The following is a 60948-nucleotide window of genomic DNA, read 5'->3' on the forward strand; positions in this document are numbered from 1 at the left end:
TAAAATAAAATTTAATAGACACTTTTTATAATATAGCGGTTTCGTTGTATATTTAATTATAGTTAATCTTGTTCATTTTCAAAATGCATCAGAAATATCTTCTTGATAATATTTTTATCAAATATAATAATAATATCATCAAGACATATTATATTTTGTTATAATATTAAAATATTTTCTTTAATCATTTTCAACGCATTTTGAAAATAACTTCAAAATTATATTAAATACAATATATTTTTAAGGAAATGTTCCATATAATGATTAAAATATGTTTTTAAAATGCCGTAATCATACAGAATGCCATGTGGTAAGTTACTATTAAAGTCTATTAGGTACCTACCAAAGAAAGTTTTTTGGCAACACATGGATACATTTAAGACGAGCTAATACATTTTTAATACCCACCTAAAAGTAGTTGGTCATAGAGAAACAATGAATAATGGTTACCAGTAAAATGATTAAAACCTTATAATGAAAAGATAGCCTCAATTTGTCAATAAGTATATAAGGTAAATGTTCTGTTAAACATATTTTATGTCATACTGAAACTTCAAATGTGTATTGAGCAAAAAACATTAGTCATATAATTTAAATTAATTGTTATACACTTAGAATCAGTTTTAAATAATAATATATTATATTATTATCATGTACTTACCTATAGTACCTACCTACCTTATATTCAATTTGTGTTGAATGTCAACTTTTAACTATTATGGAATAGGTTAGGTATTTTATGTCATACTGAAACTTCAAATGTGTATTGAGCAAAAAACATTAGTTATATAATTTAAATTAATTGTTATACACTTAGAATCAGTTTTAAGTAATAATATATTATATTATTATCATGTACTTACCTATAGTACCTACCTACCTTATATTCAATTTGTGTTGAATGTCAACTTTTAACTATTATGGAATAGGTACCTACTAAAGACCTGCAAGGGCCGGGCCGGCCCAACCAGGTCCTTAAAAAGCCCGGCCCGTAGTTACGTTGGACCGGGCCGGGCCCTTGAAATAAAGTAAAGGGTTGGACCGGTCTTTTTATTCTTGGGTTTTTATTCCGGACCGGGCCTGGGCATTTTTTTTGTACAATTTTTCGGGCCGGGCCGGGCTGGACTTCAAACAATAAATCAGGGGTTGGACCGGGCTTTTTAAGTCTTGGAATGTTATTCCGGGACAGGCCGGGCTGGACTTCGAATAATAAATCAAGGGTTGGACCGGGCTTTTTAAGGATTTTTCTTTGACAATTAATAATCACAATTTAAAATAATAAATAATAATGACAAAACCGACGTTGGTACAGGTAGGTAGATACATGTAGAGTATACTCTATATGGATTATAGATATTAGATATTAGATACAACCACAATGAATATAATAATATATTGATTGGTGGGTATAATAAAGCTATTTATATACCATAATAATATTATATTTTTTTTCACAATATTTTTTGGACCAGGCCAGGCCCGGCTTGAGGATAAAATGTATTGACCGGACCGGGCTTTTTACGAGCTTAGCATTATTTTCGGACCGGGCCAGGGCTTTTTTTCAAAATATTTTTTGGACCGGGCCCGGCCGGGCCTGAGGATAAAATTGATGGACCGGATCGGGCCGAAAATGTACGGCCTTTGCAGGTCTTTAGTACCTACTGGCTACTATCGTATTTAAATATAAGAGTCGCTAATGAAAACTATGTACCTATTTATTTGTAAAATAGTACTTGGAGATACAACAGTTAATAAATAGAATACCAAAGGGTAATTTAAATAAGAAACCATACTATAATATTTGTTTCTGATGATGCTTCACGGATTTTTTTCTAATAAAAATAACAATATTGAATATCAGACAATTATTATATTTAACATAAAAGTAAAAGTAAAATTATTAATTAGTAAAAGTATCATACCTGCAGAAACTAATAATTGTGGTGACTTGTTATTTACAGCCTACAGGTTGTTGAGGCGATTCAATCATATTCAACGAAATACTTTTTTCGGTTGCTAAAAATACATTTAAATTAATAGTTAATAAAATGATAATATTTTATCTGCATACAAACCTAAAACTAAATCTTCATTATTAACTGATGGTTTTAATGGAGACCAACCATAGTGCAAAATAGTTTGACAAAATTACTACTATCACCATCGAGTATAGGATTTTTATTTTTTTGCTGAGTTTTTTTTTTGATGAGGTTCTTTATCTAGTTATGAAGAAATGAAAAACACATACATTAATGATCATAAAATATAATAATATATAATATATATACAGGGTGTCCCACAAAGTTCTGACAACTGAAATAACTTGTATTCTAATCAATATTCATCATTGTTACATAATGTAGCCCTAGTTATTGATTCATGGTATACGGTCTTATAACTAATCACGTTATCCATGAGAATGTGGTGAAACGGGCCCTTATCAACATTTTTCTCCCATCTTTTCACAATACCGTTCCACAGCGTGATTACTTGTATTTTATTCGTAACAATTATTTTATTTTATACTAGCTCTAAATGAAACTCGGGGACCCGTTGGATTGGATTGGATTGGAGATAAGGCTTGACGTTTCGGCGGGAATATTTAAAAGTTAGAGCGTCTAGTAAGCCACCAAAAACGTTGGAAATGGATAGGCTGGATACGATCTCCAGGATCTCCTGGCGTTTGACCGCTGCTTTTGGTTGTTAAAATTGTTCAAAAGTGTAGAGTCGATAGGTATACTCGATGTTCTAGCTATCAGTCATCAAATCAAATAGATAGGCGATCCGACTGCAAACCTAACCTGTGGTGGATTGGTAGCGTAGGTGACTGAAGAATGGAAAATATAGTTAGACCCCCGGACCCCCACGTGTTAGTTGTAAGTGAGTACCGATTTTGAAGAAACAGTCGAATTACAAATGTTGCACTTATATAGAAAATGATATTGGTAATCAGAGATGATTTTGTGATCAGAATTTCTGATTTGAAAGTCGAGCTTCAGTGTCTAGAAATCTCCCATGGCCCATGGAAATCGGCAATTCAATGATACTATCCCCCAGCGTATGTCTGGTGCTTTTTTGTATGTGTTAAAAAATGTAAATTCGAAAACCTGCATGTTAGAGTGTCTAGCAAGTCAAAATATTAAGTCAAGTCAAAATCGATTAACTTTCGAGTTAGCCACCTAGGAAGGCAATCCACCTGCAGTGGATTGCAGACCCAACGTCGAGCAGCTATAAGTGAAAACACTGTCACACAACATACGAAATAATTTACGAAAAATACAAGCTATATACAATATACATACAAACAAATATAATATGTATTTATATATAACAATAAACATTTTGAGAAATGTGTAATTGTAATTCCTAATAAAATAAATAACATATTATAAATACATAATATGAAGGCCCAAAACTACAAAAAATAATTAGTACCTATTATAATACGTACTAGGTAATACAGTCTACAGAACATTGCAAATAATAACAATTGAGTGGTAATAAATTGTTGTTGCCCGCAGACGGCGATCGTGGCGATGGCTCGGCAAATTGCGAGGGCTGCGGTATGAGGATCGTCGACAGGTTCTTACTGCGAGTGGGTACAAGCAACTGGCACGAGCAGTGCGTCAAATGTTCTGAGTGCGGCGTCCCACTGGCCAAGTCGTGCTACAACCGGCACAAAAGATTGTACTGCAAAAACGATTATGACAGGTAACTTAGAACCATCGGTCGTGATAAGTTATCATATTATGCACTATATTATGCTATACACTATTACACATTGATAATATATATCGTCTGCCGCGGCGTGTTGGTAGTAACTAGTATGTACTATTTTGATATATTTGGTAGGTATAATATTACATATTATTATGTTTTAACCTAACAGCGAATAGATTCCGACTTGTAATATACACACAACCACACAAGTGCGTGTGAGAGGGGCGTACCCATGAATTTTTCAAGGGTGGGGGGATCCAAATTTTTAAACATGTAAAAAGTATACAATCAGTGGTTGGCACCTTATGAATTTTAAATTCCGTCAATAAATGGTGGTGGAGGGGTCCAGACCAATCTTGCGTATAATTGTTAGCTTTAATATTAAAGCAAATTGCGAATATTATATCAAACATAATTGTTGGACAGATAATGATCTGTGCATTGGCGTGCCCAGGAAATTCCGATGGTGAGGGGAATTTATAAGTAATAAATAATAATACATTTGAATTAATTGTGGGGGTAGTACAAAGACATAAATAAGGGGATTCATGGATTAATGGGGGGGATTTAACCCCTAATCACTCCCTCCCCTGGGAACACCACATAATCTGTGTACCTACACTTATTTACGATCCGTTATTATTAGAGTACAGGTGTCAGACACTTTGTAAAGACTTAATGTGTGTGAGTAACGTGTTTATCGTCTGTTTCAGGCTATTCCGCGTCAAATGCGGTCGGTGTGGCGACAGGCGAGCCTTTGGGAGCCAGAGACCTCGTAATGCACGCTGGGCCCAATCACGTCTATCACGTGGGATGTTTCGTGTGCGTGGCTTGCATGAAACCGTTACAGAAAGGCCAGCAGTACGTGGTCAAAGCCGGTGGCGGACAACCATTCTGCCTATTCTGCTCCAAAAAGGAAATATTTCTCAAGCAACAGACTGTTGTAAATCCACAACCAGGTACCTATAATACCTACCTACCTATAATCATATAACTGGGGCTTAGTATGGCTCATTGGTTGGTCTCAATCACTAACGTGTTCTGAGGTGAAGCATTAGCGAGGTGGTATACTTAATAGTTAAATGAACAATTTATAATTTTTTAACTACAAAATAATTATTAAATTTTGTCAAAATTCGAACTTTAAATCCTTATAAAAAAAAATTGTGCAATGTCCTTTTAATGTTTTTCAACTGCTATTGTAAAAAAAAAATCAGGAGCCTGGCATTAATTTTTCAAGCTTTTTTACCCAACAGATAAAATGTTATTGATATTTATAGAAAAAAAAAACAAAAAAAATTTAAATTTGACAATGTCCAAAAGCAGCTCAAAAAAAGTCAAAATATTTTTAAAATTTTGTTGTGTATAGCAAATTAAAATATAAACATTTACAGTTATTCGTTTTTGAATAAAAATAAAATAACAAAACCACGACATGAGAAATCGAGTAAATATCCAATATTGTAAAAATATGAATTTCAAACGCTCGTAAAAATTTAATTTGACTTTTATTGTAGACTTTTTTTTTTTTTTGATAAAGGTAGATAAATTTATGGATAATCTTGTATTACATTTTCAAATCTTAGATTGAAAAAGAAAATTTTTTATGAATTCTCAACTCAAAATAATTTGCTAATTTTCGTGATTTTTCAATATTTAGTCAATTTTTGAACTTTAAATGCTTATAAAAAAAAAACTGTGACTAAGGATTTTTAATATTTTTGTTTGATGTCATTGTAACAATATAGTAAGAGCCTTGTATTTTTTACCCAACAAATAAAGTTTTATTGACATCCTTAGAAAAAAAGACTAATACAATTAGAAACTGAAAATGTTCCTAATTAGTTCAAAACAAATCAAAATATTTTGAAAATTTTATCGTGTATAGAAAATTCTAATATAAAGGACCAGTGAAAATGTCATGTGTATACGTTCATTTGTTTTAGAGTTACACCAAAAACCAAAATCGATTTTGTGGAAAACCGATTTTCCGTTGTTTTTCCGGCGCTTTTGAAAACTATTGGACATTTTAAATTTTGACCTACCCAATGCACCAACGATATTGACTTTCTCATCGAACAAGATACTGAAGTTTAAAATCATCCAATCATTATTTCGACCACCCATCGTGTACACAGACACAAAAATAAAAAATAAAATAAAAAAAAACACACATCATTGTAAAATCAATACATTCATCGTTCCACTCAGATTCTAAAAGTCATTGATAGGGACAAACCAAAGGGGGTTTGGGGGTTTTATCCTCAGTCACCCACGCATTAGTGCATTACATATTTAATTATACATTTATACAAAGTATAGATAATAATATATAAAATATTTGAAAGTTCATCGTTGCTTTTGTAAGATAGTCTTACTTTAGACGAGAACTGTAGACCTCCTGACGGCCGCCGTAGACTGAAAAGACACAGAACCATATTCACTTCAGTACAAGAACAGCAGTTAAAAGCTTCATTTGAATTCTGTTCAAAACCTGGTAAAAAGGTAAGTTTGTTTATAATGTTGAGTATAATATTGAGATAATTAGAAAGACGCATATTATGATAATATACGATATATTATATTATGGCATTATGCATGTTATACAAGTCACAACCTATAATTTTTGATTATTTCATTACTAGATGGTAACAGCTGTCTTAAATACAGTTTAAGTCAAAATGTTATAATATATGTTTACTTATTCTGCTTAACACTGTATATATATTAGAATATAACAATGAGTTGAAAAAAAATTATTCATTTATAATATACAGTGATATTATATTTTATGTAATGTATGTTTAGGTGCACAGAGCGTTGGCTAAAGAAACGGGATTAAGTGTGCATGTATTGCAAGTTTGGTTTAAAAATCAGAGACAAAAAATGAAGAAAATCTAAAGAAAGAGTAAACAGGACGATAAAAATACGAAAAATACGAACAATATCATTTATTTTAATTGTGTTGGTGATAATTCTTTAAAATATCTACTATCGTATAAAATGGTTTATCATTGTATTCAAATATAACACATCCATTACAACTACAGCAGATCAGTACTAACTTGTCCACCTTTTGAAGTCAAACTTAACTCTTGTTTTTTTAATGAAAGATTATATCTCGACATCTTCATAATGTTCAATCACAAAATTATATTTCCTACTTCAGTTACCATAAACCAATAATAACTGTTCTATAATTATATGTGTTTTTTTTTTATTGCATTGTCTTTTCTCAATCTCTCCCTAATTCACTTAAAATTATCACTGACAAAATTACTAATTAAAGAAGTTTTACATTTACTTCCCGTTCCCCAGAATTTAATGGTGGGCTCACAAGCTCTCGTCATTTTTTTTTTAATTTCTACTAACGACACCTTTTGAAGACCATTATATTCCATTTTAAAGTTTTTTGACATACCAAACAATTTTGTATCAACAATAGCTAAAAAAATTAATAAAAGTCAACATTTTCTTATGCCTATATATATATATAACTCAAAAAGAATCGCAATATTTCGAAAATTTAATGGTTGCATAAAAATTTCTAGTATAAACAATTCTGTGAAAATGTGGTGCATTAAATTTTTCTTAAATTGGTTTTGGGTAAAATATAGCATAACAATTACTACAAAATATACTTATTAAAAAAAAAAAAATCGTTGGTCTTGACAACGTTGGTTGGAACAGCTAGTCTCTATCTCTAATCTCTATCTCAATCTCTATCTCTATCTCTTCTCTATCTCCAATATATAAAGCATCCTTTGGTGCTTTTTTGTACTAGACTTAAGAGACGGCCAATGAAAAATTATGAGGGCGCGTGATTTTCGACTAGGTATAATTTTTGAACTAGCGTAAGAGAAGTACCAATAAAAAAATTCCGTCCATTTTTCTCAAAATTTCTTTAAAATTCGAGTCTCACCACCCTCGCGGGCCTCAGGCGGCCCCGTTCGGACCCCACTAAATGTATAGGCCACGCACAGAGGGCACAGAGAGCACAGAGAGCACAGAGAGCGCGACGTCGCCGTCGTCACGATTTTAACGAAAATTTTCACCTCAAGTCGCCTCTAACCCCTTTTTAACACGTCTCAGTGCCCCGTTTGCCCCTCATTCGCATTCCCGGTAAATTTATAGGGCACGTGCGGCTGTACTTCCTTCGGAACGAGTCCCGGGACGGAGCGGCGTCGCGGAAAGCAGACGGCGAAAAAATCCACCGTCGCGTCGTTATTACTATATTCAAGCATGAATACATGCGTCGGAGGGTTCGATTTTTTTCGCGAATCTCGCGTATTCGACGTCCGAGGTTGGCCGAGCGCATCTCGTCCGCTTACCGAAGCGGTCGGATCGCCCGCTCAAACGCCCTTGGCGGACGTCGAAATACCGTTCGGAATTTGCCGGGACGCCGAAACGGTTTAAGAGTCATAGATTTGTCTTTTATAGGTAGGTAGGTAGGTTTAGGTGGCGGCCGCCAGAAAAACACAGCCGCCAGAATTTTTTTTGCGTTTTTTTTTTTTTAATTGTTGTTTATCTTTTGCTACCTATCACTTTTACCCTATCATATTTAATGAAAATTTAACGATTTTTTCAAAATTCATGTTTTACCGCCTCTATGGACTTTGTTCGGCTCCGCTGGGACCTTATTCGCGTTCCCTGCTAAATTTATAGGCCACCCGCGGCCGTACTTCGTTCGCGTCGAGTGCCGCGGCGGAGATTGGAGAGCGGATAGCGTCGTTATTACTACTTATATAATGCAGGTTAGGTTAGGTTAGGTCAGGTTAGGCTATATAATGCATTGTATATTATACAGGCATAAATATATGCGTCGAAAATTTTGATTTTTTATTGATATATTTACATGTTTTTTTTTATTTAATAATCTGCGTTATTATATTATATTTTACTGCCTTTTGTCCTTTTTCCCACTCGGTCACGCCGCACCGCGCCGTTGTTTATATTGGTATTTATATATTTGATTTGGCATAAAAATTGTGTAAATAAACACGATATAGCCACAGAAGGTACTGTATACTATAATAAACATGGCTTATATTTAAACCATGATAATAAATCTATATATATAAAAATAAGTGTACATTTTGAATAAATCTTATAGCTCAAGATCCACCGAACCGATTTCGATAAAAATTTCAGGGCATATTAAGATTGATATGTAGATGGTTTCTGTGAAGTTTGTACGCTGTGCGATATGTGGTTCCGGAGTTATGGCCTCTTAAGTTAGTACGATGTTTCGCGCGCGCGGTTTCAGCGTACGACGTGCGTGCGTGTGTTTCCATGCGATAACGCGAATAGGTTAGGTTATTATTATTATCTATTAATAATCTGTTATTTATCGACGTCATACGCGGAATGCGTACAATACTAATAATATGTGATAATCGAGATAATAATATAATTTGTATCGCTATTTTTGTTCGCTTCAATTTCCGAACCGATTTCGATGAAAATTTCAGGATATATTAAGATTGATATGTAGATGGTTTCTGTGAAGTTTTTACGCTGTGGGATAAGTGGTTCCGGAGTTATGGCTATCATTTTATATATTAGTATAGATAAAAATGAATGTTTGTATGTAGATTAGACCTCTGGGGAAAAGATAGGCTAATTATAAAAAGTGTTAAATTTGTTTTTTTTTTTATTCATCGGATTTCAGTACGGTTGCGTTAGGCTTTTGCATTAATTGATTATATAAATCCTCCGTAGGTGGAATTAAGTAAAAACGACAAACTTAGTACTACAATTTTGATACTTTAGAGTTAAATCGTACACTTACGTACAAACAGCACGCCGGGGTCCGCGATCTACCGCAGGTAGATTGCCTACCTGATAATGTACTGCCGCGAATCAGAACTTTTATCCCGGGCAACAGAAAAGTTAAGATAAATTTTGAACACCATACACCATACGCCGAATATTAAATAACGAATTGAAGAATGTTTGAGTAATATAGAATTGGTACATTTAACGGGCAACGAAGTGCCAGCGGGATCAGCTAGTAAATATATAAATATTAAGAGTTGATACTTGATACGGTTATTAGGTTGGGATTAGTTTAATTATATTATAATAATATCCTAGCTCGAGTCAACGATGGATGTTACAGAAACGTTTATCGACAACATTCGAATACTTCAACGCAGAGTGCATTACAATATGTATATTATTAATTATTATTAATCGATTGATATGACTATACTATAGGTAGGTTTAATCATGAGCATAAATAAAATTAATAAATAGATAAATTATAAATAACAATAATTAATTGATATACACAGTTATTGCTTTTATTATCTACATTTATTGAGCAACGCACCTAAATCGTTTGACATGGGCTCGATTATGTGGTTAAATATTAAATATATAATATACTATGTAGTAAGTACTTGATAAATTACAGTTTTTAGGTGAGTCAGATTTGGTAAATTTCATAAATTTAGTGTGGCAATACTGCTACAGATTCTAAATAATACATCGAATATAATAATTTTATGTTTAATTTATTTTAGCTACATAAATGATTATAGGTACGCTCATAGCTACTAATAGCATAATAAATAATAACTTCTTAAAACTATTCTTAAATCATACTATTATATTATTATCTTCGTTTTTTTCCCTAGTCTCAATTCTTGTAATAATAATTCAAATAATTAGTATTCTACATTTCTATTTCCTACCTTCTTATATATAACATAAAATATCGTTGGTTGGTTATGAGTTTATGACTTATGACTTATGAGTAATGACGGTACTCTCTAGTCGATAGTCCCGGTTTCCCTCATCGTATAATGTACTAGGAAATCTAAAAATAGCTTGATTGCTATAACAACACGAATATTATATTAAGTATACGGGTACAAAGGTGTAGTACAATTTTTTTTTTAGAAAACCGGTATTCAATCGGTTACCGGTAACCGACATTTTTTGGAAGCGGTTATCACTTAACGGTAACCTGTAATTTTGAATCTAGTACCGGTAATTGGTTACAGCGAACAACAAAACCGGTATAAAACCGGTAACCGGTATCCAAAAAATTTAACCGATTAAATTAATAATGGTTTTGATCGGTCATCGAGGAAATCAAATTTGGTAATTATACATTTTATGGAGGATACAAATACTGCTGCAGATACTATATAATACAATATTAATAGACTTATAGATCTTTATATATTTCAGTAAAGTCTGGTAGTTAAATTGTATAATGATATGCCTATACTGTTTGATGTTACTTATGTAGGTAGGTTTAGTTATGAGTATTTAATAAATATAGTATTAAAATAAATAATTGATGAATAATAATAATTAATTAATAATTAAATATTAAAATTAATTTTTTATTTACGGTTTAAGTGTTATAGATTTGACTCCAATAGGTAGGTAGGTAGAATTAGGCGGCGGTGCAGATGTCCGCCGGTGGTGGTTTCGACGCCGGCCGGAGTCGTCAAATTTGCGGCGGCCGTGTTAAACTTAATAATTTTTTTTCGTTATTTACCTTTTGCTATTACTTCCGCCTTATCACCTCTGACGAAAATTTTCGAATTTCTTTCAAAAATTTGAGTCTTACCGCCCTCGCGGGCCTCGGGCAGCCCCGTTCGGACCTTATTCGCGTTTCCCACTAAATGTATAGGCAGCACTCCGTTCGCACCGGGTATCACCGCGGAGAAGTCGAGCGCGGAGAGCGCGGCGTTGTCACGATTTTAACGATTTTTCGAAAATTTTTGACTCAAGTCACCTCTAACCCCTTTTTAACACGTCTCAGTGCACCGTTTGCACCTTATTCGCGTTCCCCGCTAAATAATTTATAGGCCACGCGTGGCCGTACTTCCTTCGGGACGAGTCCCGGGGCTGAGCGGCGTCGCGGAAAGCAGACTGAAAATGTTTTGAGAAAAATGTTTCTTAATGAATTGGAGAACAGGTTTCAGCCACATGCTATATCTATACTATTTCTGGGTATGTAAGAACTAATAAATTCAACAGCAATAATTTTTTAATTTTTTAATCACCATTTATTTTTTAATGATCCGGAGAAATATATTTTTAAAATTTGTTTTGATTACTAACTTTGTACATTTCGGTTCACTTAGTAAGTTTATATGATTATTTTTATAGAGATTCATTTATAATAATTATTAATAATAATATTCTTAATTTTTGTCTTGCTGGATGAATTTCATAAAAATCATTATTTACCTAATATGTGGATCTTATTCTAAATTACTGTTTAAATAGTTCTAGGTGATATATTGATGATAATGTATCAAGGGAGACGAAAAACCGCTGAAAAAACAAAATGTAACTGAACCTCAAGTTATTATTACCTACAACAATCACTTTTAAACTCTTATAATGCAAAACACGGAAGTTGTGTAGTGTTGCAATATTATTATAATGCATTATTGGTAGGTTATGTTAAACAACAGTATCTCAACTTTTAACTATGTTTTTATAAAAGTTATTTTATATTTTAGTCTACTTTCTGGGCAAGAACAACACAGGGAATCAATGAACACATTTTCAAAAGAAATATATACAACAATTGCTATTTGTAACTGACAACTTGAAGTAATTCTTATTAAAATTCTGATTGGTATTAATCAATTTTGAACCAGTCATTAAATAAACCTATTGTGTCTGAATCATATACAGTTTAAATTAGTAAGTATAGACATTATAATAATTAATAGTGTATTAATTTTATTTATTTTCAGTTATAAGCATTTATATAATTGTTTCCACACAACAATATGGCTTTTGAAAATGTATTTCAAAATAAACTCAGCTAATTGTGCGTCATGAATTTGAGCAGTAGGTTTCATTTACAGAAATTGTATGTGCTAGTTTAAAATCATTTGATTTATTTTATTTAATTAGTATTGTATTGGCATTGGCTAAAATGAACATTTAAAAGGCTACTGGTTTACCATTCAAAATACTCCACATTCAGGAAAATTCAAAGGAGTAATTAGAATTTTTTTTTCAAATACAACTGTGGCTCGAGGTAAGTAATAAATTATTAAATGGATATCAATAGGTCTTATTCATTAATGAGTTCTGTACCCATAAAATATAATATTCAAAATTCTTATTGCTATTTGCATTCTTTGGTGGTACTACTCTTTTAACTATTTTTGCCCATTAACCATTAGTTTATTAACAATTTTGTACATTGCATTTTGACACAACAGTGATATCTTTTAACATAATATCATGATGCTATGCTATCTAGCCTACAGGAGGTGGTTCAAAAAGTTCTGAAATAGTATTTAAAATCTCAAATCTTACAGTAAGCTTATCACATACATTATTGTTTAAAATAAATAATTACATGTTAATAACAATATGTTTTCATAGTTCTTTTTTAAAAATATTTTCATGAATATTCTAAATTAAACATGTGGACCTCATAGTCTTTCTTAATTACCAGACATTTGTCATTATCGATTATTTATCTTATGTATTTTTATAACCTAGGTACTTATGTTCTGAACTTCTTAATAATTAAGGTCTAGTAATACTTATGGGAAAAAAAATAACTTTCGTTATTTCATTTTCATTTAATTTAATTGGAATACGACTCAATTAAATCATTGATTACTTCATTATGGAATACCTAATAACTTATAACCGCAGGGGGAAAACTTTAACTTTAGCTGTTAATGGACCTATGGTAACAAAATGGATCATTTTAAGTACTGATTCGGATTATCTATGTAACAAATTTTCACGAATTATTATTCTAATCACATTTTAATTTCAGAAATTTAACTTCATCAACATTTTGTTTAGGAGAGGTCAACAACCATGAAGACCATATTGATTGTACCTTTTGTATTGGATTGATCGTTGTCTAGTGAGTATATTTGTTAACATTAAATATAAATTAAACAAATCAAAACACTAAATGCTGTCCCACTTTTAAATATCAGACTGCGGACTGTCAGTTATGCATAAATTTAATTAAAAGCATAACTGGTGTGGTTACAAATTGTGTTTTTAAATAATGTCTGGTATTTTACATACCTATGTAAATGAGTGTTGGGATTAACATACAAATTACTGTAACAAGACTAGCTTGAATCAGCTAAATGTGATGTCCGTTGCCTCGTGGCTGGTGGCTCGTTCTATGCTCAGCAGTAGCCAGTAGGGTTTCAGTACTCAGTATACTTTGGTGTTCTACGAAACAGCTCTAGTAAGTATCGTTCTCATAACTAACCATTACGTCCATTAATTAGTTTTTCTTCAGCAGGGTGGTCAAATTAGTAATTACCAGACGTTGTTGTGTTGTGATCAACTAGGTACGTTCTTTTGTTGCCTTTGTTTGTGACTGTAGCAGGAAAATAGTTCGTCATAAATGTAAGTATTTATCGACAAATTGTTTCATTAAAGTATGGCATAACTCGCTTCGAAATTAAAATAAAATAAAATCAGATGGTGTAACAATATTTTTTAAAGATTAATTCGACATAACTTATATTACCATAAATGTAATACCTAGGTAGTTGTAATTCTCTAAAAACACATTTTTATTATATATCAAATTTAAATAAAATATTAAGGGCCGTTATTACAGTGTCCAGTAAAATGTCGGTTAACGCTAACCGACTTATAACAGATTTTAATGCTGGCAGAATTTGGCCAGTTAAGTGTTGGCTCTAAGAGTGTATAGATCTCCTAGTTTAATAAGTCCAGTGTTGGGAATAGATAACTAAAATATTATCTAGATAATATAATAGAGTATTAAATTTGCATCTAGATAATTATCTTGATAAGTCCCAACACTGTTAATAACTAATGATTTAATACAGGAATCGGCAACCATTTTGATGTCAAGGGCCACAAAATTACAAAAAAAAATTCACGTGTCATACACCTTATTTTATTTACATTTTACAAATTAAATTTTAAACAAAGGATTTAATCTAATTTATTTAAGTTTCATCGCTGTTTCTTGTTTGGTATATTAATATTTAATTGAATTGGTTTATATTTATATTTACGCGGCGCGTATTATATATGATTACGTATACACTATGACATTACTTAAATAGGTAAATAGTCACAGCTCGCTACAATTTTATAAATTTTTAACTACCAAATAATTTGCAAATTTTTACGTATTTTGTCAATATTTGAACTTTAAATGCTTATAAAAAAATATTTTGCCTATGTATTTTTAATATTTTTCAACTGCTATTGTGACAATATATCAGGAGCTTTGCATTAAATTTTCACGCTTTTCTACCAAACAATTAAAATTTTATTGATATTTATAGAAAAAAAAATTTAAAAAATTGAGAACTGACAATGTCCGTAAACAGCTCAAAAAGAGTCAAATTATTTTCAAAATGTTATCGTGTATAGAAAATGCTAATATAAACATTCACAGAAATTTTCAAGAATCTACAGTCATACGTTTTTTAATTACAACAAAATAAGAAAATCGTTACACGAGAAATCGAGTGAATATCAAATGTTGTAAAAATATGAATTTCAAACGCTCATAAAAATTTAATTTGACTTTCTTGTTGACATTTTTTTTTTGATAAAAGTAGATAAACTTATGGATAATCTTGTATTACATTTTCAAATCTTAGATTGAAAAAGAAAATTTTTATGAATTCTCAACTCAAAATAATTTGCTAATTTTCATGATTTTTTCGTATTTTGTCAATATTTGAACTTTAAATGCTTATAAATTAAAACTGTGAGTAAGGATTTTTTATTATTTTTCAAATGTCTTTGTAACAATATAGTAGGAGCCTTGTATTACATTTTCAAGATTTTTTACCCAACAAATAAAATTTTATTGATATTTGTAGAAAAAAAATCTAAAAAAAATCGAAACTGAATATGTCCGTAAACAGCTCAAAATATTTGGAAAATGTTATGGTGTATAGAAAATGCTAATATAAACATTCAGTCAAAATGTCATGTACCTACGGTCATTTGTTTTAGAGTTACACCAAAAACCAAAATCGATTTTCTCAAAAACAGATTTTGCGTAAAAATTCCCGTTTTTCCTTATTTTTTTTTTTGTTTTTCATGTCGCTTTTGAAAATTACTGGGAAATTTTTACATTTGACCCCCCAATGTACCAACTAGATTCACTTTCCTATCATAAAAGTTACTGTTGAAGAAAATCCAAGCACTTTTACTGTCCTAAAAGGTGATGAACTAATGACAGACACATAAAAAAATATTTCTAAAAATGTCAATGTAATTTTATTTGTTGGGTGAAAAAATGCGAAAATGTTATACAAGGTTCCTGATATTCCTAAAAGGTGATGACAGACACAAAAAAAAATAAATAAAAAAAAAAAAAACACACATCATTGTAAAATCAATACATTTTGAGCAAGTTAGTTTAGTACTTAAACTTTTAAGTATAACATTTCCAAACAGTCTTGGGTAATATTGAAATAAACTATTAAACTAATAAGTAATAACCAATATTGTAGATCTTTCACAAGCAACATGAGTAACGGGGAGGGTGTATTGATATGCTATAGTAAATGTAAAGTAAGCATTTGCTAATAAATTATATTTAATAAAAATATTGCACAGTTTTTACAAGATTTGTTATAAGGTTTCACAAGTCAATGGTACTTGTTAAATACACAACATAATGTTACACAGTTACACATACCTAATGTTTAGAGTCCAGTAAACAATAAGACAGATCTACAAAAATTAAAACAAAACAGTGTAGAATAACTTAATGAGTAGGTACCAAGTCAATTGTGTTATGTAGTATAAATAAGTTATATTTCTGTCACAATTTTAGGTGAGAAATTTAGCTACAAAGCTGTCAACTTTCAGCTGATATTCTATCCAAAAAAAATGTTAAGTTGTACCCATTGCAAACATTTTGAGAGAAATATGTTTCTTAATGATTTAAAGAACAGGTTACAGCCACACGCTATCTACACTATCTACACACTACTTACACTATTCCTAGGTATGCAAGAACTAATATAACATTCAACAGCAATAACTTTTTTACCACCTTTTATTTCTTTTTATATTTAGATAGAAAAGATGAAAAAATAATTGCGATGTGAGTGAGTCTTCAGAGCTGTTGACTAGTGACAAGGTTGAAATCTTTACCAATTTAACTAAAACAGTGTCTTGTGGCTCAAATACTCCACTTATAAATTACTGATGATCCTGGTAAATATATTTTATGTTTATTTTTAAAATTTCTTTTTATTGCCAACTTTATACATTTTGGTTGTTCAAAATCATGCACTACTGAAACGTATAGTAATAAAGAAATATTTGCTTTTCAATTACCTGGTAAGTTAATATGAAATACATTTATAAACATTTTTTAATATAATATCGAGGAATACATGATACTGAGGTAGTAAATATCTAGATTTTTCACTATGATGATAGACTACATGAGACTACCTATATTTTTTCTCCTGAGACATCATCATCATAGTGAAAAATCTAGATACTTAGATTCTGTTATGGGTTTCCTAAGTCCTAGTAAGATTTAATCATACAATTTTAATAAACTGTAAATATATAATTGTGTGTATACTTACTAAAGTTATTTAAATACGATTTAGGTTCTTCAAAAGGTAATCAAACTATTAAAGTTTGGTCTGAAGTAACACCCAGAAAAGTTTTGTCACGGCATCAATTGAAAAATGAGAAAAAAGCTTGTCTTAAAGCTAGAAAAAACTTTCTGGGTCTGAACAACACGGGGAACCAATGAATACTTATTCAAAATAAATACATATAACTGCTATTTGTAACCCACAACTTGAAGTAATTCTTATCAAACTTCTGATTGGTATTCTGGGTGTTCATCAACAGGAACCAGTCGTTAAATAAACCTATTATGCCTGAAGTATGTATAGCTTAAATTAGTAAGTATAGATATTATAATAATTAATATTTTAATAATTTTATTTATTTCCAGTTACGAGCATTTATATATTTGTTTCCACACAACAATATGGCTTTGGAAAATTTATTTGAAAATAAACTCACAGCTTACTGTATGCCATTAATTTTAGCAGTAGGTATCCTTTACAGGAATTGTATATGCTAGTTTAAAATAATTTGATTTATTTTATTTAATTAGTGTTGTATTGACAATTACTGTATTAATATGGTATGGAGTAAAACGTAATGAACTAACAACTTGAGATCAAAAGGTGCAATGAGGATATCAGTTCTGACTTCTATATTGAATGGATTGTTAGATTAACATCAATTTTTTTTTATAGTAAGTAATTCTTCTTATACATTAAACATTAATTAAATAAGTAAAACACTAAATGCCGTGCCACTTGAAATATTAGACTGCGGACTGTCAGTTATGTAGATGTATGAAATACATGACTGGTGTGGTTACAAATTGTGTCTTAAAAGTTAAAACTATGTGTAGTTATTCAAATACCTTAAAAAAACCTTTTAACAAAAAGTAATTTAAACATAATTAAGTCACTTTTTGGTGGTAATTAACTACTTTAAAAGTGGCGGCTCGTGGGTGCTGGTGGTTGGGGTGCGACTTTAAATATAATAGCGGTAGCCATAGGTATAACAAATTATTTAAATATACGAAAATATACATCTTACCATGACAAAATAGATCTATTTTGTTATGCATCTTACTTTTTATATAGTCGCAGGTCGCAGAAGAAAATGGAAATTAAAATAATAATAATGGCGATTAGCAACCGACAACGCTGTTAATCTTAAAAATAAATTACCTAATATAATAATATATAAATATTTTATTGTATGGACGACGCTGGCGGTCGTCCAAACCCGTATATCATCGTAGCAACAATAAACGTCTCCTCACACACACGATTGCGCGCATCGCTTATAAGTTATTATCATATACCTATAAACTAATGAACAGCGCATTCCACTCCACCCTGCCATCAATGCACGGGAATCATATAAGAGAAAGAAAGAAGAAAGAACGAAGAGAGAAAAGAGAGAAAGAACATAAAGGGGGTAATCATAGAGGTATGAAACTAATACTGTATTTCCCCCACGTTCTCTCTTCTCTTTTACTCTATATTGTACCCCTGACCTCTCTCTCTAAGCGCTGTCCATTAGTTAATAGGTCTATGGTTGGACGCTGCCGGTCATCCATTATCCGTATATAAGAACGCAGCTTAGTGTACACATAGCGTACATAGCGTATTCAGAATATTGTTCGGACGACGCTACCGGTCGTCCAAACACTGCTCGTGTACATGCTGTGGTATCACCCGTATTAGGTACGGCCCCACTGAACGCGATTTGCGATGCAAGCGATTATGCGAGCGATATTTTCCAGCGATTTTTACGATTTTGGTGGGGCCAGTCCCGCGTTTTTATTGTTTTGTGGCGAATGGTTTTAATCGCCAAGATGACTTCGTTCAATTCAAACCGCGTGCGTAAAATACTTTTATCCGAAAGTTCTGCTTCAATAGAAGCAAAAGTTGAAATGTTTAAAGAACGTTTATGGGTACATGAATTAAATACAAATAGAGAAAAAGAAGGTGAATATCATACTCTTTTTTCTAAACTAAAAAAGCATCCAGACAAGTTTTTTGAGTACTGCCGTATGGATGAAGAAACTTTCAACATAGTACTTGATGCTATTAAAGATACTATACAAAAATCAGAAACAAATTTCCGAAAGCCTATATCATCAGAAGAGAGGCTTTTAGTTACTCTGAGGTAAGTAAATATCAAATTAAAACCTACATTTTTTTTACTTATAATTCTAAATAATTAAAACAAGTATCAAAACATGTTCAAAACCAACTTGGTCATATATTAAAATAATAAGTAAATTAATATTAAATGGAGGCCACATAAAAAAAAAATATAAACATAATTAAATTATGACAGTTGATTACAAATGTAATAACAATATACCTAATAGGTATCAAATATGTAATAGTAGGTATAATAAATGAAAAAAAAAAATTAATTAACTTCAATAAAATTGACTTTAAAAAGTTATAATCATATTAAATTAAATATTATGTGTAGCGTCTTGCAATAACAAAAACTTAAATAATTTTAAATAATCAAAATTAAAAAAAAATTTTCAAAAACAATTAATTAGCGTCTTGCTATAAAATTACTTAAATTATTTTAAATAATCAACATTAAAAAAAACTTTAAGAAAAATTAGTTTCGAAAGTTTGTGTTCCCTCGTTATTTATATGCCATTGGGCACTATATGGAAAACTGCTGACCACGGTTGTTTGATTTGTCGTTGGTGTTGATTGTAATAAATTTAAAGTTTCTTGAAGTAAAATCTCTTGAAATTTAATTTTTGTCCTCATTTTCTGTGTTTTAGACAATACGCGGTAAACCAACTATACGCAACTATACCCTCGTATTCTCTAGTTAATGACACTCTCTAAAGTTAATTAGAATGGCACTATTAACTCGTTGAGGTACGATGGTATGCGCTTGTCAATTCTTAGTTCGTTCCTATCTAGTTGGAATGACTCAAAGATTACATATACATTGGCACTATTCAGTTTAATAAAACTTCATTGACACACAGTACGTATATCGCGGCGCTGTTCCTATAAAAGGTAAGAACGTAAGAATGACTAAAATAATGTTTAACTCGGGTTTTCAGGTCGGAAACACTTTTATTGTATTAAAACAAACATAAATAAAACACTTAGCAAATTCAGATCGCCTACGATCACTCAGCGCGCACGGCGGTGTTATATAGAAAATATTATTGTTGCCTCAGCACATATTGCTTCGCTGGCCTGACCTATGTCAATAATTAACAATTTAAAATATTCCCACCTATATTACATATATATTAAATAATATTATTTTGACGACTGTCTGCAATATACGACAATGCGTACGGCGTACCCATATACTCCTGGTATCTGAGAGAAATAACCAGAGAAACAAATTAAATGTTCTCACACGATAAATGTAATAGACAAATGTAGAGTAGGTAGTAACTAGTGGGCAATTTATGGAGATGTGGACTTTACGTAAAAACATTTTTTGGTAATTTACCAAATTTACGGCAAAATTGGTAAATTTTTATTAAAATTCAATTTATATAGTGTACCTGTTGAATTTTTTCACAATATGTAAAGAAGGCAAGATAAATATAAAATAAAGTATTAGTATTTAAACCCTTTATTAAAAATAACGATTAGTAATTATTAATTACAGTAAAATATAAAATAAAAATAAATCGTAGTAGCCACATACACCATATCACAATAATTCGTATCACGTAACTGTCATTATCATTTTATAAAAATCCTGATTTGTATTATAATCCTAACATCTTAATAAAAAATACAATAACATACAAATAAAGTGGTCACTCAACTGTTTGAGCGGTAAAAAAATGTAAATTGTAAATTTTTTTTGTAAATTTACTTTACCGGTAAAATTTTACATGGTAAATTTAAGAGACTCATATCACTAGTAATTTATAACTATTTTACTATTTAAAAATTTGCAATATTTTTTAAAAATGTAAAATTAAAAATATTATACAATTAATTTTCTTCATTTAATTAATTTTAGTAGGGGGTGGGGTCGTCTCGTCATCCAAACCACGAGCCGCCACTGACTAACTATTTTTGCATATTTAATATGAATAAATTTATATAAATGTCAGTTTATTCACAATTTCGTACCTAATTGCATTTTGACACAACCGTGATATTTTGTAATAAAATATCATAATATCTGTTCTCTGGGAATATTTTCATAGCCTGCAGGAGATAATTTAAAAACTTCCGAAATAGTATCTAAACTCTTAAGTCTTACAGTAACCTTAAAATATACATTATTGTTTAAAATAAATTATAACATGTTAATAAAAGTATGTTTTCATAGTTGTTATTTAAATAATTCCTAATTTCTTAAGTGTTTTTATTTCACACATTTACACATACTAGACATTTGTTAACAATAGATTTTTTTCACCTACCTAAACATTATATTTAATATTTCTATATATTATTTTAATTTAATCATTTTTGAAAAAAAAAAACAGAAGAAATTATTGATATCATAATTAACAATTTGGTCTTTTTTTAGGAATACAAATTATTGCTATCTTGTGTCAACACAAATAACACGACACCCAGCATATACAACTTAAATTAGTAAGTACTCATATCATAATAATTGATGGTGTATTCATTTTATTTATTTACAGTTATAAGGATTTATATATTTGTTTCCACACAACAATATTGCTTTGGAAAATGTATTGGTGTATAAATATGGTATGGAGTGAAATGTCATGAACTAACAACTTGAGATCAAAAGCTATGATGAAGATCTTTTCTGACTTCTACAATGAATGGATTGTTTATCTGAATATCTTTTTTTTTATATATATAAAGTAAATTATTCTTCTCATACATTAAATATAAATTAAATACCTGAGTAAAACACAAAATGCTGTCCCACTTTGAATCAGACTGCGGACTGTCAGTTATACATGAATAAATTAAATTTAAAGTCAAATAATATATTAAATGCATTACTGGTGTGGTTACAAATTGTGTTTTGAAGCTGTGTTCAAAAATAAAGTAACTTAAGTAATTTAATTCTATTTTGATATGCAATTTGTAGCATGCTTTAACTCTATAGTCTAATAATTTCTATATATTTTAATTTCATAATTTCTTACACAATAAACAGAAGAAATCATCAATTGCGTAATTAACAATTCTGTCTTCTTTAGGGATGCAATTAATGGCTATCCAGCGACAACACCGAGAACACGACACCCATTCTACTTATTCATCATCCGGTTGACAACGGTGATTATCTGAGTTCCAGCTACAGTATAAACATATGTTTGTCATGTCTTCGGAATTCTCAAATAGATAGGTCTTTAAGGGGGTTGGAGCATAGCATATTTTAAGGAGTAATATTTAGGCAGAATATATTACATGTATATTTGAACGGTGTCATTGTGTGAGTAGTGAATGAATATTATTGTGTGTAATGCTTTATCTGGGCAATTATCGCGTTGTCTTACAACCGCGCACCGCCTACCTATCAGCTGCAATATGCGGGTATTCTCAGAACTTATTTATTACGATGATAATAACCAAAATAAACTATGTTTATTATTTATACATATTTTATCTCCGTGTATTCAAAAGGTTATAATGATGTTTCAATATAATACTAATTGCATATCAAAAAATTAAAACACAGCATCTATCTTTAGCGAAAAAAAATGTCTACAAAAAAAAAGGGGGGGGGGGGAAGCCGTATAATATTACTTAAAAAAAAAAATATTTATCAAGTTTCAACTGTCAACTATAGTAAGCAAGACGTAAATTTCATATAGACCAGAATGAATTCGTTTTTGAAAAAACATTGTATTTGCATACCAATTTTCCTAAAATTATCTGTAATTTTTCGGTAAAAGTATGAACTATTTGTATGAAATACCTTGTATTAAATTGTCTAGCCATACAAATTAACTGTTGTTTTGACGAAATTTGAACTTTAAATGCTTATAAAAAATAACCATGATGCCTATATGTGTCGTTAATATTTTTCCTATAATAAAAACTTATGTATTACATTTTTAAGCTTTTTGACCGGATAAATAATTGTTTATTGACATTTATAGAAAAAAAATTGAAACTAATCAAATACAATTCGAGTGAGGATGGTATAACCAAGCTAGTTACCAAACAATTTTAATAAATTTTCATTTTTTTTTTCTCCAATTACTTTAAAAATCACTGAGCATTTTCAAATTTGTCCCGCTAAAAGTACCAACTAGATCCAATTTGCTCCTAAAAACATACATTGGGCATCGAAACTTATGATCAGAGCATTTTTTCTACCAGAAAAGTTGAAAAGTTACAAAAATTTTAAAATACCTTGAATAAACGTCTGAAATTATTAAACTGGACAAAACATAAATGAAATTGTAACTAATTTCCAAGGCCCCCCCCCCCCCCCCATTGAAAAATCCTGCGTACGCCACTGCACTATATAATATAATATTATTTTTATTTAAATTAATATTGAAAGATTACTGGGCCTCACTGAGAAAAACTCGTGTGGAGATCCAGGGTTATCTTAGATTACAAATAATTCTTATTGTTTTAGGTACATATTACATCTTTAAAAGAAAAATAAGGAGTTTTTCATAAATAATTTCAGTAATATTACAAGCGTTAAATATAAAAGCATGTAGCCTGTCTTTCAGCCACATTCCGAACAATGGCCTATTTGTTAGTTAATATAGCCTATTCTTTCTTATCTTATCTATGTTCACACACACCCACCCAAACGACGACTAACCAGATGCTAGAAGCATTTATTCGTCTCTAATCTATTTGTAAGGCTCACGTCCGGTTTACAAATTCAGTTATTCCTGTGCCACGCCCGAATTTCAATGATCACGCAAAATATTATTTTTTCTCTGCGTTCGTTAATGTAAACCTTTATAATATATATAATACATATTATATTCGTAATAGGTACGTAGTTTATAATATTATATTATTATCTAATATCAATACACTGATAAGTATAAAAAATAAAATTGTATACCTACACTCAACAAAAAATAACGATAAATAAAATAAAAATAGATCAATTTAATAAAATATTTATTGATAATGACTAAAATAATATTGGTGGGTATGGAATTGATGAATTTTTTGATAAATATTGTATTATTATTATAAAGATTTTTATTTCAATAAAAAAAATATTTTATAAAAATAATAAATAATTTATAAAATCAACGTTTATTTTATCATTTTTTAACAAACCAGTAATCGATTAATAAAAACTTTTTGTCATCTTAATAAAATTATTATTATATTGAATAATGATATTTATCAAAATAAGAAATATCATTTTAAAATTAATAGTTATTTTATTCTCTACAATAAAATAATTTATTGATTTAAATATAACAATTTGTTACCTATATAAAATTATTATCAGGCTAATAACTAAAATGAATATTATCCATTATTTATTAAAAAAAATGTATATATATATATATATATATATTATAAATAACATCTATTCATAATATGTACATAATCATAAGAAAATATATAAACAAACAAAATATATAAAGAATTATAAATCATAATTATTTTTAACTTAACTTCAACTTTTTAACTCGTTAATGCCCAGCCCTTGATTATATTATAATAATATAAAATATATTATAATATACGTGGATGTACCAAGTACGAATTTATCGTAATATTGGTCATAGTTTTCGCGGAAGAAATGTGCGTTATATCTGCTTATTGCATATTAGCTTCAAGCTTATAGAACCCCCCTATGGGCTATGGTCCATCATAATACTATATATTAATTTATTATATTTAAATAGGTGCCCTTATTGGCGTACCTACCTATTTTTATAATATAGTTATATTATTTGCATCGTACTGTGTGATCAAAAGTAAAAATTCTCAGTAGTTTTCAAAAGCACCGGGAAAAACTAAAATAAATTAAGGAAAAACGGTAATTCTTACGCGAAATTGATAATGGCTGTAGTATGAAGTATATGATATTTTCACTGAATATTTATACCTTAGCATTGTATTAGCATTTTCCTTACACGATACAATTTTCAAAATGTTTAACTTGTTTTGAGCTGTTTACGGACATTTTTAGTTTTCAATTTTTTCTATAAATATTAATAAAATGTTGTTAGTAAAAAACATAATATAAGGCTCTTATTATATTGTTACAATAGCTGTTGAAAAATATTAAAAATACATAAGTCACAATTTTCTTTTTTATAAGCATTTAAAGTTCGTATTTTGACACAATACGTAAAAATGACGAAAATTTGAAAATTATTTTAAGTTATAAATTCGTAAAATTGTTCTTTTTAAATCTAGGATTTGAAAATTTAGTATAAGATTGCTCATAAGTTTGTCTTCCTTTATCAAAAAAAAAAAAAAAATGTCTACAAGAAAGTCAAATTAAATTTTTGTGAGTGTTTGAAGTATAGATACTTGATTTTAGCAAAGTTTTTGTGACTATTAAATTTCAGTGATGCTGATTAGGGTTAGGTTAGGTTAGGGGGGGTGTGGGAGGCTTTGCACCCTACGGTGTATTTTACACTTTGGTTTTCTAGGACTCTAGCCCCTGTAACTATTCAATCCTAGTTACGCCCATTTAAGTACAACCGAGTAGTTACCTACCTTTATCCCTTTTATCATATCTATAATACTTATAAATTGGTATTCTATTTATGTATTGTTATCAGCTATCACGTTTTCAATTTACGTTCGTATGATATTTAATGATAGCGAGCAAAAATATGATTGTCATAATATCCTACAATTGATTATTCAACAGTGTCTAACAAATAGAGATGAACCTGTGTAGCACAAAAATTATGTCCCAACAATTAGTTCCGCTGCTGGCGTGACTTGGCAGTGCAACTACAAACTTTCATACCTGTGAAAATTTTGAAAAGTTTGAAAGTTGTCCAACAATGTCCAACAAATCAAGCTGGACATTTTTTATAAGGGTGAAATTTTGGTAACGTTAAGTTGTGCTGTTGGCAGCACAAAAGTTTCAAAAGCTCTACTGGCTAAAATAATGCCCAACAAATTTTCAGAGTGGTCCAACAATGTCCAACAAATCAAGCTGGACATTTTTTATAGGGGTGAAATTTCGCTAACGTAAAGTTGTGCTGTTGGAGTATAGATGGCAGCACAAAAGTGTCTAAAGCTCTACCAACAGAAATAAAGTCCAACAAAGTCTGGGGGTAATTCAACAATGTCCAACAAGTTACCAACAAGTTTGTTGGGTGTATTGCATATGTGCCTGTCATAGTTGTGCTGCTAACTTTATAAGGGTTGTAAATTACGTTATATAAATTCAATATTTTATATGAAAAAAATATTTTACTGTTTTTGAGCAAACGAAGTGCACGAGATTATAAGAATAGAAAATAGTTTTTTTGTTCTATTTTAATAGGTATTTTAAATTTAATGGGCTAATTTTAACACAAGTATATTTTATAATTTTAAAGTACAAAATGTAATTGTCTTTTTTTTACAATGTTCATTCAAAATTTCTTGTGGCAAGAGAGCTTTTAAATTGTAGAAATATGACATAATGACAATAATCGTCCATATAACTCGCCAATCTCTGGAGTCTGGACAGAAATTAAATAGTACGTATTACCTAGCTATATGGTCCTAAATTAACTACAGTAAAACTCGCTTAAGACGCTCTTTAAGGGACCAGCTCTCTAAAACGTCTTATGCGGGAAAGCGTCTTATGCGGGAATGAAACAAAATGATGTGGTTGAAATATCGAGTTTATTTTTTTATTATTAAACATAATTTAATGAGAAATACACTTAAAAATTAATTATAATTACGATATACATACATACTTATATTTTTGTGCTACTGAATTTAATTTAAAAAAATATTATTATTACATACATATTTTATTATTGTTTATTAAAAAAATGATCTATTTTTGATTGTTTAAGGTTCTGACAATGTGTTTCAGCAAGAAAGTTTTCAATTTTATTAAGACAACCTAACATTTCTTCGGAATTTTCAACACAGAATAATACTTTCCGAATTTCCGATAAATGTTGCAAACCAGTAGTTATTGTAGGAGTAGATACTGGAAAGTCTTGATCTTCTTCTTCTTGATCGTCGTCTTCTTTCTCATTGTCCACTAAGTTCGTATCAGCGATTATTTCATCTAAAGTCCGAGTGCTACTGGTTACGAGTTCATCATCTACTGTTGCATAATCAGCAAAATTTTGCAGAAGCTGAAAGTCCTCTTCTTTTAAAGGTGAGCTATCAGCCTGTTCAGAGTTGTTCAACATACCAAATGCAGCTTTCCGAAAACAGTTTATTATTACATCTGGTTTAATTTCATCCCAAGCGGCACTAACGTAATGTATGGAGTCCAAAACGTTAACTTTAGTTGAAATTTGGTTGGTACTCTCCATGTCTCTCAAGTACCGCTGAACTAACTTTTTTCGGTACTTTTGTTTTATCACTTTAATGATACCCTGATCTAGGGGTTGTAACTTAGATGTAGTATTTGGTGGAAAGAAAACAAGTTTTATATTGGTAGTAGGGATATCTTTAGGGTGAGCCGGACAATTGTCGACGAATAGAATAATTTTTCTCTTTTGTTTACCGAAAAATGCATCTAGCTGTTGAATCCAGTTTATGAATAGTATTCCTGTCATCCAAGCACGACTTTGAGCAAGGTATTCACATGGAAACGTACGAACATTTTTGAAACAGCGAGGAGACCTACTTTTTCCAATGACGACCAACTTCAATTTATGGGTTCCGGTAGAATTTGTACATACTAAAACCGTGAGACGTTCCTTGCTCAACTTTCCACCATGGCATGTCTCATTTTTAAAAACAAAAGACTTATCTGGCATAAGCTTAAAAAACAATCCGAATTCATCAGCGTTGTATACATCGTCAGGAGCATAGTCACGCAGTAATGAAGGCAACACGTTATTTTTCCATGAAGCTATATCATCATTATTAACAGATTCAGCCTCACCTGATATTTGCCGGTACACAATGCTATGCCTACTCCGAAATCTATCCAGCCAACCAGTCGATCCACTAAATTCGGTTAAGTTGAGACGTGCGGCAATCTCCATCGCCTTTTCCGTGATTATACCTCCATTTATTGGATAATTTAAACTACGAGCTTGTTGAAACCACTCCAATAAAATATTTTCCAACTCTTCATACTTCCCGTGTTTTAATTTTTGTCGTTTGCTGCCACCTAACAAGCTGCTTTGTTCTATTTCATGTCTGTTTTTCAATGGGCTAATTTTAACACAAGTATATTTTATAATTTTAAAGTACAAAATGTAATTGTCTTTTTTTTACAATGTTCATTCAAAATTTCTTGTGGCAAGAGAGCATTTTTTAAATTGTAGATATATGACATTATAACAATAATCGTCCATATCACTCGCCAATATCTGGACAAAAATTAAATAGTACGTAGGTAAATATGGTCCTAAATTCACTTATTGTCGGCCAGTTAACGCCGCGCAAATTACATTAATATTTTATACTATTTTTAAAAATAATATATTCCTTACGGCTCACATCAGATCAATGAGCTATTATTATTAATTACTAATTTATTATATATTTATTTAGTACTTATATACATAATAAATATCATCTATTTATTGAAAAAATATGATTTGTACTTGTAGTCGCCGCCGTCGTTTAGTAGCGAAATACAAACATGAAGTAAATGATTCTAAGACAATTGCCTTGTTTACAAAGCAAAAATTCAGATAGATTAATAATAGCTACTCATAGAAATAGTTTATTGGAGAATGATGTGCGTCGTCAATTTCTTCCAATATTTCGAGGAATAATGATGTTTATCTAATAAGGGTATTTTATACAGTAGTAATAGGCCTACCTGTTACATACAATGCAAGGAAAATTTAGTTACATAAATGTATTACAATAATAAATAACAAATAATTTTTGAATTACAGAGTTCCTTCGTGATGGAGTCTACCAGAAATAAATGCAAGCTCACCGTGACAGCCAAACAACTTTGGGAATTAAACATACGTGTGACTCGCACAAAGCCTTTGGACACTACTTCAAAATTATTGAATAGCCTCCATGGCGATTTGGGTTTTGACAAACCAGGTGTGATTTTCTTTATATTCCGCTTATCAGCTTATCTATAATATTATATAGGTACATAGTTTTAAATTTTAATCATGAAGAAGGCTGCAGCCGGTTTTGTCAAAAGTCAAAACTATTGTAGATTTGACCAATCTAAACATTAATTTTGTTTGTTATAATGTTTTTCAATATATTTAAATTCCGTATCATAAAATAAACCTTAAGGGGGCTAGAGGGGGCTTCAGTCAATGAAAAAAAAGTGACTTTTAGACCAATAAGCTAGACAAAACTGGAAGAATTCGGTTTGACAGATTTTAATTTTGAAAACGGATTGTGATTGATCAACAAGTTTACTAAGGAATGATCGTGACGATTTTGAATATTCCAATTATTATTAGTGTCATAATCAGGGCTTGCAAACGTTATATTTGACAAAAAACTATTGAAATTTGTAAACGTAATTATAACGGAAAGCGATATTCAAGAATATATTTTAAATACCGCAAAACAAAACAAAACGATTAACAAAATGTATTATATATCATTAAACAAAACATAATGCAAAATGTAATTTATAGAATATCACTAAACGAAAAATAACGCAAAACGTAATTTATAGAATATCATTCAACGAAAAATTACGGAGAACGACATAATTTTAAATCTATTTATTTAAAAGGTAAGGTTTATTGGTATTGTAGAAACATTTATTTCGTGCAAACATTCTAAGAATTGATTATACTAGGTATATTCCGTATCCGGGAATAACTACCGCATTAGTTATTATTTTTAAATTGAATAGGTATTAACACTATTTTAAATAACGATAAACGCAAAACATGTATATAACTATTTAGTTCTAAATAACGATAAACGCAAAACTTAGATAACGTTTTAATTCTGAATAACGTTAAACGAAAAAGTTGAATAACGTTTTAATTCAAAATAACGATAAACGCATACATTGTGTAACGTTTTAAATGTAAATAACATAAGACGGATTTTTTTTTTCAAATGCAAGCCTTGGTCATAATGAATAATATAAATACAAAATATCTTATATATTCGATATTTTAATTCTTGGATATCACAGCTGAAAAAAAAAATTCAAAATCGCCTCGATCATTCCCTAGCAAACTTGTTGATCAATCATAATCCGTTTTCAAAATTAAAATCTGTCAAACCAAATTCTTCGAGTTAATTCTAGCTTATTGGTCTAAACGTCACTTTTTTTCATCGGCTGCAGCCCCCTAAAGACATAAGATAATATTCTTCATGTACAATATCAATGATAATATCTGAAGTTTGATCAACAATTTTAATATTATGTAGTTATAATAGTTTTAATGCATGTAGCACTAATGTAAGCTGACGGACTAGATTATATGAAATTAAAATGATAAAAAAATGTTGAAAAAATTCCAAAAGTAGAGTAGGTAGCCTTAATCTTAATAAAAACTTTAAAGGAAAGTAATATTAATTTTTTATGAGGATTTGAATTTAACAGTTTTACGATAGGATATTAATGGTAAATTAACGAATTCCATCAATCGATTTTTTCAATTTATCAATTGATATTATACAATTCTAATAAACGAATTAACTCTTGAAATGTTCATCAAATGTTTATAAAAGCATTTTTTTTTTTTATATTATTTAGTTTGATATTACAATGACATGCCCGACAACTACTGTAAAGCAGAACGCTGTTTCCACTTTTCCACATTTTTGTTAGATTGGATGCAGTTTATTTTGAATAGTATTCTATATAGGTACTAGATATTCTTAATATTATCATGTATTCTAAATATACCTACATAGTACATACCTACTTATTATGGATAATTAATATGTAATTAAAGAACATATTTTATTTAGTACTTATATAATTCTATATAAAAGTATAACACTTTTTTATGGAATTATGTTTATAAATAACTTTTGGAATATATCGATAAATCGTCATAATCTAGTTAATTTGTGTGTGAAATATTAAAAACACATTTTGAGGACAATTTTAATATTTAAGTATGAAATTATCATATTATCTAACTACTATAACCTAACCTACGTAGGTACCCCAGTTGGTACTTGAGTAGACATACCTAACTTATATGGCTATATTATTACAAAATATATTTGAAAAAAATCTAGGTAGAAACCCATTTCAACTCTAAGCAATTTTGAATTTTTACAACTTAATAGGTTTTCCGCAAACTAAGTTTTATAATCTGCCCTCAAAAAGTTATTAAGTGTACTCACGTCTTATAACAATACGTAACGCCTGGCGGATAGCCAAAATAACAACAATACAGTGGTACCCACTTATCCGCCTTTTTTATATTGTATTAGATAACATATTTTGGTTCGCTATAGGTTATTAACTAATAACCATGGTCCTCCAAAGTTTAGTATAAATTCAGGAGTGGATTGGGCCACCGGGAATTCAGGAGTTTTTCCGGTGGGCCGCTTCTTCAAATAACTGTGTACCTATATACTATAGATACTACTATGTGTGCGCAGTAAATTTTCTTATCAAACACAAAAATCAGTGTCATACTGTCGTGTACGGAATTTGACGAATTTTGGACCACTACAATTGAGTGGGGTTCTAATAGTGTCTGTGAGAGTAGAATATATATTTTCAAAGTTCCGATTAAAAACCACGTCACAAGTTTGTCCCCCCGAAAACATATGGGTTGCTGACCTATAACATTTTAGGCCTTGGATATTATATTATACCAAGTATCTATTTCTGGTTCAAACATGTTTAAAAAATAGATTATCAAGCACCAACCATTACCGAAATCGTCGAATTTATTGTCTAAACGTAATATCAATAAATAACGTATTATAATAACATTAATGAGTATCTTAAGATGTACTAGCAATTTACAATTTTAAAATACTCATAACTCACTTTAAAACTAAAATATAATAAAAAGCTAATGAGATGCCCTAGATAATAATTTTACCTTTAAATGTTATAAGAAGTCAATTCATTCTAATCTTTAAACTAACGGGTAATATATAATATGATCAAATAAATAATTATAATATTTACTAGGTATTTAAAACGTTAAACGTTAAGTCTGACTGTAAAGCACAGCGCTGTCCCCACTTTTCCACCTTTTTGTTAGATTGGGTGCAGTTTATTTTGAATAGTATTCTATTTACTAGGTACTCTTAATATAATCATGTATTCTAAATATACCTACATAGTACATACCTAGTTATTATGGATAATTAATATGTAATTAAAGAACATATTTTATTTAGTACTTATATAATTCTATATAAAAGTATAACACTTATTTATGGAATTATGTTTATAAATAACTTTTGGAATATATCGGTAAATCGTCATAATCTATTTAATTTGCGTGTAAAATATTAAAAAAACATTTTGAGGACAATTTTAATATTTAAGTATGAAATTATCATATTATCTAACTACTAAAACCTAACCTACGTAGGTACCCCATGATCGTGACGATTTTGAATATTCCAATTATTATTAGTGTCATAATCAGGGCATGCAAACGTTATATTTGACAAAAAACTATTGAAATTTGTAAACGTAATTATAACGGAAAGCGATATTCAAAAATATATTTTAAATACCGAAAAACAAAACATAACGATTAACAAAATGTATTATATATCATTAAACAAAACATAATGCAAAATGTAATTTATAGAATATCACTAAACGAAAAATAACGCAAAACGTAATTTATAGAATATCATTCAACGAAAAATTACGGAGAACGACATAATTTTAAATCTATTTATTTAAAAGGTAAGGTTTATTGGTATTGTAGAAACATTTATTTCGTGCAAACATTCTAAGAATTGATTATACTAGGTATATTCCGTATCCGGGAATAACTACCGCATTAGTTATTATTTTTAAATTGAATAGGTATTAACACTATTTTAAATAACGATAAACGCAAAACATGTTTATAACTATTTAGTTCTAAATAACGATAAACGCAAAACTTGGATAACGTTTTAATTCTGAATAACGTTAAACGAAAAAGTTGAATAACGTTTTAATTCAAAATAACGATAAACGCATACATTGTGTAACGTTTTAAATGTAAATAACATAAGACGGATTTTTTTTTCAAATGCAAGCCTTGGTCATAATGAATAATATAAATACAAAATATCTTATATATTCGATATTTTAATTCTTGGATATCACAGCTGAAAAAAAAAATTCAAAATCGCCTCGATCATTCCCTAGCAAACTTGTTGATCAATCATAATCCGTTTTCAAAATTAAAATCTGTCAAACCAAATTCTTCGAGTTAATTCTAGCTTATTGGTCTAAACGTCACTTTTTTTCATCGGCTGCAGCCCCCTAAAGACATAAGATAATATTCTTCATGTACAATATCAATGATAATATCTGAAGTTTGATCAACAATTTTAATATTATGTAGTTATAATAGTTTTAATGCATGTAGCACTAATGTAAGCTGACGGACTAGATTATATGAAATTAAAATGATAAAAAAATGTTGAAAAAATTCCAAAAGTAGAGTAGGTAGCCTTAATCTTAATAAAAACTTTAAAGGAAAGTAATATTAATTTTTTATGAGGATTTGAATTTAACAGTTTTACGATAGGATATTAATGGTAAATTAACGAATTCCATCAATCGATTTTTTCAATTTATCAATTGATATTATACAATTCTAATAAACGAATTAACTCTTGAAATGTTCATCAAATGTTTATAAAAGCATTTTTTTTTTTTTATATTATTTAGTTTGATATTACAATGACATGCCCGACAACTACTGTAAAGCAGAACGCTGTTCCCACTTTTCCACCTTTTTGTTAGATTGGATGCAGTTTATTTTGAATAGTATTCTATATAGGTACTAGATATTCTTAATATTATCATGTATTCTAAATATACCTACATAGTACATACCTACTTATTATGGATAGTTAATATGTAATTAAAGAACATATTTTATTTAGTACTTATATAATTCTATATAAAAGTATAACACTTATTTATGGAATTATGTTTATAAATAACTTTTGGAATATATCGGTAAATCGTCATAATCTATTTAATTTGCGTGTAAAATATTAAAAACACATTTTGAGGACAATTTTAATATTTAAGTATGAAATTATCATATTATCTAACTACTATAACCTAACCTACGTAGGTACCCCTTGAGTAGACATACCTAACCTATATGGCTATATTATTACAAAATATATTTGAAAAAAATCTATGTAAAAACCCAATTCAACTCTAAGCAATTTTGAATTTTTACAACTTAATAGGTTTTCCGCAAACTAAGTTTTATAATCTGCCCTCAAAAAGTTATTAAGTGTACTCACGTCTTATAACAATACGTAACGCCTGGCGGATAGCCAAAATAACAACAATACAGCGGTACCCACTTATCCGCCTTTTTTATATTGTATTAGATAGCATACCTTTACATTTATTTTTAGTTACATGCTATAAATTTATAATTTTCTTTTGTTTCAATTTTTAGTTTGAATTAAATTTGAAGTTGAAACTTAGGAATACTTAGCTTATTATTTTTTTTACTATACAAAAAATATACAAGGTGTATCTTATGTCATTGTACGCAAGTTTTTTTTTAACAATAATTATGGATCGATGATATGGAATTTCGTTAAAACAAAAAAAGACGGGTGTTTCTTTATTTTTAACAAGCAATTTTCAAATTTTTTAAGCACGTGGTTGTACCAATAATATAATCGACTTTATTTGTTCAAATGTTAACCACCATATTTTTTTATGGATTCCGGTAAAGCTTTTTTTCTGAACAATTTGACAGTCAAATGATCAATTTTGGTTCGCTATAGGTTATTAACTAATAACTATGGTCCTCTAAAGTTTAGTATAAATTCAGGAGTGGATTGGGCCACCGGGAATTCAAGAGTTTTTCCGGTGGGCCGCTTCTTTAAATAACTATGTACCTATATACTATATATTATACTACTATGTGTGCGCAGTAAATTTTCTTATCAAACACAAAAATCGTAACATTAGTAATTTTAATTATTCACTTTTATTGTGTTATATATAAGTACTTGAACTATAACAAATGTGTAAACATAAACTGTTCAAAAATAAAAATAAATTTAAAATTGATGTATATATTATACATAACACAAAATACGCGATGATTATAACACAAAAATCGTAACATTAGTAATTTTAATTATTCACTTTTATTGTGTTATATATAAGTACTTGAACTATAACAAATGTGTAAACATAAACTGTTCAAAAATAAAAATAAATTTAAAATTGATGTATATATTATACTACAATACAGTATTACAAAGGATAATGGGTTCAAAAAAAAAATGTAGTTATGTTGACTAAAATTCACTATTTGGTTTATCTCTCTCTAATCCACCCCTGAGTATAATATACATTAATACTTTTAACTGAAATACCTCATTTACAAGAGCTAAATTATTTTTTCTTATAACTACCTTTTTATATACTCAAATAATAATCTAAAAAAATAAAACAAAAAAAATTGTTGGCAAACATTGTTCATTATTTATAGTAATATTTCGTGATATAAAATTGAGAACAATTTTATTTTATAATAATTATAAATATTAATTTACCTACCTACTTAAGTGATTTTTTGTTTACAAAACTGTATTGGACGCGTTAAAAAAATATATTTTGGGGATAAAGATGGGCCCCCAATGGACCGTGCCCCCCTTGGCCCCCTTAATCCAGGATTGCAGACTGTTGTCAACTGTTGTACAGAAAGCAAACACACACACTATATACGATACAAGATAATCGGTAATCATCGTCTGGTGAGTGTTTCTTCGAAAAGCGATCATCGCGTATTTTGATAACATATTATATAATATTATAATCACCCGCCTTAACCATCGCCGCATGCAGCATTGCTTAAATGCGATGACGGATGACAGAAATAGACGGTTTATCTATTTTCCACTGTATATATTATGCATGAAATAATATTATTATAGTGTTATAAGTATGCGTGTAGCGTGTTATGTTATGAGCCGTTCATTAGGTTTTTATCTTGTACCGACTGCTGATTCTAGCAGCCTCGCTATACTTTTAAGAATCCGCTCCATAACCCATTACAAAAATATTGAGTTAAAACAGTATTAACGTTTATACAATTTATTTAATTTTCCTTTCCTCGTCTTAAAGAAATTAATTTAATTCAGGTGAAAATAAATTCCATTTTGCCGACTGAAAATCAAATATTGCCGAGTGGGGGGTGTAACACTCCCCATGACACCCCCCTCACCCCTCGGGTCGTCCCTGATTATGACTATACTACTATTTGTGAAACATTTTTTCAGAAACATTACACAATCTACTGCATTTTATTTTACTTCGCCATACTGCCATCGAAAAGGTGTAACAAAAAATTGCTAACAACTTGGAAATTATTGGCAATCACTTGGTTACAATAAGTGGAGAATGGTCTGGTCGTAAACTTGTTGAATTACTGAAAGTTGGAGGTTGTTTACAACGCTTATTACCTTTGACGACAATGGAACATTATCTTGTATTTGTCAATATGTTAAAAAATGTTGAGCATAAACAAAAGTTGGTGAGTAAAATATAATTTTAATATTATAAAAATATGTTTGACCAACATTCAGTTAACTGGTTTTATTTATTTATAATTCATAATTCTAATTCGTATATTAATACTAGCTGATCCCGTGCACTTCGTTGCCCGTTTAATGTACCAACTCTATATGACTCAAACTTTGTTCAATTCGTTATTTAATATTCGGTGTATGGTGTTCAAAATTTATCTTAACTTTTCTGTGGCCTGGAATAAAAATTTTGATTCGCAACAGTATACGAGTATTATCAGGTAGGCAATATACCTGCGGTAGATCGCGGACCCCGTGCTGTTTGTACGTAATTGTATGATTTAACTCTAAAGTATCAAAGTTATACCAAGTTTGTCGTTTTTACTTAATTCCACCTACGGTGGATTAATATAATCAATTATTACAAAATCCTAACCTAACCTAACCGTACTAAGATCCGATGAATAAAAAAAACCAAATTTAACCATTTTTAAATTAGCCTATTTTCGTCCCAGAGGTCTAATCTACACACAAACATTCATTTATATATAATATATAATATAATATATTATATATATATTGACAAAAAATAATAATAAAAATCAACAAACATGCCCGATTAACCAATAGCAACCAGTATATAATACACTATTATTATTATTTTAATCTGCAACAATAAACTAAATTTTTATTTCATTATTTAGTTTATTTTTTTCTGGACAGATGTCACCACTGTTGTTTTTTGACATCCAGATTTCCTACTTTTCCGGTAATACTTTTTCGTTTAAAAAAAATCGGGAATATATGATAAGTATTTCTAGAGTTTAGCCTGTACAGAGATTTTTATTTCACATTTATATAGTTAGATTTATGAAAATTAAATTATTGTATTGTTGATGAATTATAAAGTACGCTATTGAACACTCATGCTTGTACCTTGTTGTAGATTGTACACTTGCATTCGGTATAGTATCAAAGATCCAATCGATAGAAATAGGCACAGTGATTTCCAGTTACAAGACATCATTATTACTAAACAATTATTAATGGAGTTCACTTTCAAAGGCACCAAAACTAAGCCAGCATTTTTTGAAAGTGTTTTATAAAAAAATATTGGACGGTAAAATCATTGTCTATAGCATACTTATGTCAACAAAAAAATTCATAAACTGATTTTTGTATTATAAATGTTATAGAAATTACAGCAGGACTTCGGAAATCTAAAGTAATGCCTGGAGAATTACACAAAACTGTCAAACTTGGAAAAACATGCAAAGAGGGATTATGAAATCATGGTGAAAAAGTATTCAAACATAAATGCTGAATGTAAGTAATTAATGTAACTATAATTGTGAGTACAATAGGTAATAATATGTGATTTAATATTTATGTTATAAAATAGATTATTATTTCTAATTGTTTTATTTTTAACAAACATTACAGTAGGTAGTATAAAGTAACTATAGTATTATTACTCAAATTATTTTCTCGTTTAAATACATTTATAAAGTTCCTATAAGGTGCAATAAAAATCAATACAGTTCTTATTTTTACTAATTATTAGTATATTGTAATTTATTGTATAATAATATGTTTGTTAAATGTAACACATGTGATACACTATACACAAAAATGGTACTACAGCATCATGATATGTTATATTATTATGCTTTTTATATAGCTACCTAGCAAGAAGAATATTATTACAGAATAGTATTATTAAAAACAAATATGATCTTACTTTTATTTTATTTATTATACAGGATGTATCAAAATCTACATCTCATTTCAAAAATTTATATTTATTTTAAAAATGAAAATATAAGGGTGAAATAAAGAAAAATATATTCTTAAAATAGGTAAGTTTTATTAATCAGTCAAGCATTAATAAATGTTTTATTAATACATGGGTTGCTAACTTGCGACTAACTGTTGCCGAACTATATCAGTTGGTAATCGGATGAAGACTTTTGAAACACCTTGTATAATTACCTAACCTATAACCACGATTCGTTATTACGATTTAAGATATATCATACGTATACAGATATTTTCAGGGGTATATTTAGAAATGCCTTAAGGGGGTGGGGGAATGGGGAGGGTACAGGCCCCGTGTGCCCCCCCCCCACCAGCCCCATAAATATGCCACTGGCACTGTTCAGACACAAGTCCATATTTATTTATTTATATCCTGGCACCAGTCCAGGACCAATAAATATAACTACTGACACTAACTGAAAACCAATATTTCTACCCGGGAGGCCGGTATGCCTCCGGTGAATTTCCTGGGTCAGGTATCAGGTACCGGTTGTATGCCCCGCAGATCCCCGTGTCCCTCAGATCCCAAAGTCTACTATAAAGCGTGAGGAGGGTTGATGACCATCGCACTCTGGCAGGCCAAGCGGTCGTCATCTATCACAGGGGACTGGACATGCACAGCCCTACCTGCAGACGTCGCCAGGTGGCTGGGAAGGACGATCCCAACATACCACATGACGCAGGCACTAACGACGAAAACGGTCAGTCAGCCTATGATAGGAGCCTATGAAATAAGTATATTTGATGATATTATTGTGAATAAAGTAATTTATATATAACCTATTTACGTGGAGCCTTGTTTTAAATTTTCAATCCTTAGCCATAAAAGTTAAACATTTTATACATTTTTAACTACAAAATAATTCGTAAATTATAAATTTGATAAATGTTGTCAAAATTTGAACTTTAAATGCTTATAAAAAAAAATTGTGCCTATGTATTTTTAATATTTTTTTAATACTATTAGAATGATATATCAGGAGCCTTATATTAAATTTTCACGCTTTTTTACCCAGGAAATAAATTTTTATTGATATTTATAGAAAAAAAAACAAAAAAAATTGAAAACTGACAATGTCCGCAAACAGCTCAAAATAAGTCAAAATATTTTGTAAATTTTATGGTCTATAGAAAATGCTAATATAAACATTAAGTCAAAATTTCATGTCCCTACGGTCATTTGTTTTAGAGTTACACCAAAAACCAAAATCGATTTTCTCGAAAACAGATTTTGCGTAAAGATTCCAGTTTTTCCTTAATTTTTCTTTTGTTTTTCACATCGCTTTTGAAAACTACTGGGAAATTTTTTCATATGACCCCCCAAAGTACCAACTAGATTCACTTTCCTATCAGAAAAGTTACTGTTGAAGAAAATCCAAGCACTTTTACTGTCCTAAAAGGTGATAAAAGACACAAAAATTAAAAAAAAATTAAAAATTAAAAAAAAAACGCACATCATTGTAAAATCAATACATCTATCGCTTCGCTCAGAATCTAAAATGTAAAGATGTTTGAATTGGTTTACAAGTTTACTTTGCATTGGTCGAAGCACTTTTTAAATTGCATTTAGCAATATTTTGATGAGAATAAATATTTTTAATTTTATAAATTTGTCCATTTTAGATTCTGAGCGAAGCGATGAATGTATTGATTTTACAATGATGTGTTTTTTTTTAAATTTTTTTTTTAATTTTTGTGTCTGTCATCACCTTTTAGGACAGTAAAATGTATAAAATGTTTAGCTTTTATGGCTAAGGATTGAAAATTTAAAACAAGGCTCCACGTAAATAGGTTCTATATAAATTACTTTATTCATAATAATATCATGAAATATACTTATTTCATAGGCTCCTATCATAGGTTGACTGACCGTTTTCGCTCAGAATCGTTTTTCTTATACAATGATATTATATCATTGAATTCAAATTTAACACCATCTATTACAGTGACCCACTTGTAACCTACTGTACAGCAGAGCGACATACACTTATCCACCTTCTTAATATTAAATATATTAAAAAAATATTAAAAATATGCTTCGACCAATGCAAAGTTAACTTGTATATCAATTCAAACTTTATCTTTACATTTGTTTAATCGAACTACTAGAAGTACCTTCATTTTTGTCAGGCGTATAGCTATTTTTCCTATGTTCCACGTGTGTTATACAAAGACCGAAAACCACCGCTTCCAATCCCCTTAAAAGGACGTCACACCTGCATGTGTTGTCTCCGTCTTACAAATGTACAACATAGCAAAAACTCTTTGGTGCGGGATAACTTTTATCTTTCTGTGTTTGTAGTAGTGGCTCCAACATTTCTGAACATATAGGGTAGACAATTATCTATGCAACTGCGTGCCTATATTTTAGATAACATAAATACAACAAAAGTTATTTGCTTCTAAATATTTGGTTTTTTGTTTTTTTTTAATTTGCTTATAAAAAATAATTGGAATGTGCTATTAAAAAAACACGCTGTTGCACAGATAAAGTTCTTCTTGACATGTTGTGAAAATTTGGTAGTTCTACAACAAATATGGTGAGAGAAAACAGTTTTCAAAACAGTTTTTGCTATGTTGTACATTTATAAGACTGAGACAACATATGTGGGTGTGACATCCTCTTAATATAATAGTAATTAAATAGTAATAAAAATAAAAAATGTATAAAATGTTTAACTTGTATAGCTAAAGATTGAAAATTTAAAATAAGGGTGCACGGAAGTAGTAAATTCTGTAACCAAAAATTTATAAAAATAAACATCAACACAGTTTTTTTTAGTTATTTTAAGTTAAAATTTGGACGAAATTACATATTAAATAACCAAGAATAACGATTTTAGTTATTTTTTTGTAATTTTATAATATTACTTCAACTTAACAGCTAGCGTATTAATAATAAGTTATAACAATATTAATATAATATAAAATATTCTAGACCGACAAACCGTCTCCGCTCAGAATAGTTTTTTGTTTAAAATTATATATATCATTAAATTCAAATTGAACACTTATATTACAGTGACCCATTTGTAACCTACTGCACAGCATTTACCCACATTTTTTTAGATTCTGAGCGAAGCGATGAATGTATTGATTTTACAATGATGTGTGTTTATTTTTATTTTTATTTTTTTGTTTTTTTTTTATTTTTATTTTTTTGTTTTTTTTTTATTTTTATTTTTGTGTCTGTCATCATCTTTTAGGACAGTAAAAGTGCTTGGATTTTCTTCGATAGTAACTTTTCTGATAGGAAAGTGAATCTAGTTGGTACTTGGGGGGGTCAAAAGTAAAAATTTCTCAGTAGTTTTCACAAGCGACGTGAAAAACAAAAGAAAAATTAAGGAAAAACGGGAATTTTTACGCAAAATCTGTTTTTGAGAAAATCGATTTTGGTTTTTGGTGTAACTCTTAAACAAATGACCGTAGGGACATGAAATTTTGACTGAATGTTTATATTAGTATTTTCTATACACCATAAAATTTTGAAAATATTTTGACACTTTTTGAGCTGTTTACGGGCATTTTCAGTTTTCAATTTTTTTAGTTTTTTTTTCTATAAATATCAATAAAATTTTATCTGTTGAGTAAAAAAGCTTGAAAATTTAATAGAAGGCTCCTAGGTTATTGTGTCAAAGGCAGATGAAAAAAAAATTAAAAATCCTTAGTCACAGTTTTTATTTATAAGCATTTAAAGTTCAAATTTTGACAAAATACAGAAAAATCTAGCAAACTATTTTGAGTTCAGAATTTATAAAAATTTTTCTTTTTAAATCTAAGATTTTAAAATGTAATATAAGATTACTCATAAGTTTGTCTACCTTTATCAAAAAAAAAAATGTCTACAATAAACTTAAATTAAATTTTTATGAGCGTCTGAAATTTATATTTTTACAATATTTGATATTCACTCGATTTCTCATGTAACAATTTTCTTATTTTATTGTAATTAAAAAACGAATGACTGTAGATACTTAAAAATTTCACTGAATGTTTATATTAGCATTTTCTATACACCATAAAATTTTGAAAATATTTTGACTCTTTTTGAGCGGTTTACGGACATTGTCAGTTTTCAATTTTTTTAGTTTTTTCTATAAATATCAATAAAAAAATTTTTGTTGTGTAAAAAAGCGTGAAAATTTAATATAAGGCTCCTGATATATCGTTCTGATAGCAGTTGGAAAATATTAAAAATACATAGGCACAATTTTTTTTTTATAAGCATTTAAAGTTCAAATTTTGACAACATTTATCAAATTTATAATTTATTAATTATTTTGTGGTTAAAAATGTATAAATTTTTAACTTTTATGGCTAAGGATTGAAAATTTAAAACAAGACTCCACGTAAATAGGTTATATATAAATTACTTTATTCACAATAATATCATCAAATATACTTGGTAAAATCATAGGCTGACTAACCGTTTTCGCTCAGAATCGTTTTTCTTATACAATGATATTATATCATTGAATTCAAATTGAACACTTCTATTACGGTGACCTATTTGTAACCTACTGCACAGCAGAGCGACATCCATTTACCCACATTTTTTTTTTATGAAAGTAAAAAACTTTTGAGAAATCTTGTATTAAATTTTCAAATCTTAGATATAAAAATAATAATATTTTTATGAATTTCTAACTAATAATAGTTTGCAAATGTTCATGATTTTGACGAATTTAAAAAAATTCTACCTTTAAATGTCCATGTACGGATTTGTTTTGGCGTAAGTGCGTGTAACAATAACTTTAATACCTACCTAATATTATATTCTGGTGTATATTGAGTATTTATTTGGATCACTATAATAATATATTAATAGTTTATAATATAGGTATATCATTATTCATTATTCACACACATACCTATAACTATAACAAAATAATGATAATTATTGTCCGGAAGCCGTAGCCCGTACGTATATAATTTAATACTTAAAAGGCAGGGAGTGAGAGCAAAATTAAAATTGAGAAAAAATTTGATAATCTCGACTCGAGATTCATACAGACGTGCGGCAATATCACACCGTCGGATACCATTTCACATCAGTCATCAATTAATATTCAAATTAGTCTTGATGAATCAAATACCCTCGTTAAACAAGATTGGTTGTCATGCGAATAGCTCCCTACCTCTTTTTCAATACTTAGGTACCTGTTTGTTATCAATTATCATTTACCTACCTAACATTTATCAGGAGTATGTCTAATGTGGTGGCAGGAGGGTACACGAAACTCTATAACTCTATAGTCACTATAAACTGGCAGTACAAAATATTATAAATGATGTAGGTACTATACAAAATCGCCGCGAACAACGAAGGCAACAGTGAGTGACCGTCACGACTCACGTTCACTCGTTCGCGATTGCGCAATCATATCGTCGAATTCTGTTGATATCGTTTGCACAGTCGTCGTCGTGAACGACGGTGGCCGTGACGAAAACGATAACAATTTTTAAGGTGGATTCATTTACAGTATTAATCCATTACAATAGTAGTAATAATAATAAAAATGTATGCGGTGGTCGAATTTTTGACGACACCGCGTCGTTTTCATCGAAAGCAAATTATTATAAAATTATAATATTATCAATAAACGGTGGCGATAAGTGATAACAGACGTCTAATCAACTACGCGTTCCGTCTATCTCCCAGACTTCCGCGGAATTCGACTGTAATTGATGAACAGCTCATTAGCCTGTCCGCCGTCTCTCTCGGTATCCGGAAAAGTCTCGTGTCTTGTTTCGAGCACTGAAGCACGGGCGCACGGTCCTAGGACGGACACACATGACGCCTCCCTAGCCGCCGAGAACTAGTGTGTAGCCTAGACCGGTGGACTCTACCACCGATGCTCCGAGTGAGGTACGTAATTAAAACGAAATATTATAATATTATTGTCGACCTGCAGTGCCAACCAGAGAAAAAAACGATACGACTGTCGTGTATGTAATGGCTCTACGATCGACTATTTTCTCCGTTAATCAGTCATCGATGTGAAAGTATTAGGAGGTACCTAGTCACTATCAGTTTGTAACGAACACTTTTGTTTGCTGCAGCCCCCATTCCATATGATTGCTACGCAGACATGGCCGAACATGGCGCCATCGATACGAACCTCAAAAACGACAAGCCCGCTGATGAAATGCTGTCGGATTGGATCCAGTGCATTTGCATCGTCACCTTTGACCTGGAGTTTGGCCAGGCGATGGAGGTACTGTTGTGGCTTTCTGTGCACATTTGCCGGCTGGTTATCTTGTACTTCCTATCCATGTTTATGTTATATTTTTTTTTCTTTCATAGTTGGTCTACCCCAGTAACGTCAAATTATCCGAGGAAGACAAAACAAACCTCTGTTATTTGGCTTTTCCCGACTCCAATTCCGGATGCATGGGAGACACTCAATTTCATGTCAAGATAAAGTGTTCTCAACCTTCGAATCTCAGTCAACGCCATATAAACTACAATGCAAAATGTCCAGTTTTCTTACAAGCTGATCATCGTTGTTTGTATGGGTTTGTTTTCTTTCGACAAATCAAAGATCTGTCTCTACCACGGGGTTATTTTCAAAAAGTATGTTTAACCATTTGTTTTCTTTAATATACTAACTTTTTATGAGAATAAAATACAGTATGATACTGTCAGAAAACTTACTGATTTAGAGATGAATTTACATTATTTACAGGTAAAAAAAATTCTATTTGGGTAAATTACCAATTAGTACATCTCTGAATAACTTCAATAACTTAGTAAATTGTGTTTTACTAAACCCTGTACATATTTTTGGTATGAAATATTATATTACATTATTTATATAATGGAATTTTCTATTTGTAGGTCACAAATAATGCACATAAGATGATGCATTGATTGTTATGTTACATCTGTATATCATATTATGTGAAGTAGTAGTAACACAACATCCCATGTTTATTTAACATTACAAAGCTTATAACATAAATTCCTAAAGTGAAAATTGATTTGCCTATTATAATTTATAATGAATTCATCTAATGAATAGTATTAATTTATGATAATAAAAATTATAAATCAATATTTGGCTTTTTCATTATTGAAAATACAAATAAACCTACATAATAATTTTTCTTTATTCTAAAGATCATATCAAACAGTCAATTTTTAGAAGTGCTCCAAATATTCAATTATTATATTTGTTATTGTTTTGTTGATTATTTTATTATGTCATATGGAATTAATTATACATTTCATTGTTTAAGCTCGAATATAACGTATTGATAATGCTGGATTGTACCTATAAATAATGTATTGTAACTAAAATTAAATGATCCAATCGTGAACTCTAAATCATGTTAAGGAACTATTAATCAGCTCACTATTGATTCATTAAATGTTTTTTTCTTTATTGATTAAATACAGATTAAATTTAAAAATAATACATTTTCATTAAAAACTTTTTTTAGTTGTAGGTGCCTAGATTAATTAGGTGCATATTAATTATTTATAGGTATTTAATGTACTGACTAATCATAATAATAAAATAATATTAATTGAACATGGAGGTATTTCAATGTTTACACTGAAAAAAACTGGTTCTTAACCTAACATATCAACATGGCATGCTTTTTGTTGTTTTGACCATCACATTCATTATTCATAAAGTAATATTAAAGATAATATCATCATAAGAAGCTTCAATGAGTTTTTTGGATATTGCTTTAGGACATATTATGGTATTCGTCTAATATGCTACCGCTACTTTGTTGGTGTAGTATGCTACCTACCGTAAAATAATACCTACCAAAAAAACGTTTACTGATTATTCATTAATAACAATTTATTAATTTATTGTTGTTAAGTACTTTATAATATTTCTATACGTCATTATATATTATTATACATTATAATATATTATTTTTAAATCATCCCAGAAAACTTCTATTAAGTTGTGTTGCGTATTAATGGACTGCCACCATTCTTATTTTAATTGTCGGTCTAACACAAATCTGTTGCTCCTCGGGTTTTAATTTTGTATTTAGTTTTGACATGTCTCCATACACACTCGATCGTTTGTATTTGTGCGTCCGTTGTGGGATCAACAAAAAACTCTTTTACGATAATTTTTTGGTATTCTTTCAACGTACCTCCACAAATAACACCATCTTTTAATTTAAAACAACTACCAAGTTCTAGGAGTAAATTTCTCTCTTGAAGATACTTAACACATGTTTCCTCATTGCTTAATATATGCCCGTACAAATAGCGCATTGATTTGTTCATTTTTGTTTATTTTAAAATAAAAAAATAAAAAGTAAAACTCGCAACAAATAGGACACATACCCGAACACAACATAATAATATATCTAAAATATTTAATTAAAATAATATATCTAAAAGTAAGTTATTATGGGTCTTGGTGGATCAGTTATCATAATGGCTATTAAGCTATAATTTTGTACAACTGTTATTAATATATTATTTATCGTAATGATTCAAATGTACTTTCCCGCAATAAAATAAAAATAACTATGCTAGGTAGTATATTACATGCATACAGTTTTTAGTAGATACCATTTTACGGTAGGTAGCATATTAGACAAGTACCCATATTATTATAAAAATGTAAAAAGTAAACTCGGGAGTAAACTATAGATTTTGATTTTCATAAATGTCATAAATTTAAGGTTTACATTCGGCCTTTTTATAACATAAAATAAAAAATCTTTGAACAAACTAAGCACTTATAAATGTTGCTGTCGAGAAATGCAATATCCAAAATTATTTAGAAATATTAACAATTTAATGTAAGTAAATTCCAAATTAATGTTCACATTAGCATATTTATTTGATTTTACCTTCCAACATGCCAAACAATGAAAAATAATAAATAACATTCCAACATTTAAATTCTTTTTAAATTCTGGTATTCTGCTATATACTGTTGATGTAATTTTATTGAAAACAATACCTATGTGTGATTACGTTTTATTTTCCATAATTCCATTCCTGTGTATATATTATATTTGATGTCACTTTTCACTAAACTTACTATTTATGACTGTTCAGTATTCATGGTCGTACACACAAGGGGAAATATAGGGGATATACATAGATAGTTTTTGGAATCAGCTTCTATAAAACATTGTAAGTAAATTGTAAATCATAAAAAATGGTTGAAACTTTACAAGTAACAACAAATTATTCATAAAAAATAAATTGATTGAGTTTTTATTTCTGTAAAAATTAAAATTAATATTTCAAATTTGTTAGAAATTATGACACATTATAAAAACAAAAATTTTTAATTTGTCGGTTATCACATAATATAATACAAACCATATTTTATGATTAGTATAAAAAAAATTAATGTAAGTTTACCTACATATACATTACAATATTGTCAACAATAATATTAACTTTTCAATTAAATAATGCAAATTGCAATATTTAACGTTTAACTTTTGGTGCAAATTAACAATCTATGTCTTTCATTCCTATAAAATTGTGTGTACGCTATTAACCATTGACTTTTTTTTATTACAATATTTAAATCAATTTGATAGTAAATAAAATGAAATGAGTACTTTTTAATATTCATTTTAGAAAAGAAAACTGCTTTCATGCAGCAGTTAATCTACTACAAAGTTTAAATAATACAATTTATTTTTAATTAGTTATTATTTACTAAGGATAATACAAATTATAATAAATTACAGTTATACAATTAAAACACTACTAACTTTTTTCAAATCAATTAACAATTGGATAAATATAATATCTTTGTTATTATTTACTGACAGTAAACCAGTGAATCTCAATCTTTTTTGTAAGACGACACCCTAATTTAGATTCATAAAAATGGCGAAACCCTTAAAACAATTAATGGATTTTTGATAAAGTAAAAACTACAAACTTTTGTAAATTAATATATTTAAGGTAGAATTTAATTTTTTTTTTTTAAAAAACAAGTTTTAAATTTACTCAATTTAAAATTAAATAGTTCAAAGAAAGCATTATAAAAAACAGAATTAGTTTATAAAGGAAATTAGTGCAATACTTGTGATTGGCGTACGGACATACGTCTTCTATTCGTGGACGAATGGTTGACAAACTCATGTGTAATTCTCTTTTAATATCTTTAAGAGGATGTCAGCGCACTATTTGTTTTCTCTCTTTGACCCACGCGCAACATAGACAAAACACATTTGCGCAGAATCGTTTTTTCTGTTTTCAAGTCATCTTAGAGTAAAATCACCCATTACAAAAAAGATAGAGAATAATATTTTTGAGGGAATGTCATATCGATTTTAGATTGTATTGTTATTTGACTTTGTATTTGAGTTTCAAAATAAACAAAAAAATGTTGTACATTTAAATTATGTTTAAATTGTTTTGAAACAATATTTAGAGAAATCGATATGACATTCCCTCAAAAATATTATTCCCTATCTTTTTTGTAATAGGTGATTTTACTCTAAGATTACTTAAAAACAGAAAAAGCGATTCTGCGAAAATGCGTTTTGTCTATGTTGCGCGTGGGCCAGAGAGAGAAAACCAATAATGCGCTGACATCCTCTTAAGCATAGACCTTTTTTTTGGTTTTTATTATTTCTAATTTCGAAAATGGTGATTTGCTCATGTATGATGATGAAAAAGGAATCAAAATTTGCAATGCTTTTTCCTCACTCCGGCATATTTGTTTTGCCGATGTCGTAATTTTAATGTACTAGTTTTATATTGGTAATGATTACTCCGACTACGGGTTACTCAATAAGAATATCTTCACTATTGTTTTTCTTATATGTGATTTTTACTATTTCATCATAATGCTGAAATAATATCATATAATATTTGGAGGTTGCGCGGGTAAAAGGGAATAAGCCAATTTTTATAAATAAAAATATTTTGTTTTGTTTTGTAGGTAATTTTACGTTGAGTCACCTGGTGACACTGAAATTTGGATATCTCATTCTTAACAACATTATAAAGAAATATAGCCCAATTGCAGTGTCACCAGTCGAACCAGCGTAAAATTACCTACAAAACAAAAAAATATATTTTTATTTATAAAAATTGACTTATTCCCTTTTACCCACGCGCCGTCCATTTATACTTTGAAAGTGTGCAGTTTAATTATAAACTAATCATATTTTGGTGACACACACCATGGTAATACGTGACACACTAATGTGATACATGCCGGTTGAGAATCCCAGCAGTAAACTGATGCCATATTTACTGACTGAATGTAAATAGCTGGTAGATCACAATCTAAACATAAAGTTTAAACTAAATCGTCAGCTAGCCTTCATTAAATAGTATATCATCTGCTACATGAATGTAAAAAAAAAAAAAAATTTAGGATTTGAAAAATATGCTAAATTTAATCCTTATAATTATATTTTATTGTTTAGAGTGTAATTATACTATCTCAGTTGCCATTCATTAGTTTATTTACTGAGGTTTGTGGGACAATAGCGCCCGAGTATTTCAAACACGGGATTACTGGAATAGAAGTAGCATGGCATGATATCAAACAGTGGCCAGATTTATATGCTGGAGAAACAGTTAGCTTGCCATTACTGGGAATCGTTCTTCAAGTTTGTGAATCAATATGATTAATTCCTAACATAAGATATAATAATTTAACTGTTTTGTTTATAGGCTCAACTGATGTGTGATAATAACAAAATCTGCAGCTCATCAAACTCAATGGTACCTGATTACCAACTACCAGTAGTTGTATCATCATTATACGAACTGAATACATTTGGATGTTTTTCATCGATTGTATCTCAAATGCATCTTTTATGGGAATTAGTGTTAACGACTGAGCCCATTGTTGTAATGGCCTCATCTCCTACCTACAGTTCTCAAGTTGTTCAAGCATTGGTTAGGTAAAATTAATTAATTAAACTTAATTGATATAGAGTAGGGTCTCGCTCATCTGGACTTGGTGGGATTGGACCCTATCCGGATTAAACAGAATGACGTTAAAAATTGCTCTAAGGCGAGATTTAGGCGGGTAAGGTATTTTACCTACCTATTTTACGAAAATATTATCTATATATCAACTATAAATAATAAACATATAGATAAAAATTAATGTTAACATAAATAATATACATATATACATACATGACATAAGTAATTGATTGCCCAAATTAACTGGATGACCGGACTAGCCAATACCGGATTAGCGAGTTATAAACTACTATTTTAGATTTTTAATAACAAATTTTATTTTATTTTTAATCAGTTTAATAGTACCATTGGCTTATTATGGAGATTATCGTCCGTATTTTACGATACATGATAATGAGTTCAAAGAGTATATGAGCAAGACACTGAATCCGCCACCTATAATACTTGGTGTAACAAATCCTTATTTCACAAAAACATTACAACATTGGCCACATATTGTTAGAGTTACTGATACATTAAAAAAAGGTAAATATGTCATGTTTTGAATTATTATTTTAGATTCTTAGCGAAGCAATGCATCATGTACTACCTAATTTTATAATGATGAATTCTTTCATCATTGTACACTCATTATTTAGAAAAAAGTATTAATGTTTTTGAAAAAAATTCTTACATAATATATACTTTTTTTCAAATTTTTTTAAGTTTTCACTTTTTTGAATGACAAGATCCAGGTTTAATTTCATTTTCCGAAGCAGAATATTTTTCCAAGTATTTTAATATATAAAAATCAAGTTTAGGTAGTTTATGAGTTATATTATGTATTTAAAGTATTTTGAGCGGAGTGAAGTGGTACCCGCAAGATATTGGTGACCTACTCTGCTCTTAAACTCTAAATACTTATAACTTATTAGTTATAACTCATAAACTACTCATCATAAATTCAATTTAAATGCATCAAAATTCTAAATACTCAGAAAAATATTCTGCTTTTGAAGATGAAATTAAAACTGGTCTAAGTTCAAAAATATAAAAATATCTTACAAATATAATTTTTTTTAAAACATTAATACTTTTTGAATAACGAGTGATCAATCATTTATCAATGATAAAAGATTCACCTGGTATTGTGTTCATAATTTAAAGAAGAAAAAATAATTCAATTTTAACTTTGGGTGGTGAGAAAGGTATTCTGTTAGACAATTGAATCCAGTTGGTACTTTTGAGAGATCTAAATACAAAATTGCGTGGAGTTTTCAAAATAATTGAGAAAAACAGAAAAAAAATATAGTAAGAAGGGAATTTAAGTTTTTGACAATTTCAATTTTGTTTTTGTTGTAACTCAAAAGATACTTACTAAATGTTTATTACCATTTCTATACATGGTAATATTTTTAAAATATTTTGAGCTTTTTGAGCTATGTAGGTATATGCATTTGATATTTTTGAATATTCTAAAAAATGTCAATGAAAAAGTTTTCCTCTGTCAAAATGTTTGAAAATGTATTACTAAGTTCCTCATAAATTGTTCATATACCAATATTGTACACCGACCCCTACTGCGCAGCAGATCTATTACCTACTTTCCTCCTTTTTATAATTTATTTTAACATAGCTATGAAAGTTACTTTATCTTTTAAACTAATTTGAGTTAACAGTTAATAATATTTTTGCACCGTAACACTTTTTGTTGTAATTATTAGAATTAGTAATTTTTGAGTTTATTTATCATGATATAAAAACTAAATATTTTATCTTTCGGTAATAAAATTACTAAAAAAAAAAATAATAATAATATTACATTATTTTTTTTTACATTTTTAAATAATATGTAACTTATTTTGCAAATGAATCATAAAATGATTTATATTGTAGTCAAATAATTATTAAAACATTGTAAAGTTGAAAACTATTTTATAATTATTATATTGAATAATATTGTAACTACAATAACTGTATGTCTGTACCTATATTTACTATTGACAATATGTTTTTGTATTATTTTGTAAAATATTTTGACTCAATTAAACTTTGGACTTTTTTTATTAGACCTTAATATTATTTTCAATATTGCCAATATCTTAAGCTCTTAGCAACAAATAAAATGTAATAGTTTTATTTTTAATTGATAATATTAAATACAGTAAAAAAATTATTTTATCATAGTAAGTTTTTGGGTTGGATACTTTTGGGTACAGATATTATTATTTTCTAACAGATTTTGTGTGACGCTTTGTTTATCACCATAGGAACAAATAAAATGTAAAAATTACCTAATTCTCGCTAGGTATATATTATACAATTAATGTTTACCTATTAATACATATATTTCTTCGAAGTATAAAATATTGTGTAATGTGCTATGTTTATGTCACATGATCACCACACCTGAAAAATGGTTTTTTTTTGTTTTAGACACTACAAATAAAAGTAAATTGAGGAAAGGATCGAATCTTAAAATCTTAGATGCTAAACCTGGAGTTTATACAGAGTATAAACCTTTTTTATATAAAGACAAATCAATAGTGAAAAAACTTATCAGAGGTATGCAAAACAAGCGCCCAGAAGAAGTGCAATCAGCGCTATTGCGACGACACTTTTTAGAACTCACCCAGAGTTTTATGATACCCCTTGAGCGATACATGTCATCATTAATGCCCTTACAAAGGAATATTTCTCCCTTTAAGGTATGAAAATTGGCTTATGTGGTAATGGCATACACAGAAAATGTATTTATTTTATTTATTTTATAGGCGGCTCCTAAACCCTGGCCTTTTAATCCAGACAACTTTTTGGCTAGTTTAGAATATGCTGGGCCTCAACTGACATGTGGTATTAAAGGAGACTGGAAGGGGCTTTACAAGCAATTTTTTAGATCTCCTAATTTCAATGGTTGGTACAATATTCGTTACAAAGGAATGATGATGAAGCTTCAAGTTTTGCAAATTGAAGCGCTTTCTAGTGTGGTAAAAAAAAATAACATCTATAATTATGCTACATTAAGATTTTTAATACAAGTAAACATATTATTATAGTTTATTTATCTATTCTAGGATATTAACAACTGGCTTGAAGGAAAACAAGAAGTAGAAATTGTTGACATGATACTGAAAATACGCCAAAAACTGGATGAATGTGAAAGCAAAGGATACCCTTTAAATAAAAGAATCAAAGATCAATTAAAAGTGAAAATGGATGATATAATTTGTTCATTGCCAGATGATTTAAAAAATGTCTTGTCAAATAAAAAACCATCTAACAGATGATACACTTCCATGTATATATATAGATGGAGAGTAATTTTAATCATTTAGATAATATCAATGCCATCTCACTAATTGTGTCTGTATTTATCCTGACTTGGATCTGTACACTGATCATCAGTTTCAAAATTGATATTATTATTATTCCATAGTTATATATTTTTACAAACATATTAAAGTTTAATACATTTTTAAGTATTCAGAAATTGTCTAAATATTTATCACTGACATTTATCAATTATAAATTCCTAATTTTACATTTTTGTTGAAATCAAGTACAGATATTTTAGATTAAACAATATTCGTACTGCCTTAAATTTTTATAATACTTACATTAAGATACTTCCAGGAAAGAAGCTGGTTAATTTATGTTTATATAATATTATATTGTTATGGTTTATGTCATAAATGTTGCCCATAAATATAAAGTTATATTATATGAAAGACTTAGTGTTATTGTTAGATAAGTTGTTAATTTGGAGTAAAATACATTTTTTTTGCCGTATATATAATTATGTGTTAAATTATTTATACTAAAAATGTACTTGCTATATAAAAATGCAAACAATGTATATTATGTTTAATTGTTTTAGCATGCTACTGCCTCTCCTGCCCTATAATATTATAATACTTGCTAAAGGAAATAATTGCTAAGTCTCTCAGCCTTTAAATTTTAATAATGGAGACTAACAAATTTTGTTATTTTCGAGGAGGTTTTACAAGCATTTTTTAAGCGTTATTATCCATTAATATGATAACAACTTTGCTAAAATAAATTAATTGCTAATAAGTTACAGATTTAGGTTGATTAGTAGGAAGTGGTACTTAATAAAGTTATTTTTCCTTTTCATTAGTTTAATTGCAGTAACAAAACATTTTATTGTATCAGATAATAATTTAGTATAATATAAACATTCATTATAGGCATCTATAACTTTTGGTTTTCTAACATAGTAAAACTATTTATTCAATTTATTCATTATTTAGTTTTTTCTTCAGCTTTATACTTTTGGGAAGTTAGGTATTAGGTACCGCTATATAAAATGGCTGTAAATATATAATAGAACCCAGTTAGGAAATTATAGGAAAACTCAGTTTAAGCTCTAATAATTGAGGGGAATCCACCGCAGTACCTACAGATAGCATGTAGGTAATTCTGATTATTAAGATTTAAGACACATAGTTTTTGGCATGCAAACTAATATTGACCCAAATAATCCTTTGTCAAATATAATCATTTTTATTACTCCAATATTCGGTGACAAACAAAAATTAAATCACATCATTATTAAACCTTAATAAAATATACCAAAACCATTTATTTATTTGTGTAAATTGCTCTGCTCAGAATCTTAAATAAATATGAAGATTTTCATAAATATTTGATGTACCAAATATTTTTTAAATCATAGTAACATATTATTACATATACAAATTTTAATATAACCTATGGGGTTTAATATTACCTACAGTATTATAATGTATTAAAATATTGTTTCCAGAACATAATATTATTATGAAACAATGAATGTAAACATATTATTATAACAATATAAAATTTAATTTAATGTATTTGATGTATAATGATATAAGATTTTTCTGTGAATTGTTTTTGGGTAAAACCAGTAATCTTAAATTTTAAAAGCTCCTTAATACATATATTTCCGTATATTATAAAAAAAAATTTATTTCAATGGATCAGTGGCATTATTTGGGCGGAAGAACTTACTTTCCTAAGTAGGTTCAATTTTTCTGAGCACCAGGCATGACCGATTTTTGTGATTGGCCAGGCGCTCTGTATCTTTTCATAAAAAATAAAGTTCTACATTTTTAATAACACTTCATTAGTTATAAATATGTTATTAAATTATATTATTCACCTACCTGTGTGAAATATAATAGTTTTACCCTTATTACATTATTTACTAGTGTTTACTAATGTTAACTGTTGTTTTGTAGGTACCTACCTAATATATTTAAACAACTATTCCTAACTGTAAAAATAGGACCGATCATCGTTTGACCATCGTTTGTTTACTTGCACTAAATTATTTTACATAATAGTACTTACATCATGTACAAATCAACATAGGTACCTACTCTGCCGCCTTAACCCTGAAAAGGGTATCTCCAAATATTGAAATGTTGGTAAAATTACATAACAAGTTTTGGAATGTAATGAACTCATGTGCTGTTCCTTAAATCTTTGTTGACAATTTTTTTTTCAATATGCTAAATATTATCCGTAGAATTGATTGGTGATATTTTTAATTGTCTAACATAACTCTAAGTATAAGATAATGGACTTAACCTTAAACTTCTAATCAGAATAAGAAGCTAAAAAACAGTAAATCCTACTGTGATTTACTTTAAAAATTTAAGATTTATTCAAGATATTAAATACAATAACTCCAATCAGTATTAATTTAACAAATTATAATTTATGCATTGAATAATACCAAATATTTTGAAAACCATATGAAAAACTTTAATATTAATCTAAAAGATAAATTTTAAATAAAAAAACAAAATTTCTTTAAATGTCTTCATTGACAAATGTATATAAGTTAGTTTTAATAAAAACAAATATATAGGGACCTAAAAATACATTGTTCAATATCAGAATAATCATATAATTTTCCCATTTTTTTCATAGCCAACTCAACCTGGTGGTGAAAATTGTCGGCAGACATAAAACTATGCCCGAGCTGGAAATAAAATAAACTAATTTCTAGAGCCAGGATATTTTGAGAATTAATTATTTGAACTAAGAATGTAAGAAAGCACCAATTTTTGTTTTGAGCTGAACAGTTATCCAGCCAAATTGTTATTTTTTTCATGTCTTTGAAGTGTAAAAAAAATGCACGAAAACAACTTGTTAAATCAACTAACAAGTAGGAAAACTGAAAAACTACGTACCTTATAACATAATAATATTATATTTCTATTTATGGTATTAAACTGCACCAAATATAAATATTATAAAAATATTATAACTCAAATATAGTGTTACCAACATAATATGTTGTAGTTATAACTTGTAACTAGGTATATATTTTTACCTTAGGATTGATGTACCTATCATTAGAAATTAGAATTAAATACTTGTCATAATAATACCAGATACAAAATGTCTGGTAATATTATGGAGATTGGAGATACTATTTTCAAAATCAATGTAAAAATAAGCTTTTTTCACGTAACTCCAATAATCTTCATGTCACATACCCTATTTTTGCTAATTATTAGGATTTACTGTGAAAATGCTTCTGTTTTGTGAATATTTATGGACATGCCCTTAATGTTACTAATTTAAACATATGTTTTAGACAAGAAAAAAGTGGATATACGACATTTGGGCTTCTGAAATTGATAAAATATCACTATATAAACCCATTTACCCAATAAAATCATTTTGACCAAAATTGGAGATACCCTTTTTTGGCTTAGCACGGCAGTACTGAACGATAGAAAAGTTTAAAAATAATTTAAATAAATAAACACCAGCAAATTTTTGTTGCAATAATATTATCATAACTAATTCACATCTAATAAATATTTAATATGAACAATTAAAATTAATAGGCATATCATAAAACATAGAAGGTGTAACAGAAAGACCGGACAAATGAAAAATGAAAAATGTTTACTAATAATTAAGCATGAATAAAATATGAATACAGTGAAACAACTGAATCACTCGGTACCTACCAATTGATTTTTCCGTTATAGGCAGACTAAAATATACGGGATAAGTTTAGGTGGGGGTATATTGTGGAACTGTTGTTGTTTTACAATTTAAGGAGATTTCCGCCTTAAAGTGGGTCCGTTATAAGGAGATTTTACTGTATACATAGTATTATATATTTATATTATGGATGATAAATAATTTAAGAATTTTCAGTTTAAGAATATTAAAGATACATAGGATCGAGTTTTTGTTTTAATAGCATTTAATGTTCAAATTTTGACCAAATTCATTAAAATCTCGAACATTTGAAAATTTCGTGGGCGTAGGTAGTTAACAATTTAACATTTTATAATATTATATTATTCAACTACGAAACTAACTAGATATAAATTAATAGTATATAAAAATGACTTAATTATCATACTTTCTATACCTACTGAAGGATGAGTATTAAGGTCTTTGTAACTTAATTGTTCATTTTAATGTGAATGAAATTCCACAGTTCCATTTCAGTGAAGTTTATGGGGTTTCTGCCCACATATCTGATGGTAATAAATAAATTTCATATAATAAAATATATATTATTTTGTAATCACTAATTTTTATTAAATACGAGTAACGAGTCTGACAAATATATAGTTTCTACACAGTTATTTTTGTAAAAACGATGACTTCAGTCGTTTTTGAAATGACCGATTCAATTATGATTCTTAATTTGACTTAGGTTCCTATACAATTATACCCAATGTTGGCTAGTAACGTAACGTAAATTACAAATTACTGTAACGCAATTACTTTTTCAGTAATGCAGCAGTAATTTCATTACAATTTACTTAAAGTAACGCAATTGTAACAAAATTACATTTGAAAAGTAATTTCTATGAAGTAACGCACTAAAATATGATCCTGTCATGAAGTCGCCATAATATGCATTCCGAGTCATGGGAAACATGATGAAATGAGATTATGTAATCTATGACAATTATTGTTATCATTTTAATAATATTATAATGTTAAAGATCAAATCGGAATGCAAATGGCGGATCGCGTATATAGGCGCATGTTTACATATATGAAAGTTATATATAATACGCATTCCATGTATTTAGTTCAGTGGTCCTGCGTCGATAGTAAAGCGATATTTCAATTAATGATCCTTAAAACTGTGCTTGAACCTACTAATTTAATAGTGATAACTGCTTAAAAATACATTTTTTTTCAAATAGATACCTATCTAATATTTACCAGTGGTCCGATTAAAATGTTGTCAGCAGATTTGTATACATTAATATATTTTTAGTTGGTTATAATATAAGAAAAATATTTAACGTTTACATAACATAACGTCTATATTATAATATATTATATAGAATTGAAAAATAATATTTTCGTATATGAATGCTTTTTATTTTTATTTTAAAAATAATTTTGGTTTTAAAACTTGAAAAATTAAAAATCAAAAAATATTTTTCTACAAAACCTATAAAAGAAGCCGATAAGTTCATATATTACTTTACCATTCGGATATCGGGTAGTGCACAATACATAAGTACTAACCTTCCACTTAATGGTCTATAACCACAAAAATCAGGTGGCTCTAATATTTTATTTTAAAATCACCATAGGATACTCCTCAAATGATATAATATGTCTACACATTTAAAAATACAGTCTAGAAAACTGTAGGCAAATTTCAAAAATAAATATGTATTCACTATTTAGGACTTGGGAATCTACATAACAATGAGATGTTCATCGGTATAGGTATTATATAGTATAACATTATTACTGAAGGTAAATTCAACACAAAATTAATATCTAATTATTCGACACTTGATGAAGCAACGAGTATAATAAGGTATATTATCCCTATAGAATATTATTATGTAATAATATTGAAACCAATACTATTATAATTTTATTTGCAAATATATACATTTCTGTAATGACCCTTAGTCCGACCACTCCGACACATAAACATTTTGATAAATATTATAGGTACATAATATTACATAATTTAATATGTAAGTTGTTATGCAAATAAGGTAACACATTCAAGTATAATAATAATATGTTTTTTTCCATATTTTATACAGTTAAATTAAAATTTATATTGGCAGGTATGTATTATCATTGTATCATATATTACATAGGTAGGTACATAATATAATAATTATACTTCTAATAATAGTATTGCATATTGGTTATAAAATATAATAGTTATAACTCTGCTGATAGCTATTCAATGCAAAAATCACGTATTATATTATAAATAATAAATATAAAAACAAGGGAATATTACATCAATGTTCATTATCTATATATCTTTCACTATAGTGTATTAGTGTGGCATAATATTGTAGTAAAAACATGTTCATGCCGATCTCGTGTTATACTATTGGGAACGATTTAATCTTTATTTTAAAATGTTTCTATTAATGCAATAGTATTTACAAGTTTGATGTTGTTTACATCATAATTACTACACGTAGGTACGCTATAACAAAGTGGGTAATATAATGTTGAAAATACATTAAACATAGGTGCATCGTACATATTATATAATATCATGTATAGGTATGGTAATGATAATTTAGTTGATTAATAATATGCTTTTATATTTATCTTCACTTGAATTATGCAGCGTCGGGTTGAACGTGTCGTGTTAAGTTTAATATAGGTATTCAACTCGTAGATATAACACTATAATGTATTAACGTGTTACCAACATATGTTAGTTTTTACTTGTTACCTATAGGTATGTATGTATTAAATACATTTACAGAGCACGACACGACAGTATACCTACTAAACAATGTTGTGTGAACCCGCGCCAACAAGGTCTTACCAGGGGATCATTTCATTTGTATTTATTGTGGGTGCCAACATTTTTGTAGACCGTTTAAAATCATTTCCGGGTCACAATCGATACCATTTGTATGGGAGGGGGGATTAAGGGGAGACATATCAAATACCTACCGTTTCTGTAGAATTTCAAAAACTGTGGAATATTTTTATAATTTATTTAATATAATATTATGTCACTTATATCGAAACGAAAATATCACCATTGACGTCCATTGTTACTATTTAATATTTTTGCCTGATTATATTGTGATATTATATTGTCTTAAACCTAATGTATTAAATATTTAAATTTGTATTCGTTTTGTAATTCCCAGTAGTACACACTTGGTAGGTACTTTATAAATATTTATAAAAAAAAAAAGAAATATA

At 29.0% G+C, this 60948-nt stretch overlaps 3 protein-coding genes across 3 annotated transcripts; 2 read left to right on the plus strand and 1 right to left on the minus strand.

The window, feature by feature from the left end:
• Nucleotides 1–2535: 2535 nt before the first annotated feature.
• On the plus strand, nt 2536–6637 carry LOC132940419 (LIM homeobox transcription factor 1-alpha-like). The gene is given in 6 exon segments (XM_061008021.1): nt 2536–2608; nt 3522–3711; nt 4434–4470; nt 4472–4679; nt 6089–6225; nt 6529–6637. Coding segments are annotated over 6 exon segments (738 nt in total). The 3' UTR covers nt 6622–6637.
• A 19743-nt stretch (nt 6638–26380) lies between these two features.
• Nucleotides 26381–32173, minus strand: LOC132940425 (tigger transposable element-derived protein 4-like). The gene is made up of 3 exons (XM_061008034.1): nt 32148–32173; nt 27253–28571; nt 26381–26586 (listed from the first exon to the last, which is right to left on the minus strand). Exons 1-3 carry the CDS (start codon nt 32171–32173, stop codon nt 26381–26383), a joined length of 1551 nt encoding a protein of 516 aa, XP_060864017.1.
• An 11918-nt stretch (nt 32174–44091) lies between these two features.
• On the plus strand, nt 44092–54592 carry LOC132934781 (protein DENND6B). Its single transcript, XM_061001125.1, has 9 exons — nt 44092–44718; nt 44913–45067; nt 45157–45426; nt 50247–50432; nt 50497–50729; nt 51092–51282; nt 53173–53444; nt 53511–53723; nt 53811–54592. The coding sequence occupies exons 2-9, from the start codon at nt 44942–44944 to the stop codon at nt 54021–54023; spliced, it is 1704 nt and encodes a 567-aa protein (XP_060857108.1). The 5' UTR covers nt 44092–44718; nt 44913–44941; the 3' UTR covers nt 54024–54592.
• Nucleotides 54593–60948: the final 6356 nt, after the last annotated feature.

Source organism: Metopolophium dirhodum, chromosome 1 (genome assembly GCF_019925205.1).
Source record: "Metopolophium dirhodum isolate CAU chromosome 1, ASM1992520v1, whole genome shotgun sequence".
Taxonomy (NCBI): Eukaryota; Metazoa; Arthropoda; class Insecta; order Hemiptera; family Aphididae; genus Metopolophium; species Metopolophium dirhodum.

Coding starts and splice junctions, on each gene's coding strand:
- LOC132940425 (XM_061008034.1), bottom strand. CDS start 32,173: ATGTTTGAACCAGAAATAGATACTTG. Junction 28,572..32,147: donor GAACCAGAAATAGATACTTG/GTATAATATAAT, acceptor TGTTAAAATTAG/CCCATTGAAAAACAGACATG. Junction 26,587..27,252: donor CTTTCTTGCTGAAACACATT/GTCAGAACCTTA, acceptor ACCCTTATAAAG/TTAGCAGCACAACTATGACA.
- LOC132934781 (XM_061001125.1), top strand. CDS start 44,942: ATGGCCGAACATGGCGCCATCGATACGAACCTCAAAAACGACAAGCCC. Junction 50,433..50,496: donor TACTGGGAATCGTTCTTCAA/GTTTGTGAATCA, acceptor TTTTGTTTATAG/GCTCAACTGATGTGTGATAA. Junction 53,724..53,810: donor TTGAAGCGCTTTCTAGTGTG/GTAAAAAAAAAT, acceptor TATCTATTCTAG/GATATTAACAACTGGCTTGA.